This window comes from Tachysurus fulvidraco, chromosome 25 (genome assembly GCF_022655615.1).
Source record: "Tachysurus fulvidraco isolate hzauxx_2018 chromosome 25, HZAU_PFXX_2.0, whole genome shotgun sequence".
Lineage (NCBI taxonomy): Eukaryota > Metazoa > Chordata > Actinopteri > Siluriformes > Bagridae > Tachysurus > Tachysurus fulvidraco.
Window position 1 is genome coordinate 6,454,531 of NC_062542.1, and position 72,089 is coordinate 6,526,619.

Here is a 72,089-nt window from a genome sequence, read left to right on the forward strand (position 1 = left end):
TGTTATTACAATGTGCCTCTTCATTTCATGATTGTGGAGCATAAGTAGCGTTCTCATAGACTAATTACACGTGTTTTCACTGGGAGAAGGAGAAGAATTCCATGCTTGCGATTTCGTAATTTCAAGTAGTTTTAGGCACGAAAAACACAAGAAGCCCCTTGTAAGATTATACGTTTTCCGCCTCTTTATTAACATTATGTTATGGATTTGGCTTTATATTCTGATTGCTAGATGTTGTGCCAGATCCCAAACTTCATTCCAATTGTTGACTGAGTTATCAGGATAGATTGAGCAAATTGACTAATTCTTCAAAATAAATAAAAATATAACAAACAAACAAACAAACAAACAAACAAATAAATAAATAAAGCTAGCAAAATGATTAGCATTAGACCATCAGTGGAACATTCGAATTGCTGTGATACTTTTTTTATGGCCAAGCTACCAGTTGTCATCATTATGTTGTATCATTATTATATTATACTGATAGTATGTTTCTTTCCATTCTTTTTAAAATACAGCGGCAAGCCAAAAATGGAGGTGAGATTTCATTCAATATTTTTGAACTATTCATTATAACTGAGTATTTTGATCAATATTGAAGTACGGTCTTGTAGTAGCCATTGCTAGAGAGAATATTATATGTTGGAAATGTTTTGATGCTAAATGCTAAAACTTGAATCTCACAACATGGCTACTTGTCAAATGTTTAGTATGGAAAATAAATAATAAATACATATCCATCGGAATAAAATGTGGTTATTAATGTTACTGTGCAAACTATCTCAGTTAAGGTTTTGGCGTAAAACTGACTTAAGTGCACGTACTTACTCCTTATTCATTATTTAACACTGCTATTTCTATTATGAGCATTGGGTGAAGTTTCCCATCTTCCTCATGTGGACAAATGCTTCTACTCAGCTCTCAAATCCCAAAACCAAGCTTGCGGGTGGATGTGCAAGATTGCATGGTGCATGTAATGTATGAAGATCGTGAGCAGGGTTTTAAGGTCTCTCAGCAATATGGTTTAAAGAAGTGGTGGCTAAATGGATGAGGTCTGGATTACTGATCACAAAGTTCTGGTTCAAGCCCTAGCACGATGAAGCTTGCACTGTGTACAAGACAACTTTTTAAAAAGGACCCATTTTGACTAGCAACAGCACTGTTTCCAAGATGTATTGTCAATTCTGATGTTTCCAGTGAATTTTTCTGATATTTCAACCCCCAAAATGAAAGAAAATCAGATAAAATATTTTGAAAGATTATTATTTTCTAGAAACAATATAACAATATAAAGTCTAAACAACATTCATAGGACATCGTACAGTAGTATTGAAATGCAGTTAGCTTGCTTAGTCAAATGAGATAGAAGATAGAAAGCTTGTCAGCGAGTTCAAAAGTTATATGTTGTTCTAATTTGTGAATGAAAATGATTGCTTTTTTCCAGCAGGCCATCCTCACCCCTAGTGTTCCTGAGCATTGTGCTTTGGCAGACAGAAAGAAAAACAACTTTTTTGTCAAGCCATAATAGCCAACTTTTTTGTCAAGCCAACATAATTGCATACCAATTAGATATTTTAATTTGTTTTTTTTTTTTAATGAAAAAAGCAAAAATCCAATGTAACACAAATGCAATCAAGTGCAAACACAACTAAAATAAAAGAGTTTTCAATCTGATGAACATTTCTTTCTGTGCATGCCCAGTGTGAGCTGTTTCACCCGTGTACAGTAGAAATCAGTGCACGAATGGACATGTAGATGTACCCAAAGTACCCAAAAGTGCCCACTTTCACTCCACACTTCAATTCCTACAGTAGATTAAGTACTTTACTATGTCCTCTAGGCAGAGATGGGGGACTCGAGTCATATGACTTGACTCAAGTCAGACTAAAGTCTCAAATTTGAGACTTGTGACTTGCTTGACAAATATTAAAAAAAGACTCGACTTGACTTTGACTTGACATCCGTGACTTGAGACTTGACTCGTACATCAGTAAATGACTCAGAGATGGGGTCTTGACTTGACTCGAGTCAGACTTAAGTCTCAAATTTGAGACTTGAGATTGCTTGACAAATATTAAAAAAAGACTCGACTTGACTTTGACTTGACATCCGTGACTTGAGACTTGACTCGTACATCAGTAAATGACTCAGAGATGGGGTCTTGACTTGACTCGAGTCAGACTTAAGTCTCAAATTTGAGACTTGAGATTGCTTGACAAATATTAAAAAAAGACTCGACTTGACTTTGACTTGACATCCGTGACTTGAGACTTGACTCGTACTTCAGTAAATGACTCAGAGATGGGGACTTGACTTGACTCGAGTCAGACTTAAGTCTCAAATTTGAGACTTGAAACTTGCTTGACAAATATTTAAAAAAAGACTCGACTTTGACTTGACATTCGTGACTTGAGACTTGACCCATACTTCAGTAAATGACTCAGAGATGGGGGACTCGACTTGACTCGAGTCAGACTTAAGTTGCAAATTTGAGACTCGAGACTTGCTTGACAAGTATTAAAAAAAGACCCGACTTGACTTTGACTGGACATTCGTGACTTGAGACTTACTTGTGACTTACTCCCACCTCTGCCTCTAGGTAGACAAGGATTCTCTGTATGCAACCACCTCTTATTGTGTCAATGTCTTATGTATAGCTGGGACAAAATAAGGTGCCTACTAGCAAATAATATTTTTTAGCATGACCTACCACACACATCCACATCACACAAGGTCTTACTTACTAACAGCTGTAATCACAATGACAAATGAAGGAACATAGTAATTGAACTTATAATGGGTTTTTTATATCCTACATTAAAGCCATAATCATAATGAGACATTGTGTGTACACGGAGCATTTCGATATATTTGAATTTTTCATGCGGAATTCTCCATGAGCAGCTTGTCATCATAAAAAATTCTTTACTACCATGTATGACTGCAGAGGAGACACACTGAGAGCTCTGATCTGGTCACATCTATTTTATGACACTGCAAGTGGTGGGGAAAAAAAATCAATAAAAGTTGAGAGCTGCAGTTCATGGGGCTTGACAGCCCCATTAAAGGTTAACATGTGGCATGCTTTTGAGTCCAGTAGATTAATGACTTTTGAATGTGACGTATAAATGCAGCATATCTGTGCATACATATAGTGTCCTACTGTCTAACGTGGCAGGAAAAGTGTTAAGGTGCAGAGATTTAAGGCATGTGCTTTTATACAAAAGTAAATCAATTAAGGTGAAAGTGGTTGTGGATGTGATGTGATGATTATGACCCCCACATTTACCAATAATAAGCCTTTTTTCATAGGTTTTATTCATTTATAAATATAATACATTCTAATAATTAGCTAATGATTATGATTTTATCCTTTCTTTTTTATTTCTTCTTCAGAAGCTTGAAAGACTTTCTTCTTTATAAAGAAATAAATGATCAAAGTATATCTACCAGTATAATAAGAAAATTGTAAGCAATAACCAGAAATGATTACAAAAATGCCTTAATAATAATAATAATAATAATAATAATAATAATAATAATAATAATAATAATAATAATCCTATTATTTATTTATTTATTTATTTATCTATCAATTTATTTATTATTTTATTTTACAGCTTGGGAAAGGTGCTTTGTAAATTCATTTATTCATTCATTCATTTTCTACCGCTTATCCGAACTTCTCAGGTCACAGGGAGCCTGTCTCAGGCGTCATTGGGCATCAAGGCAGGATACACCCTGGACGGAGTGCCAACCCATCGCAGGGCACACACATTGCATTTAATTTACAAAGCAGGGGGGCACAGTGGCTTAGTGGTTAGCACATTTGCCTCACACCTCCAGGGATGGGGTTCGATTCCCGCCTCCGCCTTGTGTGTGTGGAGTTTGCATGTTCTACCCGTGCCTCGGGGGTTTCCTCCGGGTACTCCGGTTTCCTCCCCCGGTCCAAAGACATGCATGGTAGGTTGATTGGCATCTCTGGAAAATTGTCCGTAGTGTGTGATTACGTGACTGAATTCTCATTTTATTGGAATTCCCAGTTTATTGGAATTCAGAATTCAGGGAGTTTGTTGGCATTTGGTCAAAAATGCTTGATTTTTTTTGCGGCTTGTTTTTTTTTTTTTCCTCAAAAAAGTTGTGATGCAGCTTGCAGATTTTGGCACTTTTCTTGCAGAAAATGACTTGAATTGATAAAATTGTTGTTGTTGAATTGTCATGTCTCCTGAATCAACAAACTCCTACCTCTAAGATAAATCTACAAGCTACAAACATAGATTGCATAGACAACAGATACACTTATTCAGTCACCCCCATAGTGATTACACACACCTGTCTCACACACACACACATACCACTGTTTAAAACAACTTTCAGGCAATCGATGCCATGTTTTGTTGGTGTGTTTTATTACCTATTTTGTCCTTGCTTCTGTGTTTCTCCCTTTCTGCATTTTGCACAGCCCTCGTATTGCTGTTTAGTGATCTCCTGACATGTGATAACCCTGACCTCGACACTGCCTCATGTTTTAGATCTGTCCATCTTAAAATGATTACACCTGCTTTACCTCCAATTCTCAACACTGTCTTCTTATCTGACATGATAGCTGTAGTCATGTTTGGCACAAGTGAATCGAAGGCGGGTTTGGCAGAATGTACATTCTGGTAATCTGCCCAAATCCACAAAAAAATCTGTGCAGATTTTAAACAAATCATTAGCTCCACCGAATAACGTCGAGCTCGCTCGATTTTGCATTAAATTCTGCGATTACAAGATTGTGAAATCCTGGACAGACTGATTATTGTTCATATAGTACCAGTTTAGACGCACGGTATAGTGGAGAAGCTAAATAATCATTCATTCATTCATTCATTTTCTACCGCTTATCCAAACTACCTCGGGTCACGGGGAGCCTGTGCCTATCTCAGGCGTCATTGGGCATCGAGGCAGGATACACCCTGGACGGAGTGCCAACCCATCGCAGGGCACACACGCTCATTCACTCACATACTCACACTACGGACAATTTTCCAGAGATGCCAATCAACCTACCACGCATGTCTTTGGACCGGGGGAGGAAACCGGAGTACCCGGAGGAAACCCCCGAGGCACGGGGAGAGCATGCAAACTCCACACACACAAGGCGGAGGCGGGAATCGAACCCCCAAACCTGGAGGTGTGAGGCAAACGTGCTAACCACTAAGCCACTGTGCCCCCCTGCTTTGTAAATTAAATGTAATAAATTAAATTAAACTACGTTCTTACAACCATTTACCTTGATTATCGTACACGTCTAATCGTATAACTCTAGGATAAAAATCTTCTATTTCCATTAAGGAAATAATTGAAAGCTTGGTACAGCAGGTAGTGTTGCTGCCTCACACTTCTGGGGTCCACTGGAGTTTGGGTCATTTGGGTTTTATCAAATTTGCTGCTAAGGAGATTTTGTTGGTAAATTGTTCAGAGGTGTTTATGAACATGTGAATGTATAGTGCTATGTGATAGACTGGTGTGTCAATCAGGGTTTTCCCATATGCCCGATAAGTAATGTTAAATTAGATTCTAATATCTCTCTTGCTTTCTCTCTCTCTCTCTCTCTCTCTCTCTCTCTCTCTCTCTCTCTCTCTCTCTCTCTCTTTCTCTCTCTCTCTCTCTCTGTCTCTCACCATGAAGTCAAAGCACTTCACTGCAGGGGTGTTAGAAATCATTTTAAGATCCAACATAGGATTAATTTCTTAATATATTTGGTAGAAAACTAAGCCTTGGGGATAGAATCGAAACTAAGTTTGAATCAGGTGCAGGGGCAGTTCTAGGATTTCATCTTTAGCCCTCAGTGAGAATTTAAAATAAGAAGAGTTTTATATTATATATTATATGACTACATAGTAAGCCAAAAGTTATGGTATTATTTAAAATGGCAAAAGTGGACACCAACATTTTATGCATGATGTAATGATGCCAGTCTTGAATCAGATCAGTTCATGTACAGTATGTGTGCATTCTCTATGAACAGTGTGGCCAATGAATGCAGTCATTAATAAAAAATATATATATATTTACGAAGAACAAATCAGTAAATGTTATTTTTATTTAGTATTGAATGGATTGTTTGCATTATTTTGTTTGTGCTACAACTCTGGTGATAAGAATAGTGAAATTTCACTGCTTTTGGTTGCCGTCTGAACCGCCCCTGATCAGGTGTAATTTAGCTATACTGAATTATACAGGGTCTGTAGAACAGGCAGGAATTCTACTGAAAAGCCACAGTTTTACATTTAAATCGACCTGAACAATTTACCATGCAAACTAAAAGAGTGAACAAAGCAAAGGTCGGATCATCAAGACGATACATGCAATAATCAGAAGGCTTAGTAATGTCGTAGGCACAGAGCTGGAGCTTTGGAAAAGATGACTGTTATCTGGGGCAAGGAATATTTGTTCGCTTGAGCTTGTGATAACGTTTCATATCATTCACTGGATAGGGGTTCAGGGGAATTGGAGTTGACTGATTGCAGAGGTGGATGCGACAGTAATGACAATGAGATACCGGAGACGTCTTCTGTGGGTCCGAGCATTGAGATTGGATTTTACTTTGTATGTCAGTGATTCCATGGGACCAAGAAAAGGACCAGATGCTATAAGTTTGCCAAAAGAACTAGCATGGACTAGCATGACTGAGTGACAAATAACACTGACATGATAACTGTAGCGTATATCATCTGTATATATCATTGCAGTTTCTGAGCTCCTCTAGACAGATCTGTAGTTTACATATCTATTCACCTGGTCTCTCAGAATGGTGTTTATTATATGTTAAGAGAATTTTTGTGCCCCGAAGTCTGGGCGCTTCTAGCTATACTCTAGCGTAGGGATGGGATGGTAACAAAAGTGCAAGTGGAAATTATAATTGTCAGGTTGATCAAAAAAAAAAATGCATCAAATAACATATCCCCCTGCAGGCTAACTGAAATTCCACATGCTATTTTAAGTTACACAGTAAAAAAATGCTTCCATATCTCCCTATCTAACCAATACACAGAAACAAAAAGGACAGAGGACAGCTGGTCATTTGGACAACACTCAAATGGGAAGCAATATAAGGTGTAAACAGAACACATTGAGCAAACAGAAATAAAAGGAGGCTAAAACTCAGTGTCAACAACAGGCTTAGGTTCACGCACCAAGAAGCTTCAAAGCACAGATTAATGGACTCTGACGGTACCTTAAATACCTTTGTGACAAAGATGTGCGACCGCCAGTGGGCTGGAAATGATATTTCAGTAACCTAGAAGAGAGCACAGCATGAGACAACATCCAACTCTGAAACCTGGACGCAGAACACTCAGAGAAAATAAAGAAAGTCAGAAGAACAACTGGAAGACTGCATAGAAGCATACAGCATCGAGTACATATCATGAGAATGCTGGAAAAGTGTGAATTGTATTGTATTGTAGATTAGTTTCTTTTTCTTGCCCCCAGGTGGTCCAGCAGCTGGATCCCGTGCTCATTTGACCACTAGCTTGGACGTCATATACAAATGTACTCCCATTTTCTCTATGAATTCTTATTCATGTTATCATGTAAACTGTGGTATCTTACAAAATACCATAAAACGTGAATAGAAGAATAGTTCTATAACCACTAAAATAGCTGGCATTTTACAAAGCAACTCACTGACAGTATCTATTCCTACAATAAGTGGGAACATGGATGTGAGGATGCAACATGGATGCCTGCCAATATTTAGCAGTGAGCATCTGGTAGATTTTTTTATTTTATTTTATTGATGTCTGGGTATCTAGTGGCCAGGGAATTATGAGTTATGAACCTAGGAGCGCATAGAGATTGTAGAATACACAAGTTCTGGCATCTGCTCTGGCAGGAACGATGTGATCTAGGATCTGGGCTATTTGCCTACTAATGTCCCAGCTAATTATGGAGACAAAACACGATACAGGGAATACGGTATCTGTATTTGCCAGTTTAGGGATTGATGAAAAGGTTTGGTTTTGCCATTTTTCTTAACCTCGGCCTTGTTGCAAAGCACTTTGCATGTTAGGGTTGGTGGATACTATGAAGGTAAAGTGCTCTACAACTTCTAGCCACTTCTAAAGCACCATAAACTTTATGTTTATTCATACATCAAAATAATTAAATCATTGATATTTACAGCATTTGGCAGACGCCCTTATCCAGAGCGACTTACATTATCTCATTTTTGTACAACTGAGTGATTGTGGCTTAAGGGCCTTGCTCAGGGGCCCAACAAGTGGCAGCTTGGTGGACCTGGGATTGAACCCACAACCTTCTGATTAAAAGCCAAACACCACTAGGGTACCACATGACCTGATATATGATATAAGCTACTGTGGGCAGGTTTTAAGAACATTTCTGCACAATTCTTTGAGAGTAGAGCCTTTTTAACTGTTTAAAGAATCTCTCCATGACTCCAACATTACATGTTTCTCTGCAGGACGTGATTAATAACGCGTACTCTCCAAAGCCAACTTTGTGGAAATCTGAATTTCACAAATGACAAAAAAAAAAGCTACTTAGATTTAATGAGAATTCCTTCAGTATCAAGCAAAATCTTACCAAACACACAAGAAAGTGCTACATTTCAAGCTAATACTGTAAATTATGAAGCAGGTTTGTGAACTGGGTGAATAAATCTTTAACCTTACAATACAATGCTGCCAGATCAGCTTTTTCCACCAGATACTGTATGTATTTTTCATGACTAAATATATTGTTTTATTTATTTTTGTTTTTCAAAATTAAGTTCTGGAGGGCATGGTCAACAAGGTGGTTCGGGTCCACACACAGTCATACACACACACACACACACACACACACACACACACACACACACACACACTTACTGCCACCTTCCTGTAAACACACACACACATACATGCATACACACACACGCACACACACATTACCACCACCCCAGAAACACACACACACACACACACACACACACACACACACACACACACACACACACACACAGGCATACATACCTATTACTACCACCCACTCCCCAGAAACACACACACACACACACACGCACAGGCATACATACCTATTTCTACCACCCACTCCCCAGAAACACACACACACACACACACACACACACACACACACACACACACACACACACACACACACACACACACACACACACACACACACACAGGCATACATACCTATTACTACCACCCACTCCCCAGAAACACACACACATGCACACACACTCATTACCACCATCACCCTGGAATAAACATACAAACACACAGGCACACACACAGACGTACATAGCATTTATCACCACCCACTCCCTGTAAACACACACATACCATACCATACCTTTAATATTATTATTACTATCATTATTATAATACTATTAACCCTACTTCCCTAATACACACACAAATGATGAAATTTACAAAGCCAGGATAGCTTTGCTTCAGGTTCACACACACACACATGGACACACACACATTTACCCACCCACACAAATGCAGAAATTTACAAAGCCAGCATAGCTAATCAGAAGGTAAATAAAAGAAAGTGTTTACACTTTAATTAACTGGATAATTGAAATTATACTAAATAGAATTAGAATCAGACTCGGCAATTTTCTTTTATTTCACTTAACAACAGTTTTGGTTGGATTCCTGCTGCTGGATGACATGTCCCTGGTCTTGGACCCTGATTTGGTCTTCTTCTAATGCATTTTTCTCCCTAGATCCGATCTATTGCGTCTTCGAACATGATTCTATGTTCACCAACATTAAAAAGAGTGGTTATAATTTGTTCAGACATCATAAGGTGTAAAATCTACAGTGCTCCGGAGAAAATCCTGTCAGATCAGCACTTTCAGAAATATTCAATCCACCAAATCATAAATGAGCCTCAGTCACTGAGATCACAGTTTTTTCCCCATTTGGATGTTTGATGCGAATATTAATCAACGCTCTCCTGTATTCGCATGATTACATTACTGTCTTATGATTAGCTGAACTATATATATATATATAGTTCAGCTAATATATATATCCTAGCAGAAACAAAGAATGCGGTAATGTCATGCTCTCGAGTCACGGTAGCGTTCTCATGTCATTGTGATAGAATCTCTACAGCAGTAAGAGACATGAGGTTCTGTAACATCATCGTCTTCTTTTCAAATGTGCACCTATTTTGTTTTTGTATTGCAGCGCTGTTCTCTCTGACAGATCAGTGTGAGTTTCTCACTCCAGTTGTGAGCGTATGTGCTTCGGTCTGCCTCGAGTGCATCTATTATATCTGGAATATGTTTATATCGTGGGAGCTGTCCATGTTGTCATTTTTATCTGATCCGTTTTAAGGAACTGCATTTTGCTAGGAACAAAAACGCAAGCAGAAAGTGATTTGGAATATTTTTTCTCCAGACACTAGAGATGGGACTCGACTAAGTGCTTTTAGATGATGAAATCCCAACAAAGCAATGAAAACTTCACTGTAATTTACACTTCATCCAGTGGGCTGATTTCAAGTCAGTTCAATGCGACATGATGCTAATGATACTCAAACCCTTGGTTCAGCTAAAAGGTGGACACGTGGTGTCATCTGAATTAAGGAGGAAAGAGTTAATTCGTGAAGAAGTAAGTGCAAAATTCCAATATTAATAACCAGTACAAAGATGTGAAAAATATAACCAATTATGGTTGAAACTCACTTAAAAAAAACAACTTGTCAGACCCAAAAACAATTTTTTTTTGGAGGTTATGAAAAGCCAAACTGCCGCCAGATACAATGGGGGAGAAAATGTGTTTAATACGAGACTAAAAACAACAGTTTGAGTGACAGCCTGGTTTCTGTCTCGATTACCATGCAGTGTAAATACAACGAGGCTTGGAGAACATGCAGGAACAATGACCTGTCTGATAAAGCCTGGCTATTTACTACCATCTCCACAACCCATTTTTTCTCAAAAAAAAAAGTATCATTTTGTTCACTTTCTCTATCTGTGTGTGTGTGTGTGTATGTGTGTGTGTGTGTGTGTGTGTGTGTGTGTGTGTGTGTGTGTGTGTGTGTGTGTGTGTGTGTGAGTGTGTTTGTGTGGTAAAACTGGGGTGAAATCCGATGATTGAAAAACGTGATGTACTCCATCGTCACCTGAAGGAGACGACGAGGAATTACAAAGAACAAAGAATGAGTATTACATCCTAATGTGCTAATGTGGCAAAACCATGCAAAAAATGCCGCTGTCTATAAACGTCAACAAGATAATTCATTTCTTGCTTGCACATTTGCACTTTTAGACCGTATAATAACACTTTTCGGTAACACACTTTTGATTCTGGTTCCTCTGTATGTTTTCTTCCTTAAATCATTTCAGAGTTCTTCGTCACCATCGTCGCCTTCCGTCGTGGCTTACGGTTATTTAGAACGTATTATTTACCTCCTGAATTGATATATTTTTGTAATGCTGCTTTGTTTCATACAAATGAATAAATAACGCATGTTACGTCTTTTGTTATTGAGATCATTTCAGGTTTCATATTCATGTCCTTGTGCTGCAAGTGCACGCTGATTTTTGGAGAAATAATATGCAGAGATTAGTAGCTGTTATTGACCTTTGCACTTTTCTAAATGACATTTTCCAGATGACATTTCCAAATGATTGGAACCCTTCATGCAGGTGCTTTTGATCCACGCTGTAATCCTGTCTACAGAACATAGGGCAGAGTCAATAAGTGTCTTAAGCAGAAGTTAGAAACAGAATCGTACCCTTTAATGTGAACGTTTTGACTGTGGCTTCATGATAATATGATAAGTTCGATATATACTCGTAACATTAAACACTTTAAACAATGTAAGTGTCGTAACTAGTCATTTCACCGACACCAACATTTCCATGCATAGATTCAGGAAAACTATATATAAAAAAAAAAGGCCACGTTTGTTTTCACGTACGAATACAGAGACGTACGCCGATCATAGTGCGAGCATGTGAATACACCCATTCACACTAAGCGACTAAAGAAAAAGAAAAATAGGTAATGCTTTATAATAACTGCCTAATGTCCTAAAAAAAAGCAAGATTTGGTGTTTGGACTTCTCATAAAATCAACATGCTGACTTTACGTTTACATTTCCAGCCCAGTGGACAAGGGAATCAAACTCACAACCTTCTGAGTTGCAACCCAACAACTTAAACACTATGCTATGTTGTTAAAGCAGATACAACTGATCAGCTACTATACAGGATGTATGCACTGACAGCAAAACCTCTCTTCACTCTCTCCAAACTGTGAGCGCTAATTGGCCAGCTGAAGACGGTCTTATCTTGAACTTTAACTCCCCCAAACTGTCCTGTTTGGGTGAGTCTGTGCCCGTGATAATCCCAGGTTCCTGTTCTTATCTGACATTAGTGGAACCCGATGTGGATTTCTTTCTTCACAACCATCTCTAACTCATTTTTTTCACCCAACATTCTCTTCAAACTCTATTTGTGTGTGAAAATTACAAGTCAACAGTTTCTGAAATACTCAAACCACTACTACAAGCACTTTATTACTAACATCCAAGCCTCTATCGAAGTCACAGTGATCACACGTTTTCCCTATTCGGATGTTGGATGTTTTTGAACATTATCTGAAGGCTTTGACCTGCATCTGCGTGATTTGAATACATTGCATTGTGCTATTGCCATATGACTGGCTGATTTAATAACTGTATGAAAATGCAGATTTTCAGATGTATCTACAGTAATAAAGTGGATGATTACAGCTGATTACAGCTGGTTAGAAATCCGAGGTCAAAGCTGAGCATTAGTAATGACAGTGTGCCACTGCTGTAGAGAGCATTAACAACCTTGTGCAAGTAAATAAATACAACAAGCACTGACCTTTCAGGGAAAACTAAAAATATTTAATTGTGTGCTTGGAATAATTCAATAAATAAGTAAGTGAATCATCATAATTTTTTTTCCAACCCTTTCTAATCCTCTGCATTCTTCACTTCTAATTGTATCATACGGTCTGATGGATCGAGTGATGTGAAGGTTACCTTATAATCTGCTGAATAATGAGCGGACAATTTGTTTTTTCTTTTCACAGGATTTCTACATAGTCAGAATATTTTGGTCCTGCAAGTTTACACACAATTTCACACACGGTGTCAAGTTACTTCAGTTAACTGGAACCTTGCAAACAACTTCATTTAAGATTTGTGTTTAAGTGTTAATAACTAAAAAACAGAAAAAAATATTCAGAAAAGAGAAAAACAGTAACCTTCAAAGAGATTCATTTACTAATAAGACTTGTGTGATGCTTTAGTGAGGTTTATAAGGACATGATAATTCAACATGCAGTATATAGGACACTTACGTACAAATGCTGTTCATAGACTTCAGTTCGGGATTCGACACAATCGTCCCTCAGCACCTAATTGAGAAGCTGAGCCTGCTGGGCCTGAACAAGACCCTCTGCAAATGGATCCTGGACTTCCTGACTGGGAGACCAGCACTGGCCCTCAGGGCTGTGTGCTCAGTCCACTGCCGTTCACTCTGCTGGCTCACGATTGTGTAGCAATGCACAGCTCAAACCACAACCTCAAGTCGCCAATGACACCACTGTGGTGGGTCTCATCAGCAAGAACATAAGGTCAGCATACAGAGAGGAGGCATGAGAGCTAACAGCCTGAGCCAAGAACTTGTCTCTGAACGCTGACAAAACAAAAGAGATGGTTTTCGAATTCAGAAGATCACAGAGCAACCTCTCTGAGCTGAACACGGGCAGATCCTCTGTGTAGATCTTTAAGAACACCAAATTCCTTGATTTTTACCTGGCAGAGAACCTCAGCTGGTCACAGCAAGAAAGTCTCCCACCCCCATCCAGACCATGTTTGACAGAAGGACCATCATGAGCATCCTGAGTAGCTGCATCACTGCCTGGTGAAGGAATTGCCCTACACAAGCCCCTACAGTGGATAGTGAGGACAGCTGAGAAGATCATTGAAGTCTCTCTTTACTCAATTTCACATTCCACAGTTACACCACGTGCTGCACAAAACCAACAGGATTATGGATGACCCCACACTCTCCACCCTCCTGCCATCTGGGAAGCGGCACCGAAACATCCGATCCCTCACAACCCATAGCTAGTCTGAACTGAACTAAAACCAACCACGCACTCATACTCAATATACATCTATGTTTTTTGCACACCACTTTTTAAATTCCTGCCTTTAACTCTATGTTTATATTTGTTTACAAGAATTCTATACTTGTTTACATCCTCTTATTTTCACAATGGTCAACTACAGACTGCACACTGGTCTAGCGCTATTTTATGTCCTTCACTATGTAATGTCTGTACTGTCTTCACACGATGCACTTTATGAGGCTGGGACATTAAACTTACATAAAATTCTTAACTCTTTGTTGTTCTATATTGCTCTGTGTTGTTTTATGGTCCTGGAGAAATGTTGGTTAATTTAATTATGAACTGCATCAGCTATATATGGTTGGAATTACAATGAATGCTTCTTGATTTGATAGATAGATAGATAGATAGATAGATAGATAGATAGGTAGATAGATAGATAGATAGATAGATAGATAGATAGATAGATAGATAGATAGATAGATAGATAGATAGATAGATAGATAGATAGATAGATAGATAGATAGATAGATAGATAGAAGGAAAAACATAATTAATGTGTGTGAGAATAATTGTATAAAACAATCTTTTCTGGTAATGTTGGAGACTTTCTGTATAGGGTACATTGTTCTTTCTCTCTCACACACACTCTTCCCCACACCCACACATAAACATTCCTTCTCTATCTTACACATACACACAGATGCCTTGACCTTAGTTTAACCTCCTACCCACCTTAGTGGGACCCCCTGCTTTGCACGTATCACACTTGCAACACCGAAAAGAGTTGTAAGAGACATGATACTTTGGCTGGGAGGTTCCTACATTGAGATAACGGCCAAGGCTGCTTTTGTGGACACTAGCATTAAGCTCTGCACACACACATTACGCCATCCTTCTTCTAGTACGACTATATATTCCTGTTTTACTTAATAAACTTTGGAACCTCTCTCTGAAAGACTTTGACTATTGTGTTCATTGAGACGTCCCCGAGTACTCGCCGGGAACCAGAAACCGAGCAGAGGTGGAGAAGGCTGAATTTAGTTACCCTGTCCAGGCGACAGATGAAAATTCCTTACAGTGTGAAAGCATGAAAAATGAGAGAGACGTGGATATACAGTATATTTGTATTATTTACTTAGATACTAAGATACTGAAAAGTAAAATGCGGAGGTCAAAGATCTGGATGTTCTTTCGATTTCCAAGTTTCACATACATATTTAAGTAGTTTTCAGAAAGGTAAATACCTCTACCTCCAACCTAAAGAATAAAGGCTTAAGAAAAAGGAATTAAAATGAATTAAATTAAGACATTAAACAATTGTCTTCATTAAATATTAGGAGGTTAATGAATTTGTGTCCACTGCAACCTCAGATTCCTGTTTTTGGCTGACAGGAGAGGAACCCACAGAGGTCTTCTGCTACACGTTAAGCTGCTTTTCTGGTGAGCTTGTCAGTACACAACAGTCTATCCATTCTCCTCTGCCCTGTCTCACCAATAAGCTGTTTCCTGCCATTTTTTTTTCACAACATTGTTCATAAATTCTATAGAAGTTCATGCCTGAAAATCCAAGCCGAGCATCCATTTAAAATGTACGCGTATATTGTGTATGGTAGCTGAAGCTCTTTGACTTGTATCTGCCTGATGTTATGCATTGCACTGCTGCCACATGATTGGCTGATTCGATAATTGCATGAATGAGCAGGTGTACAGGTCTTCCAAATAAAGTGGGATCCAGCAGCTAATATACCAAGCATAACATATCACTGGCAATATGATAGATTTGTTGAAATTGGGTCACAGATTTTCAGAGTTTTCTAGTTATTTTCTGCTGCTCACAGTCCACACACAAAATGACAAATTGGCATGCTGGGAGGAGAACAGGGACCACATCTTGTCACCACTTACCTAATCACCTAACCTCTACACGCATTTTCACTCACTGACGCTGATACACACACACACACACACACACACACACACACACACACACACACACACACACACACACACACACACACACACACACACACACACAGCAAAGCATTCCTTCATAATGTATGTGGTGAAAAGTGGAGCTCTGTAAAGCATAGAGAAAATCGTTTATCAGCTGTGCGAATAACAGAAGGCAACATCGTGGCACATACATATTTTTCATAGCAAATGGGAACACACACACACACACATACACACACACACACACACACAGACTCACACACATTTGTCTTACTACCCTTCCAATGTCTGGAACTTCCAATGACTTCATTATTAATGCAGAAAATTCTATGCTACACCTATAGTACATACACCCTTTGAATTAACCTTTGTTTCCAAAAGGAAATAACCTGAAGTTATTGTAAAGTTATTGTTGTGGTGAAAACCATCACAGACCTTTGACTTGAACATCACTGGAAATCTGTCAGTAGAGCTTAAACTTTCTGTGCAAAATGGCCCAAAATATTTAAGGGCAAGAAAGATTAGGTGAAAAATTGTTATACTAGAACAAAAAGACTTCTATGTGGACCGAATGAGTAAAGCGTCCAAATTTTTAGACATACTGTACTATTATTGCTCATCATATACAAAGTATTAAATAATTAAAATATCTTTGCAGGAAAAATAAACCTATTCCCCCCACCCCACCCCCACATGAAATCAATAAAATATGCAATTTGGCCAAAACTTTGGGGTGCCAACATTTCTCTCTCAGGTCAGCATATGCATGTAGCCACTGCTTCTCAGGTGACTTTCACTGTCCAAACCTTTAAGTTCTGTTGAGAAAACGTAATAGTAGTAGGCTTTTGACTACTTGAATGATTTATGCACAACAACTTGGTTAAAAATCTATTCAAGTTTGATCAAAACGTATATGCCAGGCTTCAGACTAGCTTTGTTAACAAATTAGCAAAGCAAGCTAACTCTACCTGCTACAGTATGTTCAATGTCAACGGTCTCTGATGCATCATTCTATGGTTTGTTGTTTCTTTTGTAATATCTCTATACCAATTTAATGAGATGTTTTGTTATAAGAATAAAACCATTCATATGCTTTAGTATACAGGATCTGGAGTTGGAACACATTCACCATAGGATCTGTCATTTTACTGCATCATACATAATTTGCATAGAATTGAGAAAAGCTCAAGTCAGATGTCAGTCGTTGCATCATTTTGTTATATTCCACAGAAATTGTGGCTTTGTGTTGAAAAAATTTACACAGATAATGAATGCTAATATGAAAGTAATATGGATATGAAAATTCGGTTTCTTTTACATGATAGCTAAAAGTGGTTGGGTGTCACATTGTCACGGCGCAATGACTTTAATAGGACTGCTTTGCAAAAGTGTCTGGGAATGTATTTTCTTAACACATTGTCACAACGTGTCAGGAACTGAGCATCTTTAGATGTGAAGTTTGAAATGGGAGCAAAGAAAAAGAGACTTGACACAATTTTTTTGGATTCGATACCTCATGTTTAATTGCTGATGCTTAAGATGATCAAAACAGATAGCCATTAGCTGCCACCTGGTTTATTCTGCATGAATTCATTAACCTTGTGTTGACATGCTTGGGTTGGATCAATATTAAGGGACTTCTTCTGTTTTTGAACCTGGATGTTTAATAGTAAAGTTTTTTTAAATACTGTAAAAAAAAAAAAAAAAGTATATATATAAAGTCTGTTATTTAAATAGCAAACTACACAGATAACCAGTTTAAAACCACTGTTTGTTAACATAAAATCGCCAAATGATTGTCTTGTTACAGTGGCACTTGTCAAGAGGTGGGATATATTAGGCTGCAAGTGTGTCGATGTGTTGGAAGCAGGAAAATTGGGCAAGCGTAATTTTCTGAACGACTTTGATTAGGTATACATTGTGATGGCTAGACGACTTTTTCAGGGCATTTCTTTGTCATTGTGGTTCCAGAAAGGACAACCAGTGAACTGGCGACAGGGTCATGTGCTCACAAGGCTCGCTGATGAAGGCTAGACTGTCTGGTCTGGTCCCACTGAAGAACTACTATAGCATAGACTGCTAAAAAAGTTAATGCTGGCTATGACAGAAAACTGTCAGAACACACAGTGCATTACAGTCCGGTCAGAAGGCCAGTGCTGACTCCAGTCCATGGACACCGGTGCTCTCTAAAGGCAGTGCCGTCTTTCAGAAGGATAATGCACTGTCACACTGCAATATTCAGGAATGGTTTAAGGAACATGACAAAGAGCTGACTTGCCCTCCATATTCCCCAGATCTTAATCCAATTGTGCGTTTGTAAGATGTGCTGGACAATGAAGTCTGGTCAACGAAGGGCCCGCCTTGCAGTTTAAAGGACTTACAAGACCTGCTGCTAATGCTTTGGTGCCAGATACCACAGCATGTCATGTAGAGTCAATGCCTCGACGGGTAAGAGCTGTTTTGGCAGCACAAGGACAATCTATACAATTTTAACCCATGTACATAACCATACATATACAAAAGTCCACACACCCATAGACATACACACACAGCAGGGTGATTACCCACCTCTGGCCCTAACAGACCATTATAAACTAAATGAACATCAAACACTCACAAGGCAAACCGAGATCCTGCTTGGCCTCCTATGGAGAGATTAAACAAACCACAGTGTATGACTCAGTGGCAACGTCTAATAAAGCATTGAGCCACTTTTCTACATCCATTACATATTTTTGCTGTATTTAAAAAGGTAGTGAACGTTAACACTTTAAATTTAGCAAAAGTATTACGAGATGCACGGTTCTGATGGACGGTTCTCACAGCCAATGAGTTAAATAAGCTGTGTAATGTATCAGCTTTTTATTGGTCATTTTTAATTTATTCAGGTCAGACCAGACAGTTTTTTTAAAGGTTACAATCATACTGAATACTTTTATTTTTGTCTGTTCATTTTAATCGTTAGTTAAACTTACTTGAGGCGGCAGTTTTTAGATCTTTCCTGGATCTTTGATTCTATTAGCATTTAGGACCTTATAAATTTCAAAAAAAGCTACTGCTGCCTCAATGAAAATATGTTTTAACACATTTTTCATGGAAATATATTAGCTATTGACCTGAAATTGTACACAAGGTGTGCAAACAGAGTATGCTAATATGCTAATAAGTGTGTGACCAGTTGTGAAATAGATGCATTACGTTGAATATTTCTTTACCTGCAAAGTGTGTAAAGATTTAAGGACATATTTTAATATTTTATTCAGGAGAAAATCTGTCCATTATCTGCTGTCTGATTTTGTTGTGCCGTTTAGTACCTGACATCTGCAAGAGCGGACTACATTTTCCATTAGAATAGATTTTCCACCACCCTTAGATCCTACAGGAATTACGTTTATTTACATGTCCATCACCAGCACACATATACAGTATAAACACAGTAAAAAGTTTGATTGATCAAACCGATGCAAATGTGCTACTGCTAATATTTTCTATTGTTTAAGAGAAAAACTAATGATCATTGTTATCAAATATTCAGTATACAGTGCTGCAGTATGAATAAGACTCACAGCAGGGTGTAGCTGAATAAAAGTTTCTCTCTAAAACTTCAGAAAGTAATTCTGAGGCTGTAGAATGTCTCTCACTGACACTGGAAAAGTAAATTTGATGGGAATGATCACCAGCACCGAAGCTTTGAACTGGCACAAGCAGCTTCCAGATCAAATTGGAGATAAGTCCTGCACAGTGGCAGGCTGGTGTGTTTGCTTGATTCTTGTAATTTGTGGGATGTTCCGATAATTATTTTACCAGAGAGTCTAAAATATGAACCCAGTGAGAGGGATGAACAGCTGAGGGATGTTCAAAGAGGAATTCTGTAGCAAGTGAGCCTGGTTTTGCTGCTATAACAGGCGTGAAGCAGGAGATGAGGCATGAACGGTTTGCAAAACGATGTCAGGAATCTTTCTCACGTAACACAGAGGCGCTCGGCATGCGATGTCATCCTACAGAACTACAGCACACGCTTACATGTTGTCATGTATTTGTTCATGATGTTACGATTGGGATTTTTGTTTTGATTCATTTCTGGTCTCCGCCAAAGTCCTATCATTCCCTGCATCCCGCGTGTGTCTTTGCTACTAACACATGTTCTCAGTTTACTCTTTAATTAGCTTGTATAGTTAAACCTTTGGGTTTCTCTGTTCTAATATGAAGTATTGTTCAGTGTTTGGCTGAGTGCTCTTTTTGTTCTGGTAGCTATATTCCAGTTCTTCATCATTTTTGGATTAACCCTGACATCTGCCTGCTCCTGATTTTGTCTTGCTTTGGATTTGTCTGCCTGCTTAACATAAAACGCGTAACTGTATTTGCATTTGTTTCACCTCTCATTTTGTGATACATAATAGATAGATAGATAGATAGATAGATAGATAGATAGATAGATAGATAGATAGATAGATAGATAGATAGATAGATAGATAGATAGATTAAAGTTGTATAGTTTTTAGGCTAATAATTAAACGGATGTCACATAGTTTTTATTGTCCTATTTATTATGTTTTTAGAATAATTACAGTATATTGCACATTAAATTGAACGCTACCAGTCGGAAGGTTGTGAGTTCAAATCCCAGTACCACAGTACCAATGCTTGCTTTAAAATGTTTGCAACGATTTTTATTACAGTATGTTAACTCAATTAACTACAACCGTGAAGAACAGAAAAGCGCTTCAGGCATGACAGCGCTTAAAATAAACGTACAGAATATTTATCGATAAGAATGAAACGTAAGTAGGTTTGGACTCGGTGGACTAGATCTGTAGCAAGATCTGTAAACACGCTCGATCGTAGAGATATTCAGAACTATACTGGTGCTGCAAATGATAAAATAAGAACAATACATTTCAGAATGCAGAACATGTCAAAGATGGTGCTATAAACAGCAGAAGAGCAGATTAGGAATTTGAGCGTACTGTGAGCAAGACAAAATAGTCCCCTGTTATTTTTTATTTTTTTTTTATATATATATATATTTTTTATAATTCAGATATCCTCTGCAACATTAAAAAAATGTATTAACCTTGGTTTAAATGGTGCTGAGAGGCAATTATTTCTTGTTTCGCACTTTTCCACTACCCCTCTCTCTCTCTCTCTCTCTCTCTCTCTCTCTCTCTCTCTCTCTCTCTCTCTCTCTCTCTCTCTCTCTCTCTCTGTCTCTCTGAGGATGACATCAATCTTCTGCACTCACTGGCTGGACTGGGCTTTGACCCAGTAAAGAGGGAGAAAGCCTAGCTAATACTAAGTTAGCTCCCAGGACACATTTTTTGACACGTCCTTCCACACACAGAGTCTCTCCTGAGCCCATAAAAACAATTCTGAATTCTACCATCTGACACTTTTACACAAACTTGCACACTCACATAAGCTCTCTGGAGCTTGTATTACATATACATAGTACAGACACACTCTTGCAAACACTTGCAAACAATGCAAACAGACCTGTATCTCACAGGCTTGTCCTCTCCTACGATGTCTGAGTAAACAGATACATCAATGTCAGACAGCGTTTTCCAGTACAGTAGACAAGACGGAAAACCATTTAGCCATTAAGGCACATTCTAATGGTCTGAATCAAAATCCCATCATCCCAACTAACCCATTTTCATCCAGTATAAAAGCTTTGACCTTGAAAATCTAAGCATTTTTAAGCCTTTGGCAGGAAGGAATTAGTCCTAATTCCTGTTCTAATGTCTGTGATAAACTCGTAAATTATGCTGAGTTATTAGTTCCTCAAGAGCTCTTGGTTGCACAATTCCACTTGACTATAAACTCTTGTAATAAAGGACAACTATTATTTACGTTTAGTCACCCAAATGATGATGAGGTTCCCTTCTGAGCCTGGTTCCTCTCAGAGTTTCTTCCACATACTGTATCATCTCGGGTAGTTTTTCTTCACAACCGTCACCTCAGGCTTGTTCATTAGGGATAAGATTTATAGAGATAAATAATAACTTCATTTAAAACTTAAAAAATTTATTCTATGTTTCTAGACTTCTGTAAAACTGCTTTGAGACATTGTTAATACTGTAGCGTTATACAAATAAATTGAAATGAATAGTGAATAGTGAAACCTTTATATTTGTCTCGTGTACATAACAGCACAGTAAAAAAATATCCTTCACATATCCCAAGTTTGAGGGTTGTGTTCCAAGCACAGGGTCAGCCATGATACAACACCACTGGTGCAGTGAGGGTTAAGGGCCTTGCTCAAGGGCCCAACAGTGGCAGCTTATAGTGTTCCTAGTATTCCTTGTATTTATAGAGCTTAAGACTGAGATTCAGTTACTTTCATTAATGTTGCCAGAATCATTTTAAGATAAGATCTCTAACATGTGTATTCAGCCATAACATTAAAACCGCCTATCTAAAATTGTGTACTGTATAAATCCTTCATGTGCTATCAAAACAGCTCTGATCTACCCAAGGCGTGGATGTCCTTACACCATTTTCTAACCATATCCAGCATTAATGTTTTCAAATAATTGTGCTACAGTTGCCGTTTTGTGGGGATTGGTCCGGGTGGGCTTGTCTTCCCTCCCCGGGAGCATCGATGAGCCTCAGGTGCCCATGATCACTGTTGCTGGATCACTGGTTGTTCTTCCTTGCACCACTTTTGGTAGGTCCTACAGTATTTACTGTATCCTAGGAAATCCCCTCAAGACCTGCTGTTTTGGAGATGCACTGACCCAGTCGTCTAGAGAGCACAATTTGGCCCTTGTCAAAATTGTCGATCAGGTCTTTACTCTTGTCCATTTTCCCTGTTGTTCACTTACTGCTTAATATATTTTGACATGTGACATTGTAATGAGATAATCAATGCTATTAATTTCACCTGTCAGTGGTTTTAAAATAAATATATGAGCAGTGACCCTTGCTGGTTGTATTCAAAAACAAGTTATCTTTAACAATCTGTACGTCATTTAACTATTTTGTGTGGGTCGTTTTTAGTATGTTTGCCTGATTTATTAAGACAGATTCACAATCAATTTGGAACAATAACGTTGTCGTTGTCCTTCGGCTGCTTCCTGTTCGGGGTTGACAAAGAGGATCATCTGACCCACGTATTTGATATTGGCACTTCATTGGTTTTACATGAGATGCCAAGTCAAGTAGCTTTTTATTGTCATTTCACCCATATATAGCTGATGCACTGCCTAGTGAAATGCACCATGGTGCTACATAAAACAACACAGAGCTAACGACTTAAAGTAAGTTGTCCTAGCCACATAAAGTGTGCATACTGTGTGCAACCTACAGTACAATAGCAACAGACAACACTACAGGACAGATACACAGAATAGCACCGACCAGTGTACATTCTGTAAATTTAGAGTACAATAGAGGATTCTTAACAAAAGTAGGTTCTCGTATGTAATAGCAGCATTTGGATGTATTGAAATGTGATGTGCAAAGCAACGACTGAGTGAATGTACAAGGCAGCATGTGCAAAAACTGCATGTAAACACTTTAATATTAATGCTTCTGTAGACATGGGTGTATATTGAATGAGTGTTTGAATGTGTTATGTCCGAGGTTTTCAGTTCAACGAAGTGCCCTTAGCATAGACTCCATCAATCTGTTTGTGTAAAATATTTCTGGTCAATCGGTAGAAACGCTGCCTTGCAGTGCTTCACTGTCAGTTCCTATAACAGCTCTAGATTCTGTGTCACTTGCAAGTTACTTTAGATAAAAGCATCTGGCAAGTGTATAAGTCTAAGATGTCCACTTATGCGCAACTTCAAAAGTGTTTTCTGAATCGTGTTTGACATTTCCTATGGTCTTGCTTACCGGACGCTTTCCCTCTGTCTGTGGCTGTCATCGACTCTTCAGCCGTATCTTCCCATTTACCACTTCAAGGATCAGATCTAATCTCAATTACAGTCTGATTGTTTTGTTTTTTTTAACACAGACCTTGTTGTTATTTTTTTTTTCTTATCCTTTCTTCTTTTTATTACTTTTCACAGAAGGCAGACAGAGCATGAAGTGGTTTTAGACTGCTGTAACCGTACACTCGTGGGTATTAAAGTCAACAATGAAATCTTTAAATAACAGGGAAAAAAATCTATTTAGAAATAAACACCTCTTTTGCTCACAATTTATTTCTAGAGAGTGACAGCTCAAAGAAAGCGCTACAAAGATGTGCATATAAATTAATTTGGCCGACCATGCACACATAAAACTCTCTAGCCCTGAGGAAAGTGTCTGGTCCGTAGGCTACAAAAGAAAGTGTGTGTGTGTGTTTGTGTGCGTGTGTGTGTGTGTGTGTCTGTGTGTGTGTGTGTTTGTGTGTGTGTGTGTGTGTGTGTGTGTGTGTGTGTGTGTGTGTGTGTGTGTGTGTGTGTGTGTGTGTCACTGTACCCATTTAAACTTTATCACCAAGCTCTCTCTGTCTGAGAACTTCACTAAACTGCAACACACACTATTAAATCTCTTGACCACACATGTTTTTTTCTCCATTCTAATCTCTTCCTAACGTTTTCTTCTTTTCTTCATTTTCTCCCTCTGGTACAGGATTAAGTTAATCTCTTTATTTCATAAGACTTCCTACAGAACTCTAGAGGCTGTAACTTACCAGCAGCTTATATATTTTGGTAAATATAATCCTTATGTATTTTTCACTTTATGATAATCTTTGGTAAATCCGTGTGTACGTGGAGCTGAGAGAAAGCAAATAAAAAATATCAAGTAAACTAATCTTCGGTGTATGATAATACATAAGACATGCATTTATTTATTTATTTATTTATTTATTTATTTATTTATTTTCTTTTATTTCCTTTTATTTTTCACTTGCTGAAAACGGTTACAATCAACACACACAAAAACATGGGGTTTTCCTGCTACTATAACATACAACAACTATTTTAGAAGATCATAAATAATATAGCTGTATATACAGGATAGATAGATAGATAGATAGATAGATAGATAGATAGATAGATAGATAGATAGATAGATAGATAGATAGATAGATAGATAGATAGATAGATAGATAGATTAATGTATAGTTTTTAGGCTAAATAGAGTGTAAAAATACACATAGTTTTTTTTACACCTAGTGAGTTCAAATCCCAGTTCCACCAGGCTGCCACTGGCCCCTGAGCAAGGCCCTTAATACTCAATTGCTCAGTTGTCTAAAATGAAATAAAAATGTGAGCTGCTCTGAATAAGGGCATCTGCCAAATGCTTGAAATGTAAATGCAAAATAAATATTAACATAAATATTTAGACATTTAAAGACTTTTCACAGTTGAAATAATTACCCTGGGTCATTGTAAACTTTGGGAAAACAGAATTATGGCTTGTCTTGTTTCATATGTCACACTGCGCATACTTTACCCGGGGTTAACAATTAATCCTATTGCTATTCTTAATTTGACGTTTCACACTGTACATTTTTAAACTATATGCAGCATCAACAACCATGATAAGATGATTACATAATGTGAGCGATCAGTGAAGATCAAAAAAGGATGGGTCTGTCATTCTGTGCCTAACAGCGCTCACTCCTGTGATGTTCAGTACCAAGCTGTTTTTGTTCATTGTTGCTATGTCCTGGTTTTTATGTGATGTGAGGAACGCACTGTTCATTTTCTGATCGCGTGTCAGTTGCTAAGCATCTTGCCTTAACAATTTAACATTGTATTGTTTCACGCTGCACACGTTTGGCAAAATCTGTGCTAACCTCGCTTCAAATCACGGGTAAAACACAACGCCTGTAAATTACAAGTATGAAGTGAAGCAAAGTCAAAAGCCCTTCAGTGTGTTGGTGTTTCTCGGTGGAGTCAGAACCCAATCCATTTCCTTTTCACTTTCTGGCATAAAAAGACTGTCAAAATTTCCCTGGCTGTATTGTATAAAGAAGAGATGCTAAAAAAAAACATTCTTACCTTACCACAAAGAAGACTGTAAAAGTTTCTAAGCTTAAACATTCCTCCAAAAATCCTGCTCGAAAACCTCTTCCGAAGCTGTTGGACTCAAGTCCTTGATTTCTGTTTCTGTATTGAATTGGACTCGGATTTATTGGCATTTGCCGAAGTCTAACATGAAATAACTTTCAATTATTTTTATTTGAGCCAAAGCTAAACCACGTACATGTAACATGGCCTGCCTGGAAAAAAAAAACTTTAACCATGAAAATGAATTCAATCCTGTTTTCTTTTTCTTTTTTGGCCATCAAATTTTCAGAACATTCAGAAACGCTTGCATTTTTTTTCAGAATTTCCATTGATTTTCCGCAGATTTGGGCCAAGAAAAGACAACGTGACATGCATTCAGTTCATCCATTCACATGTGCTGAACGTGTGTAAAGCTTTCATAGGAAGTAATTACACACAAGCTTGGTAGAGGTTATTGACATCCAATGCTTGCAATTTCAAGAATTGAATAATTTTCTGCAAAAACACAAACAAATTACAAAACGCTGAATTGCAAATTTTGAAAAAAACTTCACAAGCAAACGTAAAATCGTAAAAAATCTCATTTCGCATATTGCTATTGGCAGTGTTGCTGTGACAATGTGGTTGGATGATGGAGATGAATCCATGTGCAGATTTTATTAACAACAATCTAAAACAATGGACAGAAGCAGGGTGAAAAAATTGTCAGTAGATCCAAAAACACAAACAAACAGTCTAGTCGAGGTGAGGCAAATACTCTAAAATATACACCAGTAATACAGGACACATCGCTGGTAATACTTCACGCCATAACGTGGTGAGCATGCAGTTTAAATGCCAGAGACCCAGACATTTAAGGTGGAGCCCAATACTGGGCGGAGGTGTTAAGGTGGAGCCCAATACTCCCTCTGGTGCTTGGGAAGGTGCGTCGCGCTTTGGTGCTGTAACAAATGTCTTCGTTTTCTTTTGCAAGTCACCGTTTTATGTTCTTGTGTTTTCATATATTTTGTTTTGTTTTGTTTTTTATTCATGTTGGCGCTGATATGACAACATTCGATTATGGAGAACGAATGTGTGCAAAACGTGGCACTAAATTTAGCTTAAGTTAATTAAGACTGAACTTTTGATGAAGCGAAAGCACATCCGAGTATGTTGGTAACTGTCTCATTAAAATTGCTACTAAGGCAATGGATTATGTTCCATATTGCATTTTCTCAGCAAAATGTTGTTTTGCACTGTGAGGTGCCCAAACCCTGACAGACAGCTCTGTGTAGGCTGATGCCCTGCAGCAGCAGTATTTGCATGGTGTTTATTCCCCCTTCTTAATGAGTTGAGGAGCTACATTATGACTGCATCTCTCTATTCACATTATACTAATTGACAGAAAGACTCTATGAAATGATGCTGATTTTACTAAATAGCGCTAGATATTTGTCTCACTCACATACTGTAGTGTTCAGTTTTTCATTAAGCAGTGTGTCTGGCTTTTGAGGCTTCCTGACTGGAGCTCTTTTTTGCATAGGTCCTGACGTTAACATATGCAGGAACATTAATCACACAGAGGAAGGCTAATGAATCACTCTCTCCTTTTGTACATGCACTGAATATCCTTTTTTTTTTTTTTTTTTTTACACAATACCTGCCCAGCTTTAATCTTAGCAGAAAGGAAAGGCCTAGAAATAGCAGTGCAATTTTAAGGTGGAAAGTGGACACCTGTAATTGTCCCCACTTATGCTAATTAGACAGAGGGAGAATGATAGAGAGAGAGAGAGAGAGAGAGAGAGAGAGAGAGAGAGAGAGAGAGAGAGAGAGAGAGAGAGAGAGAGAGAGAGAGAGAGAGAGAATCCTCTTCAGATATTTAAAGGCACTTATCATGCAGGTTTAATAATAAAATAATAATAATAATAATAATAACAACAATAATAATAATAATAAACAATAATAACAATAATAATATTATTGTTATTATTGTTTATTATTATTATTATTATTATTATTGTTATTATTATTATTATTATTATTATTATTATCATTATTATTATTATTATTATTATTATTATTATTATTATTATTATGATTACAATAAATCAGCCACAGTTACTTTCTTATTGTTTCACATTGCTTCATTTTCTAAAGAAAAAAAAAGTCATACCACATAAAATAACATCAAATTAGCAGATTTGGTAACACTTGCTTTTTGACCTACATAGTACCTTTATAACACATACATTAACATTGCAATTATATTATATTAAGTGATGCAGCAGGATGTATTATATAAAAATGATGAAGATACCGAAAGCTGTATGCATCTTTGACTTTACTGTACATGGTCAGCCATCTGTCATTATTATTTGTTGGCTAAGTGATTGAAATGATTGATTACTGTATATTTCTTTAATCCATATACTACCATTTTTGGAAGGAGATTCCAGGCTGAGCACATTGTGACAGAGGTGAAGATTTACACTTAAATATTTTGACATGAGAAGTTGTTGATCTCAATCCGACCAAGCATCTGTGGATGTGCTGACAAACAAATCCAAGCCACAGGATATATGGCAAGAAAAAATATCTCCCTGGGGTGATTTGAGGAAAATACACTGAGAAGAACCAGACTCAAAACAGAAGTGATTCACATCTGGGTTTTTGACATTTCTGAATTCATTATAGTCTTAACATAAAGTCTTTTCTGTGGAGGCTATCAACATGTTCAGTGGTGGAGACTTGAGCATATAACTCACCATGACGATTGTAGTCCAATTTTACTGTCTATAGGGAGCCCATGAATCTCCATACTGTCCTTGTTGGGCCATCCTCAGCTGCAGCAAGTGGCCTCCAAGTGATGAGACTCCAGCCAGTTCTATCTGGCTAATCAGGTCTGGAGAGCAGTAGTAGTCAGAAACACTGGCATCTCAGGAGTAGCATGTATAGCTTGAGGCAAAATATTACGTATGTTGCAGGGACTCTAGCACGACTAACTATGAATGCATTAATAAAAGGGAGAGCCAGAAGATGACAGATATGAGGGAAAGCAGCCTCCACTGTCAACAAACCTGAGTGAATGGTTCTGGTTCTAGTTAAGATTCTGGTATAACTGGATCTTTCACTGACTGGACCATCCAGACAGGAAGGCACTACAATAATCCAAAAGCATTTGAACTTGTTTGTCCGCATCATGTATAGTAGTGACGTAGAATTCATGTTTCTGATCTTAGCAATATTTCTACGATGTAAGAAAGCTATACTAGTAATATTATCTACAGGAGCTTTAAATGAACGGCCGGAGTCAATTATTACCCCAAGGTATTTAACTGCTGCAGATGATGAAAGAAAAGAAAAGACAGCTTGCTTCTGTAAGCTTGTTTCTGGCTACAAGGGGTCCTAGAACTGCATTTTAAGAACTGAAACAAGTATACTTAAATAAAAAGTGCAATAAATAAGTCATGTTATTGTAAATGAAGTATAAGGTAGAAATAAGATATAAATTGGCACAGTATGTCAATATTTATATTACGGTGGCCGAGAAGTGCTAAACACATTAACAAATCCGAAAACAAAACAACAAATCCGAAAACACATTAACGAATCCGAAAACACATTAACTTAATTTGTTTTCGGATTCGTTAATGTGTTTTCGGGATTTGTTAATGTGTTTTTTGATTTGTTAATGTGTTTTGCACTTCTCAGCCACCGTATTATATCGATAGAAATATATAGATAGAAATAAGTTATTGCACAATAGTCAAACATACGGATTTGTATATAATGAGAGGACATTAAGTGTAACTGAATGTAAACATGTCAATAATATATAATATAAAGTGCAACAGAATGTAAACATACTGAGTAATGAATGTTTACATTCTGTTGCACTTTATATACATCTGGCTTTGCTAAACCATATAACTCTGTGTCATCAGCACAACAGTGGAAGCTAACAATTATTTTACCCAGAGGTAGCACATATAAGGAAAAAAAACAATGGGTCTAAAATAGAACCTTGTGGAACACCAAACTTTACCTTATTATGCGTAATGAAGTCACCAAAGATTTAGCCACGTAGCCAGTGCTAGATGAAGAGTTCATTAATTTTAGGAGTTTGAATGCTACTGGTATTATTTTTTTGAAGAAACATGTAGGTCAGGGTTCTAACACGCAAGTTTATCATTCCGAAGAGGAAGTTCCTGTAATTAGATCGGCTTCTCAAAGGGGAGTGAAACACTCTAAACGATGATCTGATCGAGTAACATTGTTATCTACTGAGTTAGATAACCAATTGTCAGGTTTTAAATTTATAGCCTGAAACCTTTGCATGATATTTTCAATTTTCATGTTCATGAAGTCATTGCTACTGCGTATTGATGCTGTGCATTTCTCTGCAGTGGTTTTATTCCTACTTAACTTTGCCATAGTCTTAAATCAAAATGCACTTCATGTTAGTGTAATAAATGTACCACCACAAATGCCACCACAACAGATGCTTCCATGTGGTTACAGGAAATGCATCCCGTAACCCTCTCAGATACACTCTTATGAGACCAAAGTAAAGAGAACACAATTAGTCACTGCAATTAACTAAAGATTTTTGATACCACAACAAATAATCCCTTACCTTAATGTCAAGTCAAGACAAGTTTATTTATAAAGCACTTTTTTTTAAAACAAGTGTTCGTCAAAGTGGTTTATTCATACAAACACACAAATAAAAGAAAAATACTTAAGACACAATAAAACAATAAAAGAAAGCAGCTCTCACATGGCATCATACGCCAGACTGTACAAATAAGTTTTTAGGCCAGATTTAAAGACCTCAAGTGTTTGAACCTGTCTAATACCGAGAGGCAAACTGGCAGTGAAACTGTCCTTAATTTTGTTATCATAAAGGAATCCCTGCAAATGTGCACCAAAATCAGCCAAAACTCAAGATCTATAATAGAAAAGTGCTCATCTAATAATCATTAATGTGTATTTAATGGGTATTTAATGTCAGAGTAATGAAGCCTGTAATTACCAAGTGGTTCAAGTCTTCAGGCCTTGTTGGTACTGAACCACCAGGCTTTACTCTCTGGACCCCTTATAATCCTGATGAAGTACCTCAGAATGTCCACTGACTAGAAATAGAAAAAAAAATCTAAACATTACAACTTGTAAAAAAGGGTGTTTGAGTGTTTGTATCTAAGCTGCCTCTCAGTAGAATACCCCAGACTGGGAGCTGAAGAATTCACCAGAGAGGAACTGAGTAGTTTTCAGGCGGAGTCCAGCTTTCCAGCAGTGAGAGGCTGTGAAAAGTAGAGCATGAGGTTCGTAAGTGCTTCTTGTCATAGCAGTTTCATTCTAACACCTCTAAATTTCTGTCGCTTTTTCTAACAAAGAATTGGCTTCAGTAAATAAATGAAAGGTTAGTTTACCAGAACGTCAGCTGAAGATTCGGTTTAAGATGCGGTGGATGCTACGGCTCAACGACCTTAACACACACAAACACAATTAGTCACTGCAGTTGACAACATTTTGTAATGCCACATTGAATAATCCCATATCTGAATTCCAATGAGACAAAACTCATTAATGTTAAAAGAGGAAAATTCCTGCAAATAATAATTAGATAAAGCTCAACATCAATAGTGAACATTGTGGCAGAACAAAAACATCACAGGTGCTTTCTATTAAAGTTGTTTTGTGTGTGTGTGTGTGTGTGTGTGTGTGTGTGTGTGTGTGTGTGTGTGTGTGTGTGTGTGTGTGTGTGTGTGTGTGTGTGTGTGGTGTCTCTCCCTGTGTGTGTACGGTACCTCTGACTGGGAGCTGAAGATGTCTGGAGACAGAAGCTGAACATCATGTGAGGCTCTGTTCAGCTTACCAGCACTGGGAAGCAAACATAAGTGCTTCTTATCATAGCTTTCTTATCAGTGTCATACTAACACAACTAAAATTCTGTCAGATAGAAAATCCAGTAAGTAAATAAATGATAGGTTTAGTTACCAAAACAAAAGCATTCAGCTAAGGGTTACATTGTATAATTCATGAGCCAACATTAATAATAAAAGAGAATATTTTTCCATCTTTTTACCATTTTACCAAATTTCTGTCCATGTATAATTATTAAAACGCTTAACCGAGTTCAGCAAGCTAACTGTCTTTATACTCGCTATGATATTGTGTTAATGAAATAATTAACTATATTCTTTAGATAGATACTGTAACACATTTGAAACAGAAAAGTCAGTAGCACAAGAGCTGGTTTAATCGCTACGCTAAGCACGATTTAGTGTAAAACCAATAGCCAATATTGTGAAAGTGACCTAATATGAGGGTAAATATGTCATTGTGGGAATGAAATAAATTCAAAAGTCAAGGTAATCGATTCGGTTATGCATTTTGGTGTGTAGTTTATACCTGTGGCTAAGTTCGCTAGCATGGTAACTAGCATTAGGCTAATTCGTGCCAAAAGAGGATACCGCTTAATAGCTAGATAATGTTACTGTAGATTGTAACAAAGTGTAACTTAAACATAATTTACTGTAAAAACAATATGAGATTAAAATCAAATCATCCTACCGTGAGCTGGCTGTATCCTCGGGAGGAGCGCGGTCTCTCCGAAAGTGGCGGTAAAGACAATCACCAGCACCTGCAGAGCGTCTCTTCAGATCCAGGGGATATCTTTGAAAATCCATAGGATTTTCTTCGCAAGTCTTTGCAAAATTTAAATATCATTATTCATCTATCCATTTATTCTCTACACAGCTTATCCTTCTGTGTCTTAGGGGAACCTAAAGTCTTACCCAGGAGACTCTGGGAACAAGGCAGATGACACCCTGGGCAGTCTATTGCAGTGCACAATCGGATACACACCCATTCACACACTACTGACAATTTCGAGATGCTAATCAACCTACAACGTGTCTTTGGACTGTGGGAGGAAACCAGAGTACCTAGAGGAAATCCATGAGACACAGGGACACCATGCGCACTCCACACATGTGGTGGAGGAGGGAATCAAAAAGCTAACCCTAGAGGAAGAAGGCTAACTTGGACTATTGTTTTTATCATTATTTGCTTGAAAGACTTCGAAGTACTATATTCACAGACCTGCCAACCTTGGAAAAAATTTTTGGGTAACAACTTACTTCAGCGACACGGCGCGAGGTCAGGCACATTTGCTGGTCAGTGTTGATTAAGTTCACATGCTCACTCATCACAACTTTTTACTTAGCACATAGTTCTCACTCACCACCATATCTAGTTATTCAACATACAAGTAGACCATGAAGAACTCTTTTATTGAAAAGGCAACATAAAAACTCTTTATGTATTGCCATAAATTAGATCTAATGAACATGTGTTAATTTTCTCAGCAATAATGCAAGACTCTAGACTTCGCTATGGTTTTGACTGGCTGATCATATAATAATACCTCCCTCATCATTTCTACTTTCTGTTTCTATTTCCCTGCTTTTCACAAAAAAAAAAAAAAAATCTGATGTCCATCAGATGTGATTTACAGGAGCCAGTAACAATCGAGTCAGAATACGATTGATATTTACAAAATTACATTAGTTTCGTCGTTATAGCATGACTGCGTGCTATAAAAGGGATACACAGACGCTCGTGGATATTGATTTCTGCGTGCTTGTGCCAGTTTGTCTTTTCCGTTAAAGTATGATGGCAATGCGTTTACAGGCATGTGGGCAAGTAGTGGCCTAATGATTAGAGAGTCTGACTCGTAATCCTAAGGTTGTGGGTTTGAGTCTCGGGCCGGCCACGACTGAGGTGCCCTTGAGCAAGGCACCGAACCCCGCAACTGCTCCTGGGCTCTGCTCCAGGTGTGTGTTCACGGTGTGTGTGTTCACTGCTGTGTGTGTGCACTTTGGATGGGTCAAATGCAGAGAACAAATTCTGAGTATGGCTCACCATACTTAGCCGTATGTCACGTCACTTTCACTTACGTTTCCTATATAAATACTGGCAAATAAAGTAAAACTTGATCTGTGTGTAAAATTTATTCAATTCAATTCAAGTTTATTTGTATAGCGCTTTTTACAATAGACATTGTCTCAAAGCAGCTTTACAGAACATAAACATAAAGCAGAAGGTAGACATAATTAATGATAAAGGAATTAACAAATAATAAAAGAAATAAGAATTAACAGAATAAAAATTCTAGATTATTATTAGATGTATATAGTTCACAGTGTGTATGTATTTATTCCCCTATGAGCAAGTCTGAGATGACTCAGGCAGCAGTGGCAAGGAAAAACTCCCTTAAATTGGTAAAGGAAGAAACCTTGAGAGGAACCGGACTCAAGGGGGAACCCATCCTCATATGGGTGACACTGGGGGTGTGATTGTAATATACAGTCAAACAAATGGTGTATTGGTGTGAGGTTTAAGGACTTCTGATCTTCTGAGTACCACAGAGTCTAACTGGAGATGTCTCAGGATTCTTAGAGTCGGCCTCGGCTGAGTGGATGTCCAAAGGCTTCGTCCCACAGAGGACGATGGGAGCTGGTACAGTGTCTGGATGCCTCGGGATGGGTACAAAGAGAAAAGCAGTGGAAAGGGATTAACATATCTGCCGTTCATAAAAATGTGCTGGTCTGATGTACTGGTGCATGATATTATGGCATGTATTATGTGTACGCCTGACTGAAGAGATGAGTTTTTAATCTACATTTAAACTGGGAAAGTGTGTCTGAGCCCCGAACACTATCAGGAAGACTATTCCAAAGTTTGGGAGCTAAATAAGAAAATGCTCTACCACCTTTAGTAGACTTAGATATTCTGGGAACTACCAAAAGCCCTGAGTTTTGTGATCTCAGAGAGCGTGAAGGATTGTAACGTGTTAGCAGACTAGTTAGATACATGGGAGCTAAACCATTAAGAGCCTTGTACGTAAGTAGCAGCAGTTTGTAGTCAATTCTATACCTAACAGGTAGCCAGTGTAGAGATGATAAAATTGGGGTTATATGGTCATACTTTCTTGTCCTAGTGAGAACTCTGGCAGCTGCATTTTGGACTAACTGTAACCTATTTATTAAAGATGCAGGACAACCACCTAGTAATGCATTACAATAGTCCAGTCTAGAGGTCATGAACGCATGAACTAGCTTCTCAGCATCAGATACAGACAGGATGTTTCTCAGCTTGGCAATGTTTCTAAGGTGGAAGAAGGCTGTTTTGGTAGTATGGGCGATATGATTTTTAAAAGACAAGTTACTGTCTAGTATAACACCGAGGTCTTTCACTGTCGAGCTACTTGTAATAGTACATCCCTCTAAATGGGAGTTAAGTTGTGAGAGTTTATGTGCACTGGTTTTTGGACCTATGAGTAGTATTTCAGTCTTATCGGAGTTTAACAATAGAAAGTTGCAGCTCATCCAGTCTTTTATCTCTCTAAGGCACCGAGTTAATTAGGACACTGTGGCTATTTCATTTGGTTTTGATGAGATATATAACTGTGTGTCATCAGCATAACAATGGAAACTAATCCCATGTCTTCTAATAATGTTCCCTAATGGAAGCATGTATATAGAGAAAAGCAGAGGTCCTAGAACTGATCCTTGAGGGACCCCATAATTAACTGGTAGTAAACTGGAGGATTCACCATTTAATTCTACAAAATGGTATCGGTCAGACAGATAGGATCTAAACCAGCTTAAAGCCTGACCATGAATACCTGTGTAATATTGTAAGCGATCTAGAAGAATGTTGTGATCTATAGTGTCGAATGCAGCCCTAAGGTCAAGTAGAACTAATAGTGACATACAGTCTTGGTCCGAAGCTAAGAACAAGTCGTTTGTAACTTTAACAAGTGCAGTTTCTGTGCTATGATGGGGCCTGAAACCTGACTGAAACTCTTCAAGGATATTGCTCTCCTGTAAGAAGGAGCTCAGTTGAACAGACACAACCTTTTCAAGTATTTTAGACATAAACGGGAGGTGTGAGATAGGTCTGTAATTTGATAGTTCATTAGGGTCTAAGTTAGGTTTTTTGATGAGTGGCCTAATAACTGCCAACTTAAAAGACTTCGGGACGTAACCTAAAGATAACGAGGAGTTAATGATATTAAGAAGAGGCTCACCAGCTTTATGTAACACTTCTTTCAGTAGTTTAGTTGGGATGGGGTCTAGTGAACATGTTGTTGATTTAGCTGTAGTAATAAGTTTATCTAACTCTTCCTGTCCTGTACTTGTAAAGCTGTGTAAAGCCTTAGGTGAGATTGTGTCACTGGTTGCTCTCATATGTTGGGCGTCACCTATTTTATTCCTGATACTTTCGATTTTATCAGTGAAGAATCTCATAAAGTCCTCACTACTGAAATGTGATGGAATAGTGTGTTCAGATTTCTGATTTTTTGTTAAACTAGCCACTGTGCTAAATAAAAACCTGGGATTGTTCTGGTTATTTTCTATGAGTTTGCTCAGGTGCTCAGCCCTAGCAGCTTTTAGAGCCTGTCTATAGCTGGACATACTGTCCTTATACGCAATTCTAAACACCTCTAATTTAGTTTTTCTCCATTTCCGTTCGAGGTTACGGGTTTCTCTCTTGAGGGTGTGAGTATGACTATTATACCACGGTGCAAGTGTTTTATCTCTAACCTTCTGTAATCTGACTGGGGCAACAGTGTCTAGTGTGCTAGTGAATATAGCGTCTATGCTGTTAGTCATTGCATCTAGGTCGTTTGAGTTTGAGGGTACATTAAGAAGTCCAGACAGATCAGGCAGGTTGTTTGTGAATCTGTCTTTGGTGGTCGAAATAATGGTTCTACCGAGTCGATAACGTGGTGAGACACAGTTAGTCTGTTCTATAGGTAGTGTGTACATTATAAGGTAATGGTCTGTGATGTCATCACTTTGGGGTATGATATCTATATCAGTGACCTCTATTCTGTGTGATATTATTAAATCTAGTGTGTGGTTACGTCGGTGAGTTGCACTAGTGATGTTTTGTTTGAGCCCAAGTGAGTTTAGTAAGTCCATAAATGTGAGTCCTAAAGCGTCGTTTGTGTCGTCAACATGAATGTTAAAGTCTCCTACAATTAATGCTTTGTCAAAGTTAACTAATAGGTCTGAGAGAAAATCTGTGAATTCTCTAAGAAAAACTGTGTAGGGCCCTGGGGGTCTGTACACGGTCGCTAGAGCAAGAGACATCAGGGATTTCTTCGTGTGCACGTGCGATAGTGTAACATTAAGGACGAGCACTTCAAAAGAACTAAATCTAGGCTGTGTTCTCTGGGTAACAGTGAGGTAATCACTAAGGATAGTGGCGACACCACCTCCACGACCAGTCAGACGAGGTTCGTGCTTATAGATATATCCTGATGGTGTAGACTCGTTTAGACTGATGTATTCATTTGGTTTAATCCACGTTTCGGTGAGGCAGAGTGCAGTAAGGCTATTATCTAAGATCATTTCATTTACAATAAGTGCTTTGGGTGCAAGAGATCTAATGTTCAGAAGTCCAAACTTTAAGAACTGTTTTTGTTTGTTTCTTTGGCATTTTTCTGGTCTAATTACAGTAAGATTATTTCGAGGACTTCTCGTGTATTTACTTTTGGATCTCACTGCTCGGGGAACAGACACAGTTTCTATAGGGTGAGCTATGTGTGCATTTTCTGTGTCAATGTGCTGAGGTGAAGGATGGCTATTAAGATTTAAATTTAGAGATAATTTAATTCCAGAAATGCTGATGATATACTGTATACTGTACTTCTGATGTCCTGTGAAAAAAGTTTCGCAAACTGGAGCTAGAGGAAAAGCTAGAACACTTACAAATACAGGGGGAGTAATCAGTCAAAGTATAAATAATTCAACGACACAAACATTTAAGGGCTCTTGAAACAGGTTGCGAGGTGAATGTGAAGCACAAATCAATCTAGGAAATTCATCCCAGTCTTATTAAAGCACAAGTAAGTAATGTGAAACTGCTTGTAGCACCAAGAGGATGCATTAACAGCTATTGATAATTGATCAGGTTTAATTGTATAAGCAAATTTTTATTTTCTATTTAAAGCATTTAAAATCAACAACAAGATAATTGTGTATTGTGTTATTGTGTTTAAAGGCACAATGACGATAAAATTGGTTTCTGAATACAAATTGGGTCGATTGTGCTTATGGTAGGTAGGAATTTTTTTCGTTTTTTCTTTAATAAGACACAAACATATACGACATGTTTTTTTCCTGAATGCTATCTGACTGGGTTTTTCCTGTTATGTTTACAATCACGTGTCTATTCGTGACATAATCTGTTTACTTCATGTTAATATAATCCTTTTATTAAATTGCCAAAATGCATATACATTTCAGAGAAATGAGAACAGCTTGGCCTTGTGTGGTTTTGTTTTGAAAGTTTTGTCACGAATATTGACATGTCTTCATCTTGCAGGAAATCCATTCAGAAACATGGTCCCATTGGGCAGCGCAGCTTTTTATGCTACAATTCTGACATTTGCACTATACTGTTATGTCTCATTAATCTGACATGAGCTAGCAACAATAGCTAGCAGCTTTTAATACTGAAGTCATAAGTGGCTCATGACTGTGTGTGTGTGTGTGTGTGTGTGTGTGTGTGTGTGTGTGTGTGTGTGTGTGTGTGTGTGTGTGTGTGTGTGTGTGTGTGTGTGTGTGTGTAGAGGCCAATGAGTCAGAGGTATCCAGGTTAAATATGGTAAATTCTTAAATTTTCTCTCTCTCTCTCTCTCTCTCTCTCTCTCTCTCTCTCTCTCTCTCTGTCTCTGTCTGTCTCTCTCTCTCTCTCTCTCTCTCTCTCTCTCTCTCTCTCTCTCTCTCTCTCTCTCTCTGCCATCCTGTTCTCTCTCACACATTAATTATCCTAAAACAGCAATTTGTGTAAAAAGCCATCAGAGTCGAACGCTGTGCTGGATAATCCAAACACTGGATGCTTCTTATCGTGAGTACAGCAGTGTGACACTGTGAATGAGTTGCTAGTATGTGTCCCTGAACTGTTCACAGATTTCAAAAAAACACAAAATGAGCCACTCAGTGTCTGTCTGACTCACTTCTGATGCAAACTGATGTAACCGGCATTTTCATTATGTCTGCTAAAAAAAGGTCAGGCTGCAGTCATGCAAAAAGAGTGAAAGCCTTCATAAACCAGTTACTGAATTAAATACAATATACTATATACAGTGTGTATACTATATACAGTATTTATTAATTTATTTTAATTAATTTATTAATTTCTATTAATTTATTTTATACATTTTAAACATATAAAATTTATTATTTATATTTACTAATTTTAATATACAGTGGATTGGATACACATTGATTATATAGGATTTAACCCTTTTTATTTAAAAAAATGCATTTATTAAAATAAATAAATGCATTTTTACCTGCAACATTATTTAGACATTTTAATAAGCCTAAAGTGGGTAAACAGATACTCAGGTCTGACGTATCTAGGGCATCGTTCCCTAACACTCCTGCATTTTATCTGTCACAGATAACCAACATTTTCACACACACAGGTATAGAGATGAGATTTTATTTTTTTTTTTTTTCATTTTGAAAAACAATTTTATTCAAAGTCCATGATCTGCCCTGTAAAGGATAGATTTTTTTTTCTGTGACCCTGAAAATACTCATTACTCAAAATAAGAACTTGTAATTTACATCCAAATATATCCTTTCAGCCCTTGAACACTCTTTTTTTCAGCCTTCCATCAACAATGCGATCCGAAAGGTCAAACTTGTTCATTGTCATCTGTTTTGCAATAAAGCTACACAATGTTTATTGCCCACTCATTTTCAGTTGAAGCACATTATACTTTCCATAGTCAAGTATTGCACTTTGTCACAGTGTTTTGCATTCAAGTATTTAGCCCCTTGATCTTTTAAACATTTTGTAGTGTTATAACCTAGAATTGAAATGGGCTTAAATTGAATTATCTGTCATTTCATCTGTGTGCAATAAAAGGTTAGCATGATCTCATCAAACAGCATCATGAAGACCAAGGGGTTATTAAAAGATATTTCCTGAAAAGTATCGACTATGATTAGGCTTTGAATTCCACTTGGAGCACCTGTGTGAGATTCAGCATACATGATGAGACTAAAATGTTTTGGTAGAATCCCAACATTACTCATCACTCTAACAACACTATTCCTGCAGTGAAGCATGGTGGTGGTGGTAGCAGCATGTTATGTACTGTAGATGGTTTTCATGAGCAGGGACTGCGACACAACTCAGGGTTGAGGACAAAATAAATTGAGAAGAAACCCTGTTCAAGTCTGGGCTGGGGATTAAAAAAATCAACAGCACAGCTCACAACCAAGACCCTGACAGTGTTAGAATGGCAGTCAAATTCTAAACCTCAATTTGATCAAGGATCTCAAAAATTAAAAGTTTGCAAATGGAGCTTGAGTTATTTAAGAATAATGGGTAAAATATAGATGATAGTGCGAAATACTAAGGTAAATACTAATGCAAACAACTGTGTCTCATGGCTTGTGACCCATGAAAAGCAGAGATTCTAAGCATTTTGTATGATCTTGACACTGAAAAATCGCTATTCATAGGGGGCATTAAATGTGTTGTTGAGAGTATGGCTGAAGACATACGCAAATCATGGGTATCATGTTTGACCTTTCACACTGCTTGTACTTTACCTGGGGTTAACAATTAACCCTGAGTATCCATAATCTGACCCTCTTATTTCTATATTTGTGCTATCAGCAACCATGATTGGATAAATACAGCACTTGACCGGATTAAATAACAGCTTGTCACATCAATGAGAGAAAAATCTCTGTGGCTGTTTTAAGCCTCCTAAAAAGTGTAAAGGCTAGAGAACAAAGTGAAATAAAAGTTAAGAGTTAAGAAATGAGAGATGAAACAAAACTTAACCTTTTAAATTATGGTTTATATAATAGGTGGTGTTCCTGATTGGGTGTAACATTTTAACACTACACTACCTTTATACTGTACACGGTTGAAACCACAATACGGGGTTAATGCCGAAAAACAATGCTAACCCTGCTTAAGAGCAGGGTTAAATGAACTACATTAAAGGTGGGGTCTCTGATTTTTGAAAGCCAATGTTGACATTTGAAATCACCAAAACAAACACGCCCCTAACCCAGATGGGTCCCACCCCTGTATTCATAGCTCCGCCCACACATACATACACAACCCAGGCAACTACTGGAAAGAAATGTGTCTTTATCATAGCTAAAGGGAAGAACAATACAATTGCAGATAAACAAACAAGCAAAAATGACACACAAGCATAATCATGCAAAGGACAAAGGCATATATTAGTTCTGTGTAACAAAGCAAAATCAACGTTACTCACCTATCGAGAAGGAAAAAAGCGCCTCGGCGTCTTAAGTAAAGTCGGCCGCATATTCACAGATTGGAGTTTCTCGAGTCAATAACTTCTGAGCTAAACGCTGTTACTACACAAAACGCTCCTCTCTACATTACTACGATAGAAAAGAGGTATTATTTGTGTAGTATTGACTCGGGAATCTCCAATCTGTAAATATGCGGCCAACTTCCCGCTCCTTCAGTTCTCTCTAGTGTTGGAAAGCTGATCCTATATTAACACGGGTCCTAAGGTACCAAAGGATTTTAACCCGGGGCTAAGTGCAGCATGAGCAGCACTAATATATGCACAGGAAATAACATATACACAAATTGGAGATTTTTACGTGTGTAGAATTAAGATCAAAAAAGAATCCTCTGGTCTATTAAAAAAGCTTTAAACTATTTGTTTTGTTCGCATGACCACATCAATATTTAACTCACACTTTGGGGACTTTGTGAGAAAATAACACCACGGCAGATGCAAATATGTAAATAGCCTGAAAGTTTCACTCCATTTTGTTGGACTCTAGAGTGGTAAATATTTAATTACATTTGTTAATGTTGCATGAAATGTTTCAATTATTTATCCGGTCTTTAATCAGTGCCCTGTCCCAGCCTGTCTCTTGTTGCCTCTTCAATTAATACTGCTTTAGTAAGGCAAACCATCATTATTTAGTAATTAGGTTTTTGGATGGCAGGATGTGGCTAATTCTGTGGTGTGTGAATGGGCGAGACCTAAAGACCAAATTGTGGATAAAATGTATGTAGGTGAAAATAACAGGCAAAAATATATATCTTTTGATTTATTCATGCATAATATTAGCTGGTATTAAGAGAAATCTAATGTTTATCAAAAAATAATTAAATAAATAAAACATTTTACCCCAATGTTTGCTATGTTTGCACAGAACTTCTGCACTAACTAATCACTCTACTGTGCCTTAGACAATGCTTATTAACTGTGATGAGAAATCTATCATGAGTTCTCATTACTGGCATAATAAGGATGATAAAGATGTGTTATATACACACTCTTTTCCTCCGAAACACCAGACAGTGTAAATAGAAAAGTACAAACCGATCACAACACCAAGCTTACACCAAGTCCTGTCATCTATCTGGTGTGTGTGATTTGCACTTTGATTGAATGTGTGTGTATCTGTCTACTTCTAATTTTCCTTACTTTTAAATAATTCACTTTGTTTACACATAATAACTGCTGATGGTCGATCAAATCTAGGAAGCAGTCTTGATTTCCTGACATGAAAGAGTAAGTTGACTCTACGATCCGAGTGAGAAAGAAAATCACCAGCAGTCTCACTTCTCCGTTCCATTCCGTCTGTTTTTTTCTTGAGGTTTTTTTTGCGCTTGGTTCCTCAGAAATTTAAAATAAAAGTCTTTTTTTATAAATGTCACAATTACTGGACCACATCCTAGTTTAATATAATATACATTTAAAATCCTTTACAAAGGTAAATAAATGTACATTTGTTCTGTAGTTAATTATAGCTTCCCAGGTTAATAAATAAAGGATGTACCCTTGAAGTTGCCTTTCTATTATCGATGCAATGTCTCCCCGTGCCTCGGGGGTTTCCTCCGGGTACTCCGGTTTCCTTCCCCGGTCCAAAGACATGAAATGGTAGTTTGATTGGCATCTCTGGAAAAATTGTCCGTAGTGTGTGATTGTGTGAGTGAATGAGAGTGTGTGTGCCCTGCGATGGGTTGGCACTCCATCCAGGGTGTATCCTGCCTCGATGCCCGATGACGCCTGAGATACGCACAGGCTCCCCGTGACCTGAGGAGTTCGGATAAGCGGTAGAAAATGAATGAATGAATGAATGTCAATGTCATTGAATGTGTCCATTTGTTTTAGGTATTTATTTCTTCTTGGTCAGGGTGTTTAATCCAGGGACACTGAGTGCAAGGCAGTGATATGGCTTTTGTGGTGTGGGAAACAAATTTCCGCACACACTGACACTTAGTGGTAATTTGAGGTTGGCAATTGATCTGTTGGTAGTTATTCAGATGGTGGGAGGAAACTAGAGGATCAGGAGGTGCATAACATGGAGATGCTAAACTCACTGCCTTAACCCAAGCTCAAGATTGAACCTTGAACCTTGTAGCTGTGTTTTGGGAATACAATCCATTGTGCCCCTTTCCAGAAATGTATTAATTAATTGGCCGATCTATTTATTTATTTATTTATTTATTTATTTATTTATTTATTTATTTATTTATTTATTTATTTAAAAACTGCTATGATGAAGGAGTACAAGGCAATTCTTATAAAGTCTCTTAAAAATACGTCTGTCTTTTTTTGTATTTCTGGAATACAGAAATGAAGGAAAAATTTGTTTTAAATTTTTTCTCTCTCTCTCTCTCTCTCTCTCTCTCTCTCTCTCTCTCTCTCTCTCTCTCTCTCCCCCCAGCTCTCTCTCTACCTCCCTCTCTCTCAATCCCCCTCCCTCCCCTCTATCTATCTCTCTCTCTCTCTCTCTCTCTCTCTCTCTCTCTCTCTCTCTCTCTTTCCGAGTCACTCGCCGTGCACTTTCCAACTGATTCAAAACCCAAATCACATTTGTTGGGAAAGCAGCAGCTAATTTGCAGAGTTTGCTCGGAGAGTGTGAAGTAGAAAAAAATAGGAGAGAGAGAAAAGTAAAAGAACTGCAGTCTTAGAAGAAGACAGATAATGTGAGTGAAGTTGGCAATAAATACACACAATAGACTAAACCGTAAACTATATACTATGCAACATAAACAAAGCAGTAAACCCTAAAGCTCAGTTACAAAGTAGTATTTGGTGAATGTGTTGCTGCTAATCGTCCTGCTCAGGCTGTTAGACTCCTGAACACAACAGTCTGTGGGCCATTTCATTTCATTTCATTTCATTTTACTGTGCTTGCTCTAGTTCTATTCTACTCACTGGAACTTTACAAGCATAACGTTTAGCAAATTCACATGCATGCGTCTGTACATTTTGATTTTGTGCACTCACTGGTGACTTTAATAAGATCGCCTTTAGCATTCTCATTAATGCAGTTATCCAATCAGTCAATTATGTGACATCAGTGCAATGAATACGATCATGCAGATGAAGGTCAGTGAGACCTCAGAATTGGGAAAAACCTAGTTTTTGACTTTGTGTTTCGGCAAAGCCACGACCCACCCGGAGCCATGCAGGGACGCACCTCGCACATGTTAAAAAGTCTGCACCTTTTCAGCACACCACATGTTGTGGACATCAAGAAGGCACATGGCTGCGAAGCGCACACGGCTGGTGGCCGACGATTGCATCCGTGCAGCAGAAGCCAGGGGAATATAAAAGGGCACGGCAGACACAGAGAGGTGAGCAAAGTTTCCTGGCAACATATGCTGACTTCTGCTCCAGTCTACTGCAGAAGCCGAGGACAAAAGAGAGGACTATGCTCCACAGACACGACACGCCCCATGGAGCTCCCTGGGACCTGAATGTCGCTGCTCAGCCCTGCTCAGTGGCCTCCTTGTCAGAAAGTGATGACAGCATCACAAATAATAAATAAATAAATAAATAAATAAATAAATAAATAAATAAATAAAATAGTTTTTCCTATCTCAGCCTCCTGCATGTCTGTGTCCAGCACCACTACAGCTACATGTTGACCGTATCATGGTCATCGGTGTCAAAATCTGCTGAATCGAATATCTTCACATGCAACAGTATTTAGAGTGTACAGTACTGTATTCTAAATGAGCAGAAGTGAGTGAAAGCTTTGGAGGTGGAACAATAAACGTCAGAGGAGGACAGCCGAACCGGTTTGAGCTGAAAGGAAGTCTTCATTCAAAAAAACCTCAACAGTGATGAGAAGATAATGATCACAAAACCTTGTGGTGAACCTTGAGGTGGATGAGGGACAACAGAAAAACAACTACACTAGGATGCTCTGCTGATAGACAAGAAAAAGCATCAGAGATGACACTGGGCACAAGTCCACCAAAGAACAAAGCTAAAGTCTGGAAAAATATAATCTTCATCTGTTTAATAGAAGCCGTCAAAAAATAGTCAAAGAACCGTATCCCACACTATCAACCATGGGATGGTTAGACTAACTGAGATCACATTTTATGAAGCTACAGTACAGTACAGTGAATGGATGGTGAGTGTATCTGTTTTAACTTCATAAAAATGTGATCTACTGTACAGAATATCAAGAGTGAATGAATGAATGAATGAATGAATGAATGAATGAATGAATGAATGAAGCTTATTTAAATATCTTAAATGAAGAAATAACAAATAACCTTTTACCATTTGTCTTATTCTACTTTTTCAAATGTGATTTCTTGATGCATGTATTAATAATGGTATATCTTACTGTATATCATACCATGTTCTTACTAATTGGTTTCTTCTAGGTTCCAAACTCCCCAAAAAAGAAGGTGTTATGTGGATTGGTTATTGCCCCTAAATGTAAGTGTGTGTAAATGTCTAAGTCTATGGTGTCCTGCTGTCCAAGATGAATTCCTACTCAGATACACCAAGACCGTGACCAAAATGAAGTATTTATGGAATATGAGTGTATGAAAGATGAAACATGATTCATAACAAATACTGTTTGTTACTTTTTTTTTTAATTCTACCATAAAATAAAAGTTCCTACCATTTTATTTAAACCATAAAAACAGTTATTTTCTTAACTGTTTCTCGCTTTATAATTTCTCTTTTTCTGGTAATAAAAACTAATACATAAACATCCACTGTATCTACTTTTTTATAGAACCGTTTATTTATTTATTTGTTTGTTTGTTTGTTTGTTTGTTTGTTTCATTTTAATAAAAAAGAAATTCTATCCCTACATGTTCACTCTACCCCACACCAAACAGCATGAAAACAAATATTAGGGTGATTGATTTATGATTTATGGATTAAAATGATTTATGGATTAAAAGATTATAGTTATGCCTACCATCACAAAATCCAGATAACTTAATTGGCAGATAACTACGTTAGCCAGATGCTACTCCTAGCTCATGGTGGAAATGGCATCAAAGAGTTAATTACCAAGCTAATCACAGGGGCGTCTGCGGGGATTAGAATCCCTGACTGCAAATGAATCTCTAAATGAAAAACCCAATACCAAGTGAATGAAAAGAAATCACACTGCACTGTGCAATTAAACAAAACAAAACATCTACCATCTTATAAAATCTGGTAAACAAACCGGGCAAAATTTAAGCAAACAACTGGTTCTGCATTGTTTTGATAACCTGCTCAGTGTTCATAGTGATCCTCCTGGTTCTGGATTTCCTGAACATATCCTTGAAATTAATACATGCACAGGAGGATGACGCTGTACAAGGACGATGTCGCTGTACAAAAAAAACCTGCTGTAAAATTCTGAAAACTGAATATTCTTGATGTCGAGAAGTACATTGTCAAAAACGCTACAGTTCATATGTTCCACATTACATACAATACAAAAAGCATTATTCAAGAAACTGAAATATTGAAAATTGCATCCTCGAACAAATAGGTGATGACGTTTAATGTTCCTTGAAATAGGCATTGTTGAAAGTGTGTGTGTGTGTGTGTGTGTGTGTGTCTGTGTCTGTGTGTGAATTGATGCTAAAGTGAAGCTAATAGAAACCATAGAGCAGAGAAGGATCCATATGCCTTATTTAGGCAATGGTCGCACTCAAACAGTACGATCTGTAAATGCTTTCTTGAAGAAAGCACTGATTTTACTGTGACTAGATTTGGCTAAGTAACTAATGACTATATGCCTGAAGACAAGCTACAGTATAACTACTTTTATATAGGTATTGTGATGGCTAGATGACTGGATCAGAGCATCTCTATACTTTAACATTGGGTCTTGTGGGGTTTTCCTGGTATGCAGTGGTTAGTACAGGTTAATACTGATCCATGGAAGGGTAACTGTTGAACAGGGTGACAGGGTCATTGAAAGTGCCTATAATGGGCATGTGAGCACCAGAACTACACCATGGAGCAATGGGAGAAGGTGGGATGGTCTGATGAATCCTATTCTTTTTTTACATTATATGGATGAGTGTGTGTGTGTGTGTGTGTGTGTGTGTGTGTGTGTGTGTGTGTGTGTGTGTGTGTGTGTGTGTGTGTGTGTGTGTGTGTGTGTGTGTGTGTGTGTGTTGCTGAAGAGATGAATAGAGATGAAACCAGGATGAACTACTAGAAGATGGACAGTATTCTGCTGTGAAGCCTTGGGTTCTGGCATTCATGTAGATGTTACTCCCCTGTACACCACTTTAATGGCAACAGTTCTCCCCAAAGTCAACGCCTTCTTCAAGCATCATAATGGAAAAAAACTGGAATGACAAAGAGTTTGAGTTGTTGACTTGGCCTCTAAATTCCCAAATTTAAAAAAGTATTTTAATAAATATTTTCCTCTGCCTGGCATTTTCTGATAAATATGATTTCTCTTACACACACATTACGTTATGAAGGGATTTGCACACACAAACACACACATGCAAAGATGGAGTTCATACTGAGGTCTGCATCACAGTGATTACTTAAACGATTTAATCAGTAATCTGCAGGCATGGTGAAAAGCCAGCATGAGTTATGTAAGGTACACCTTCCTTACCTACTCCCAAACTATCAACATTTCCTATCTGGCCTTCAATTTGCACTCACACGTTTGCACACCATTGCCTACATTTCAATTTCATAATGTCTTGTTTCTATTCATCTCTTCGTCCCTTTTTCCACTTCATCGAAGATGGAAAATTAGACAAAACATAATTGTTTTCCTGATGACTAAAAACAGAATTACAATATAAGACAAACATTTAAATGGCTGTCTGTGAATAAAAAAGTGATGAAATGTAAGAAAAAGAGGTGAAAAAAAAGAACAGGAAAAAACAGCAGCAAAACAAAGAACAAAAGAATAAAGGGACCAGTAAAAAGAATGGAATGTCCTCATGACATGTGATTTATGCTTCAGAGAAAGGCCTGTTCCAGTAATTATGCACTTACAGTACAGCAGTACATTTCTTCGGAAGTTTAACGATGCAGTAACAAAAGGTTTTGTATGATGTTGAAAGATTTGTTCAAATTGAATTTCTTATTGTATCCTTTAATATACGTTTTTGTAAACATTCAGAGATTTACATTTGCTTAGCAACTGAGAGTTAAGAGCCCCGATCAAGGGCCCCAGTGTAGCAGCTTGGTATCAGTGTGATATGAACAGACAACCTTTTGATCGTTAGTTTAATGTACTATCCACAGTTTCTATATGTATTTGTGGGAAAAAGTAATCAGACACTTGTTTTGGTCATTTATTATATTTCCAGTGCATACAGTGCACGTATAAATATGGACACGACAAATAATCAACATTAGTACTTTATTAAAAGAACATTTGAATTTTTTTTTTTTTTAGAAAAATTACAACTTAAAGCTGTGTGCAGTAGCTCAGATTTTGCTGCATGTGTGTGTGTGTGTGTGTGTGTGTGTGTGTGTGTGTGTGTGTGTGTGTGTGTGTGTGTGTGTGTGTGTGTGTGTGTGTGTGTGTGTGTGTGTGTGTGTGTGTGTGTGTGTGTGTGTGTGTGTGTGTGTGTGTGGTTGAGGGGGCAAATCCTCTTGCAACATTTTGTGAAGCTCTCCAAGGTTATGAAAAGTCCTCTAGGCCTTGCAATTTTGAAATCATCTATAAATATTCAAAGGATTCAAGTCAGGAGATGGTCAGACTAGGCCAAGCAAACCATTCTTGAGTTATTCTTAAATTACTTAAGTCTGTCTTCTTCCCATATTCATTTTCTTGTCCAATGAAATAAAATTCTTCTTTAATAATACATCCCAGTACATCATGATTCCTTCCATGATGTGTAAGGCCCGGGATCATTTGCAAAAAAGCAGCAACATACTGTACCAAAATCCTTCTTCCTCCAGTCCTCACTGTGGGTGTCGTGACCTTGGGATCATACACACATGCGTTGTTTCTTTAAACATGACAAGACACTATTTCCAATAAACTATTTTTGTTCAATCTATACTCTTTTATCTTTTATAACTCTTTTATAATGCTTTTAAATGTCCAAGTATGTGCATAGTTTTGAGCAAAGAAGGCTGGGTGTCAGGATCCAGCCTGGACTTTGGCCATCTGAGTTTGTTTATGCTCTGTGTCATGTGTCTGCCCCAAACTTGTCTCTTCCTCCCCGCGTCTGCACACGTGTTCCTAACGGGTATAATTGTTTTGTATTTACCTACCTATTACTTATGAACGCAATCCGTACTCTGCAAATGATCCAAAATGCAACTGCACGGCTTGTTTTCAACCTGGCAAAGTTCTCGCATACCACCCCGCTGCTGCGATCCCTCCTCTGGCTTCCGGTAGCTGCACGCATCAGATTCAAAACCCTGATGCGGGCGTACAAAAAGACAAAAATGGACCAAATCCCTCTTTCCTCAAAGCCCTCAACACTCCTCACACTGCAGCCCGCACCCTCCGATCTACCAGCACTGCTCGACTGGTTCCACCATCTCTCAGGGTAAGAGGCAAGTATACTACAAGACTCTTCTCTGTTCTGGCACCAAGGTGGTGGAACGAACTTCCCCTAGGGGTCCGGACAACTGAGTCACTGGCTATTTTCAAGCGGCGGTTGAAGACCTACATATTCAAAAAACACTTCAACTAGCACTTCTTTCCTTATCTTTTGCATTAAAAAAACACACACACAACCTTTGTCAATTTTTCATTGTAACTTTGAACAAATGTTTTAAACTCATGGTATCTTAAGTATGTAACCTAGTGAACCAGCATTAATGTATCCAATGTTAGAGATTTAAGCACTTATGTACGTCGCTCTGGATTAGGGCGCCTGCCAAATGCTGTTAATGTAAATGTAAATATATTTAAACGTGCCGCGTTGCCTATGGCGGCGCAGAATCCTCTTCTTTTGTCTTGTCTAGTCTGTGTTTCTTTTATTTAATAAATCAGATTATCCCCGTGTCACTGACATGGGATGTAGATTAGGAATGAAAAATCCAGTGCTAATTGTTCTCTATGCAACTGTTGTTCCTGCTGCTTTCAAGTTATCCTGCAGCTCTTTTTAAGTGACTTCTCTCTTGTTTTCCTCATCGTTGGTCCGAGAGCTAGGACAAAGTGGATGCAAGTGCTGATCTATTTACAAGATGTAAAAGGAATGAGCAAAATGTGATACATAAAATTATTAGTTAAACATTAAGACTAGGAACAAGACTATGGAAGAGGGACAACAAACATGATGAGCACTGAAACACCAAAACTAAAACAGTGAAATCAGTGAAATCCAGGAACTTCAAAAATGGGACAATTTATTAAACAAACAACTGGCGAGTAAAGAAAGTTGAAATGGAAGCACCATTACCAACAATAAACAGAATCTCAAATGATGCACAAGGTTGCCCTCTGGTGGTCTGGGGGTGGTCCATAGTGTGGATTGTCCATAGTGAATGCAACAAGCACTTTGTGAAATCTTCTACAATGGTGTATTAGATGTGTTTTCATGTACTTTCCACTATATGATTGAACCAACAGTCGTGAAAAAAGATGCCTAAGGTTGTTGGACCTAGCTTTATCTTTTGTGTGCTTTTAAATAATTTTGTCAAAAACTTTGTGGAAGCTCCTTCACCTCAATTGTTCTTTATTGCATGAAATCTTCTCAACCAATAATGATGTCTTTAATAAAGACACAAGGTGATTTACTTTTTCTAATTTTCACCTATAGGAGGTTGTGTGAGGGCAGTTGCATTGGAACATTGTGTTGTGATTCCAGTACCCTATTGAACTGGGGCCCGCACTTTTTATGAAGGTAAAGTTAGAGAGCTTTTTTAGCCAATGACGACATTAGGTTCCACAACATGCGTTTACCATGAGTGACAGGGGAATGTTGTGGGCCACAGAAGTGGTGAGGTGCCCTGCTGTACATAATAGTACCAAAGTACCAAAAAAATATATGTTGATTAAAACTACTCAGTAACGGGGAGCCTGTGCCTATCTCAGCATCATCTGGGCATCAAGGCAGGATACACCCTGGACGGAGTGCCAACCCATCGCAGGGCACACACACACTCTCAGTCACTCACACACTCATACACAATTTTTCCAGAGATGCCGATCAACCTACCATGCATGTCTTTGGACCGGGGGAGGAAACCGGAGTACCCAGAGGAAACCCCCGAGGCACGGGGAGAACATGCAAACTCCACACACACAAGGCGGAGGCGGGAATCGAACCCCCAACCCTGGAGGTGTGAGGCAAACGTGCTAACCACTAAGCCACCTTGATTAAAATTGTGTTATCATAAACAATCACTCAGATTTGTACTGCAGTAAATCTGCCCAGTATGAAAATCACCTGAGTTGTTGTTAAGCTCCGAACCCAGCCAAACGAAATCTGTGTACTTTCCTAGCTTTTTCACAAGAATTTAGCTTTCTCTAGCTCTGATTTGTCTAATGGCATCTAGGGGTTATATGTCTCTGGTCATTTCTTCATGAAGGCATGAACATATCAGACAACATTCATAGGTTCTATTAAAGAGATGAAGTGTAAACATAGATATTATCACTTTTAGCATAATCTAAACTATACAAAACATACTGTACAGTATTTCATCTAAAAATACTATATAGGTGAATAACACCTTTAAATTGTAAGTAATACTAATTTGAAAGCATGGAAATATCCTACATCAGGTTTTGTGGCAAATATAATATCATATGCTTAGTAGAATAAAAACAACTCTAGCATTGCCAAGGAAAATTTACATGTAGACTAAGCACAGAATTTCTACTGAATAGGCCACCTGCGGAGTCATTTCACTAGAAAACTGGGTTCTATTGCACCATGTAATGAAAAGAACACTTTTAGAGTTGTAATATGCAGCCAATAGCCAAGCTAATAAAATAAATCTGTCATTTTTATCCAAAAGTAGATATGGTGCTTGGCAGTTATATATAATTGGCGTTATATGTCATGAATATACGCAAAATAACCCATGAGATTTATATGAAGGAAAAAAATCTCTGAAGTTTATGAAGCACATTTATTTACATTCTCTCTCTCTCTCATTTTCTACCGCTTATCCGAACTTATCCGGACAATTTTCCAGAGATGCCAATCAACCTACCATGCATGTCTTTGGACCGGGGGAGGAAACCGGAGTACCCGGAGGAAAGGGGAGAACATGCAAACTCCACACACACACACACAAGGCAGGGGCAGGAATCAAACCCCGACACTGGAGGTGTGAGGCGAATGTGCTAACCACTAAGCCACCAGCCCCCCCCCCCCCCACCCCCCCCCTCCCCCTCCCGAGCTTCTTTTTATCCTTTGGTAATTCCAAATTCTATGATACTTGCATAGAACAGGTGGCATAGAAAATAAGCCCCCCATTCTATACAAGTAGAAGCCTTTATTATCGCCACATATACATTACAGCACAGTGGAATTCTTTTCTTCACATACCCCAACTGTAGTTGGGGTCAGAGTGCAGGGGCGGCTATGATAATAAAAATAATAAAAGTTCCAAAATGCAAGGCAATGTTAAAGTGTTTACAGAGGGAATGTTCAGGCGATCAGCAAACAGGATAATCATAGATATGCCAAGGCACAAAACCAGTTGGCAAATGCAGGTCAAACAACCCCAACAGCCCTTTAGACCTCAGTTCAGCTGTTTATTCGTACATTTTTTTAGCCACTTGCTGTTTTGATGAGCCATATTGTGGCTTTGAAATACTGCTGATTGTGTCTCTTCCTGACTCTTTATTATGATTCCATTGATTAATAGCCTTACTGGCTCTGGCGATACCTCTGGCCTACTGTACTCCATCACACTGTGAGCAGTGTGTCAGCAGTGCTCGGGATCTTCCTCCAGCATCCAAAAAAAAATTCCATTATGCATCTTAAAGTCACTGAAGTAATGGTGCGAACAAACTGGTTGATCATACTTGGCCCAAATCTCATCAGAGAATGATGTTGTTGGCCAGCACCAGCAGTAAGCCTGAGGCATGTACTTTAAAAGAAAAATGAAAAGCTATACCACACGCCGTCCTTGTTACAAACAACCTCCAAGGACTCCTCTACACTTAAAAAAAGTACACATACCCAGAGACATAGCGAGCAATTTGCTTACACGGCATTTTAAAAAGCAAGACACTTTCAGAAATGTGATCATTTCGGTGAATATCCTGGGGAGCTTCTGTTTTGGTAGTTACACCGAATATTTCAAAGTGTCATTAGGGAGTAGAGGACATTCTGTAAAGCTTTCAGCTAATGGAATGATTAAAAAGACCGCTGAGCCACCACTGCCTTAAGAATTCTTGCCACCTCATGGGAGGCCTGTTTTATTTGTGTACATGGTCTAAAGAGTTTTTACGTAGGGGGCCTGATATGAATAAGGATGTTACTGTACGATACACAAAGTATGAATGGGAGGCATATCGGTGTACAGTATGTAGAGAACATTTGGAGCAGAAGAGTGCAGGATAGTGTATTGGTGAGTATTTCAATAAAGCTTTGAACCAGTAAATCTGCACTAGAGTACTGCTGTATCAATAAAGATTCTTATAGGATTCCTATCATTTAGAGATGTTTGTCTTATTTAGGAGGTTAAGACATTAGGCTACTGGCTTATAGGGTCAAATTCCAGCATCACCAACTCTAACCCTGTCCCTTGAAAAAGACCATTATCTGCTCAATCGTAAGACACTTTGTATAAAGTCATTAGCCGCGTGATGTGAATGTAAAAAATGTCAACCGCTTTAGAATTCTGTCAACACATAGACATTTACATTCTGTAAGTGTCCAACTCCTTTGGTTAACACATCGGCCGTAGGTCTACCGGAAGGTGAAATGCTACCTCAGTCTACCCTAAAGTATCCACCAACTATCTTGCCCTCAACCCTGATCAGACTCCCAGTCTGATAAAAAAAGGTCCCTGTGACATGACGCTGTCTTCAACATCTTGACTATGGGGATGGTGGCTATGGTGAAGAACGGTTTCACCTAAATTCAAATTTTTTCCCCAAGGCTAAACAGTCAGATCAAGAGAACATTTTCCCTTATGACTGCTGAGTCTCCATGCATGTCTTTTACCAAGCTGATATCTCTTTTACCAAGTGATATCTCAAGCAAGAGCAAGATCTGAAATAAGTTTTCTTCAATAGCTATTCTTCTGTTTGTAGTATATTTTAAAGGTATACATATTATTGATAAGAAAGATTCAATTGTTGGAACTGAGTGAACTTCTCATGGCAAATGTTTGACGTAATTTGGTTGCAACAGAGATGAACACATGAGAAATGTAACAAGCCTAAGATTGAGAGGATAAAAATACAGCATTGACTTGTGTAAGTAATAACTTGACCTGAATGCATTTGTGCTTGTAATTCTTTCTACAGTACCTTACATACAGCTCATATAGTACTTGCACTTTCTATCTATGCATCATTTTACATGGTTGGTAAGAATGCACTGAATCCTGTTCGGTATTTGTGTTGTGGAGTTTAAATTTTTAAGATTTTGCAACCCAGATAAACATCAGTTACCCCAAGGATTTGTAATTTCTTATAATAAATAGGGAAATACTGCATACGAACAATAGAGGCTTTTCAAATAAAAAAAGACTCAGGATTGCATTAAAATACAGTAATGTTTGTTCCGTTATTTCTTCACTGGTGCTCGGCTGTGTAACATAAATGCGATCCTTTAAAAAGTGAAGAGGTTTACACACTTGCTGCAAAATGGATGGATGTAAATAAATACCACCTTTTTTTCTGTTTCCTAGTAATTAAATATTTCCCAGACACCAAACAACAAACATCATATAATACAAAAACAATGCTCAATTCTTCTTCACTGGCTCATATCGCACGTTAGAAAAATAGGAGAGAAAGATAGTGAGCGAGAGAGAGAGCGAGAGAGAGAGAGAGAGTTCTGTTTGGCCTCTCAACCCTTGACTCCATTTTCTGACTTCTTTTCATCATTGTTATTTGTACTGCAGTTCCTTCCTTGTCTCACCTCTGTTCTGCTCATTTTCTTCCTGCAATACAATTGCTTTCATGTTTCTTTTTTTTTCACCCATCATTATTTCTCGGTTTCTCCATCTCTTCATGAATTTCATTCTCCCCTTTCTGTCTTGTTCATTTGTACTGAACTGACAGGAAGCTCAATAGAAGCACTGACCAAGACCTCTCACCCATGAGTGTTGCATGATAGACAGGCACACACACTTTTCCCACTGGCAATGTGATTTCTGCTTGTGTGGGTCTTAACATACAGGAATATTCTGCAGAAATAGGAGGGAGCGCTGCATCAATTTTTCTCTATGTGCCATAGACTCCAAGCAGTATAGTCTTTCTTCTATTCGTTAGTACCTTCAGTAACTGCTTTATCCTGGTCAGAGACACAGTGAACTGCTTACCATTGAAACCCTGTGCAAGGGGAAGGGAAGGGATCTGGGATACCAGATCATGGCAGGCCAAGAAACACATAGAAAGGGTTGAACTAAATACCCTGGAGCAATGCTACCTGCTTTCCCACCAATGTTACCCACTGTACTATTATACCAACAATGGACACTGTGGATGTGTAAAGCATAAACCTTATAGTACTATTAGTAGATTACATATCGGGGAATTCAGCAAAAGTCAGTCTGAATTCACTGAATTATTTTACATAGCTCAGATCTTCATCCTTTTTCAATGATATGTCCAATTTCAATTATATCATTTCCAATGATATAATTGTTACTTATCCAATGTGCCAAAACATATGCTTATATCCAAATCTATACATCGCATAGCTGAAGATCTTTCTTATGGGTCCAATAGCAGCATCTTGGCAGTGCTATGATTTGAACTCTCCATCATTAACAGTATAGTTCAGTATAAGCAAGCACACAGCAGAAACAAAACACTAGGTGATAACTAGGCTTTTAAACCATATATACATCATACATTAAATATTTCACCACCATCCTATGAATGGCTGCTCCTATTGGTTACATAGAGTGTACAATATAATAGTCAAGTCATTTTATGGTCAGTTAAAATGCCCCATCACAATATTTTTCTCCACACTTATTACTCATTCCGCACTATCCCAACCATACCTTGAGATGAATCTTAACATTTTGCTTGATTAACAGATAAGACTATTTAGGCATTACTTGAACATGACAAGCACCCTACCAACATTCCAGGCACAGTGCTTGGTCCGCCCTCTATATTCACTCTCTTGGCAAAGTTATATATTCTCACATGGGTTCTCTTACCACCTCCTTACTGTACCTAACTGCCACCTATCTCCGGTCCACCATCTCTCGGGGTAAGATGTACGTACACATCAAGACTATTTTCTGTTCTGGCACCAAGGTAGTGGAGTGAACTTCCCATAGATATCACTGGCTATCTTTAAACGACCTACAAAAACCTACCTCTTAATGAAACATTTACGGCATTTAGCAGACACCCTTATCCAGAGTGACTTACAACTAAGGGTTAAGGGCCTCTCTCAGGGGCCCAGCAGTAGCAGCTTGGTGGACCTGGGGTTTGAACCCATGAACTTCCGATCAGTAGCCCAACCCACTTAACCACCTAAACTAGGACTTATTTTTCCGTGTTTGTTTTATGTATTTATGTATTAAAAAAGAAAAAAAAAACATATTTTTTAGGTTGATAGTATCCGAAGTCTGTGACCTAGTGAACCAGTGTTGTATTTATTGATAGAGACTTCAAAGCACTTTTGCATGTCAATCTGGATAAGGTTTGGTGTCTGTCAAGCTACTTCTGCTCTATGCTTACTAATCATGTTAGTGATTAGGAAAGGATAATCTCTCAAGGGTTATCCCCTTTTTAAGAAACACATCACACACTACTCCAACTGTCGTGTCCCTCTATCCTCCCCTTCATCTGAATTCTAAATTTAGCCAGTTGGATCTGTGTGAGAGAGAGAACATGGAAGTGTATCTGTCACTTTAACTCGTCCCCAAAATCAAAACAGCAGATGTTAACTCTTAATTGCTTCTGGACACAATGTGCATCAGAAGTAGTTTCCAGACTGATGAGCTTCCACCATGTCTTTTGCTGTTTGTGCTCAGATGTCCTGCGTTACGCAAGCCAGAAATATATCTTGTTATATTACATGGACCACGGACCACCCTATGCTCATCATCTTCTTCTATCTTGATTTAAAAACAAAAAGGTAGATGGTAGAGCCCTGCGCGGGGCTGTTTTTATAAACCCGCACCCGCCCGCTCCCGCTGAATTTCTGACCAAGTCCGCCCGCGCCCACAAGCTGCGTGTTCCACTCCCGCTCGCACCCGCAATGTTTGTGTCCACTCCCGCCCACTCCCGCCGATTTTTTCTTGAGAGCTTGTGAAAATTTTGATTGTATACAAATGATCAGACTAATTATTAGTTCAGGTTAATGTCCAGAATAACAGAATTAAACAAGATTGCATTTAAATAAGATAAATTAATGCTAATGCTAATACTTATCTTCTTCTCAACGTCATGTGATGACTCCATTATTATTATTAGGCTACACACCAAATCCCAACGGGTCCCGCGGATCTCCCGCTAAATTTTTTGACCGCCCACTTCCGCCCAGGGCAAAGGTGAAACCGCCCGCTCCCGCGAGATTTGCGTTTGGTCCCGTGGGTCCCGCGGGAGCCCAATCCCAATGCAGCCCTCTAGTAGATGGTAAATGAAGTTCTTTTTTGGATGCTACTTGTCATGAACATCAGAAACAAACCTTGCTAGCTTGTAGCATGTAACCTGTTGTTAGCTTTGTATGCATTTTCAGTTTAATTATGTGTGTGGATTCATTAAGTGGTGCACATTATGAGTGGTGGAGCTGTACTTCTTTCTCCTGGGCAAAGTGACAAACATTCAAAAAACAGTGTCTGAAATGTAATAATATTTATGAAAAAAATGTCTCACTGTCGATCAGATTTGATAATGCCATTGGAAAGTGGAACCGCAATGTATTTCTCACGTTATAAATTTAATCTTAACTGTTTCAGGATTAACTGACATTTGATTACATTTTGTGAACATTTGTGAATAAAGGTCAGCACGCTCTGAAAGATGCCGAAATTATTGGTATGATCAAGTAAATATCAGATCTAAAATGAATTATTTAATTAATTTATTTCTTTTCCAAATAGCATAATATTAATCACACCACTATCAAATGGAAATATGTTCTATTTTGAATGTACATTGAGAACCTACAATGAACTTTTGAAATCTTTATGACTTTATTAAAAAGAAATTAAGTCATAAGATATCTTCATAACTTATTTAAGGTACCGCCATCACAGATCATTTATATTTACAGCATTTGGCAGACAACCTTATCCAGAGCGACCTACATTATCTCATGTATATACCACTGAGGGTTAAAGGCCTCACTCAGGGCCAACAGTGACAGCTTGGTGGACCTGGGATCAAACGCTCAACCCGACAGTTGGTAGCCCGACACCTTAACCACTAGGCTACCACACGCCTAACCACCTTAACCACTAGGCTATCATACGCCTAACCACCTTAACCACTAGGCTACCACACGCCTAACCACCTTAACCACTAGGCTACCACACGCCTAACCACCTTAACCACTAGGCTACCACACGCCTAACCACCTTAACCACTAGGCTACCACACGCCTAACCACCAGGCTACCACACGCCTAACCACCTTAACCACTAGGCTACCACACGCCTAACCACCTTAACCACTAGGCTATCATACGCCTAACCACCTTAACCACTAGGCTACCACACGCCTAACCACCTTAATCACTAGGTTACCACCCGCATAACCATCTTAATCACTAGGCTACCACATGCCTAACCACCTTATCCACTAGGCTACCACACGCCTAACCACCTTAACCACTAGGCTATCACATGCCTAACCACCTTAACCACTAGGCTATCACATGCCTAACCACCTTATCCACTAGGCTACCACACGCCTAACCACCTTAACCCCTAAGCTATCACACGCCTAACCACCTTAATCACTAGGCTATCACATGCCTAACCACCTTAACCACTAGGCTATCACATGCCTAACCACCTTAACCACTAGGCTATCACATGCCTAACCACCTTAACCACTAGGCTATCACATGCCTAACCACCTTAACCACTAGGCTATCACATGCCTAACCACCTTATCCACTAGGCTACCACACGCCTAACCACCTTAACCACTAGGCTATCACATGCCTAACCACCTTATCCACTAGGCTACCACACGCCTAACCACCTTAACCACTAGGCTACCACACGCCTAACCACCTTAACCACTAGGCTATCACATGCCTAACCACCTTAACCACTAGGCTACCACACGCCTAACCACCTTATCCACTAGGCTACCACACGCCTAACCACCTTAACCACTAGGCTACCACACGCCTAACCACCTTATCCACTAGGCTACCACACGCCTAACCACCTTAACCACTAGGCTACCACACGCCTAACCACCTTAACCACTAGGCAATCACATGCCTAACCACCTTAACCACTAGGCTACCACACGCCTAACCACCTTATCCACTAGGCTACCACACGCCTAACCACCTTATCCCCTAAGCTATCACACGCCTAACCACCTTAATCACTAGGCTACCACATGCCTAACCACCTTAATCACTAGGCTACCACACGCCTAACCACCTTAACCACTAGGCTACCACGTGCATATTATAGCATGTTTTCTCTTAATGAATCAAATTAATTCAAGTATTTTGGCAAGAAATGTGATCTTATTTTTCAAAGTGCACATCATGGGCTCCATTTCAATGTGGCCAACAAACATGGACAGCATGGACTCCAGCTCCCAGCAATCAGCATCACTCCCATGTTCACAGTCACCACTCTATTAATGATGTTGTGCACCTGTTTTCCATTGTGTATATTTGTTTGTCACCTTTTAAATACCTCTTGGTTTTTAGTTTCTCATTGCAAGGTATACAGTCTGTTCCTTTGGTCCATAACTTTACTAAGCTGTTTATTGTTATTCTGTGGTTTTCAAATTTTTGGCTTCGCCTGTGTCTCCTGATTTCTGAACCCGTTAAGCTCTGATGTTCCTGTTTTGCCGTGTTGACCGTTGCCTGTTTTTTGCAGTGTGCTTTTGTCTTACGTCTTGGATTTACAACGTGACTGTTTACTTTTCCCAATACATTTACCTATCCCTGTTTTGTTATTAAAGCTCACATCTGCATCCAACACCTTTAGAGTGCCTTATGATAGAAAGGGGCTTCTGCATGGAAATTATATTTAATGCCCAGCAGTGTTAAAACAGGCCAGATTAATTCCACCAAAAGGAAAATGCTATCTGAGACCTCACATTGGTCTCGGATAGTTGACTAGAACTTCCATCAAGCTTCTGCAGTTTGTTTTTGGATTCAATGGAATTCCTTTAAGAAAAGCTAGGACTATGGTGTATGCTACAGTAGGACATCTCAAATTCTGTGGATGTGGATGTGCTTTTCAAAACTTCTACAACAAAAAGGGGGTGACGTTTCAGTCGATCTAACATTGGAGAGAGTGAAGGAAGGGTGGGAGGAAAATATTGAACCTACATGTCCCAAAATATCATGTCAGAACAGGAACAGGATTCAATTGTGTTTATTGGCATCTGCAAACCAGAGGGAAATTAAATTCCACTCCCTTGATATATCTATATTTTTCCTCTGTCTCTCTCTTTTTCATGTTCGGCCAAGTAATAAGGACCTTCCAATGCCCCTAATTTCCTTGGTTGTGTGTGTGTCCATGCCCTCTTTTTTGTATGACACATTATACGCAGAGTCATTAGCTAACAGAAGAAAAAAACATATGTAAGATTATCCATAAAGAGCAGCTCGAATGTACAGTATTTTCATTACATTTACACATTATGTTACTGTAATAATTTGTCCGGTAATTAAATTTCCATAAGTGGATCATTACATTATGGATCTAGAGCATGTTCTGGGCTACAAAGTTACTAAGCTATTTGTATATTGTACACAATATGCTAGAAAGATATGTGTATACAAATTAAGCAAAAAATACAAAAGGGTGTGAAAATAATAAGGAGTGGTTTAAAGTTTTATTCCTCTGATTCTACGGCAATTTGCCAAAAAGTTTTATTTATTAATGAGGCACATGGGCCATGCTTTTTCATAGTTACTTTTATTTTTGTTATAACATACTTTATAACAATATAACTATAGCTATAGACCATTTTAAGAGGCAATAACAAGCATGCTGCACTGATACTGCGCATGTCTGATCCTATAGCATTTGGCCTATATGTAATAAAAATAAATGGACTATAAGCCATCATTTTCTTACCAAAGCATTCTGTTTTTTTATACCAGAAAATGAAGCTTGTTATGTTACTAAAAAAGCCAGAAAGTGTTGTGAGAAACAAGTACTGAGGACTGAATGATATATATCATAATATAAGCCTGTGATTTACTGGACTGATGTGATAGAAAATTCTGACCAATCAGATTTAAGAATTCAACAGCAGTGTCATATAAATGTAGGTAAATCATTCAGAAACCTATAAGACAAGAGAAAGAGGCAGTTAAAATAAGTAGCATAGGACTGTATTGAACAGTACATGATCCCTCTGTGTTTGAGGTAAATAGAGAAACAGGGAGTTAAGTTACTGTGGTATGGCAGTGTGCCTGGACAATATGTGTCCACTATTTGTTTTATTGTCTCATTGTGTGAAAATTTCAAGCCGTCTGGGCTCAGCTACCAAGATTCCAAGTACAACATAACAATAAAATGCTTCAGAATTTAAAACTATTTCTAAAAAGTCTACAGAAAATGATATAAAGGGCTACAAAAATCAGATTGAATGGTTGTTGGGGTTTTTTTTGTCCTAGCAATTAATTTTTTTTTTTTTCAAACTTCATTTTAAGAGGAATTCATTTTAAATTGTGAAATGTTTGAATGGAAACAAATTATGGTAGATAGATCTTGGCATTGGCATTCATTTATTCGTTCATTTTCAATTTATTTATCAGCATCATGGCGATGTTTGATTTTGTAAATACATTAACAAATATAATAAATTTTAAAAAATGAAGAAAACAAACTTTCGAACAAAATTAAATAACTCAACTAATTAACTTGGGGAAATTAGTTGGTCGAGCAAATGATAAAAGGCTAATAGCTCTAGCCTGCCAGGTTTTCCTTGAGAATTTCCTATAGTACCAAGTTTTTCATTGGGGATCAACATTTAAATCATGACAGCTACTATTTTCTGTTTCTGTTTGAACTTCAATAAAAGTATCTTGTAGTGATTAGAAAGTGTTATCCCAGTATCATGAACAGGTTTTATGTGTTATGGTGTTTTATGTGAAATGCTGTTATCCCAGTATCATGAACAGGTTTCTGGGTACCTCCAAATAACCCCAGTATCCTGGTACAGGATTGTAGAGTGCATATGAAGTATTTATTAAGCTTGAGTTGACAATCTCGTCACCGCTTCATTCCTCTTGCATATTGTGTCCTGATATAGACCAGGTAGTAACTGTGACTCATGTAGTCTGAAAGACTTTCAAACTGTTTGTAATAGTTGATACAATTCTCTATTGCACTTCTAAGCAAGAACATGTGAAATATATAAAGCCAGTCTTACAGAAAACAGCTGAACATCTCCCAGGGTACCTATCCAGCAGGCCGTCAAGCTTGAGAAGTGTGAATTCCATAAACTCATCATAGCATGACTGAGCTATATTCTAAATACTCAGGAGGGTGAAGATGGACAATACAAAGTTTGAGGCTCATCTCATTGCCTCATCTCTGTTATGTCAAGCGGGTTACAGAGATTTTTTTTTAGAAAGCTCATCTCAGGTTTCAGCTATGTGCTGCTCTGCTCACATCACTCCTAAAAGATAAGCCAAAATGTTTGAAATTGAATTAGGAAGCCTCAGAGGCATTTCAGACCATAAAGGAGTGATTCACAGGGCTCCAGTTCTCTGTCATCTGTCATTACCCATCTTTGTCGTTTGTCATTGAAGTGGATGTCCTATTAAAGGAGCACTCGAGGAGTAGAGACACTAGCTAGAGGACTGAACGCCCCTTATTCTTACTGATAAAAGAACCTGAGATTATCTATACTCCACAAAGAGACTCAACCAAACCCAATGCATTGGGCTCTTTTCTTTATACCTTATGCTCACTTACTGTATAGATGGATGCCTGCTCTAGAATTTACTAAGGGAACTGATGGAACTAAGTGAACCTCAACAAAAGCAAACACCTTTTCCCTCAAACTGTGTAGTAACTCTTTTCCTTTGAGAGAGCATGGATGACATTTCCAGAGCACAAAATGTTAATTCAACACCTTCTGACAAAACAATTGTTCCTCAAATCATGTGAGACAAGTTTATCCAATGGGTTCACACCTCCCTCTGTTCTGGTCATCCAAGTACAAAATGCACAATCACCTTGGTCTGTCACCGATTTTGGCGGCCGAGGATATTGTCTCAGTCAGAATTTTCTCATTCACATCCTATGTCTTTAAGGCAATGGAACAACAACCTGAGCTTAAGGTCTGTTCATCCTCTGATTACAACCCACAATGGCTATGTAGAACATTTAATTGAAAATATATGTTGAGTTCTAAGATTTACTAAGGTCATACTGTTCAAAATGCCAACAGAACAGAACTCTTTACCATCCCTGGGCAAATAAAGAATTTTTGTTTGGAGCTTCTTTCCAGATGAATCTTATTCATCCACCTCATTGAAATCACCAATGATTTTGATGTCATGCATGTTTTATAAAGGATTTGTTACAGAATCTATGTACTCAGACCATTCTTTAGACGCAAATCTAATAGTAGTCTTTAAACCGTCTAGGGAAAATGGTACAAGGTAATATTTCAGGTGAAATCCCAGCTCTGCCCTGAGATTATCCTCCTTAGAGTGAACTGCAGTGTTCATAGCATCATTTTGTGTTTTTTTCCCATTCCAGAACTAGTCAGAATGGAGGTCAGGATAGACAGAGCCAATCCTTAAAGAAACTCTGTTAATGAATGGGCAAGAATATGAAGATCCTGTTGAACAAAGCTGATAGAGACAGTTACTGTTACTGGAAGCCAGAGAGGGTTCTCCTTAGTACAGACTCAGGGGATTCAACCCACAAATGTATGCTCTTTTGCTTAATTAAATCACAGTTCTCCGAATCTCAGTACAATATTTTGTATTTTCAGTTAGACATGTTGTATAAATCAAATTAATACGTTCATGTCAATTCCAGCTTGAAACACAAATTATGAAAAGGTTCAAGTGGAAAATTACTAATGCAATACACCGGTATCATCACAGCCATATTATTAATACAATTAATTTTCAATCCGTCTTGCAAAGTAGGTAAGTAAGGGGTGAGTTTTTAAAGTGGATCAACTTCTCTGAGTATAATTTGTGGCATTACACAGATGGTGTTCAGAGAACCTAATCAAAACTCATACATAATATGAAAAATTAAAAAAAAAACATAAAAGAAAACATACATTATTCAGAATCAAAGCTCTCAGAAAATGACAGCTTTATAATGGCGAATTAATATTTAGCATCCAGGCTTATATCAAATATGGTTTGCTTACATTTTGACAATTCATGGGGTACCTCCTTAGAAATGCAAATAAAAAAATAAATAAATAAAAAACACACAACTTCATGCATATAATTACACACTAGTCATATTTCAATACTGATTTCCTGGCTATTGCCATCACATTCCCCATTTCCATAATTAGAAATCCAGGAACTGGACACAAAGCAATCAAAGAATGATAACAGAATTCTGAAGAAAATTAAGTAGGATTTCTGGGATTTTTTTAATAAGCACAGAGTAAAAGAAGGTGACTCCAAATAATCATAAAGTCATCTGAGGACTCACAATAACAACCACAACTGAATGGCAATGCTAATAAATCCCTAATCTAAACTTGTTTATGTTTTATTTTCTTTTGATATTATTTCCAAGGACAGATTTGACAATGGGACAAATTCCAGGATCGAGTCAAATCTATCGGAAAATTTTTGGAATCTACGTTTGAAGAACAAAGTGGCTTAAAAGGACCTTTTTAAAGATTCTTTCCGGTTTTTTTTTTGGTTTTTTTTCTTACTGATTTTAAATGACCAAGGTTGAGACTGATGAAAATGCATTCTATCATTTAGGTCATTTCTTAAAATTGACCAAGGCAAATAAGGACTCTGATATGGATTTTTAAGAATTCTTATTAGAATTCAGCACCTGACATTCCTTAAATATTGCTAATCAGCAATTTATCCTGATGCTCTTCATGGAAAAACAGACACTGAGAAAAGCTGAATGCCTTGGACGAATACTGTCAGTGTTATTAGAAATCTGTTGCATCTCTGAGGAAACAATAGTTCTGTCAGGACCCGGACGGGGGTGGTTTGGAGACAGACCCGTACGCAGGATAGCTTCAAATGAAAGAGGTTTAATACATAAGGAAGACAAACTACACAGGGAACTAACATTATTATTAATGAAGCCACACTGCCTAAGGCAACGTGTCTCACATATATACAGACAGGGACAATCACACACAATGGGTAACAGGTGTGATGACCGGGAGGAGCAAACGAAGACGGGGCAATCACGTGACACAAATAAACACAAACGCACATAGCCATAAGTCTGTGCTGATCCCTGATGGATCTGTGGTGATCCCTGACAAGTTCACATATTCAGCTTAGCCATTTTTTTTCCTATAGCAGAATAAGCCTAATGATGGCAACCTTGATGTGGTGGATTGAACATGATGTACATGAGAATTCTGATTGTTGATTGCTTACTTTGCCAATGAAAGACAAATGCCAGGTTTTCTACGATTATATCCTGTAGTCTTTCTTGAGATTGTTCTACTGTACCATTGCTATTTGGCATCTAAGGCACTGCATATAAGGTCCCTTGTATGTAATAATGGGGTGGATGAGGGTTTATAAATAATGAACATGAACAGTTGTTGATCCCAAAATAATATATAGTATATTAATACAACAATATGTTATAGTATTGATAATAGTATTGATGTGTTAAGAGATAATGAATTGTGAAGGAAATGAGCTTATGCATTGTTTGAGACTGAGATTCAGACCCAGGAACCTTTTAAAGCAGTAAGTCTGAGATTGATTGAGCTTTTATACCTAGAACAACATCAGTTGTCTGAACACCGAAACCCAGACAGCATAAAAGCCATCACAGAAGCGCAGACACAAAAAACATGCATTATGTTTTGCATTTTACACGTTAACTAAGTACATTATAAATGGCAAGTGAAATCGTTATGTACTGTATGTGTCTGTGTGTTTCTTTAATGCTTACAAAAAAACTTAAAAGTTATTAAACCAACCCAGTGTAAACTGTCTCAGCAGAAAATATCCTTTTAAAATATGCAAGAATACAATTTAATGACCAGTTGGCATTTTAATAACGTTTTTTAAATAATGATTTCTATCTCTGTAGTGCATTAAATGATCATCGTACATCTAACACGTTGGGTGGATTTCTCAACAAGCTGCGATAATTACACATTATGTCAAATGGAGAGGTCTTATCCTGAGTTTCATGATTTTCCACTTAAAATCAGCAACAAAAAAGTCTTTTTAATATGCGATCTTTTTAAATACAGGGTAATTTGAGGAAAATGAAAATGAGAAAAAAGCAAGATTTCTAGAAAGCAATTATGCTTTAATGTGAGGTCAAAAAACATTTCACGAAAGCACTGATTTAGTTTTTATTATTTTAAAAGACCATAATAGTGATATCGCAGTTATCTGTACAGTATATGCTAAAATTGTCGTTCCAATAAATTTTGATGCCAATGACAAAGTTGTATATTCATGCATCTTTCTTCAAACATTAGTTCCACATGTGATATTTTACAAGCAAAGCAATAATTGAGGAGGTTGGGGTCAGATTGCAGGGGCAGCTATAATACAGCGCCCCTGGAGCAAGGAGGGTTGAGGGCCTTGCTCAAGCTGCCACTGTTGGGCCCTTGAGCAAGGCCCTCAACCCTCCTTGCTCCAGGGGCGCTGTATCATAGCTGCCCCTGCACTCTGACCCCAACCTCCTCAGTTGGGGTATGTGAAGAAAAGAATTCCACTGTGCAGTAATGTATATGTGGCGATAATAAAGGCTTCTATGCCTCCCGTTCTATATAGTGATAAAATGTCCTCATATGCATTGAGATGTGCTTAGAAGAGCCATTTGTCTTTATGGCTAGTTTAGAGTTCCTACCAAGTATTAGTCATGAACATGTTTCTTTTTGTAAAATAATGAATCTTTAGGGCATCATTAATGAAGTTTAGAATCATTCTCTCTAAATTGCACAAGAAAGCATGTTTATTACTGTTTGGGATACAAGAATGTTCAATCAATTCATCAGTATTATCGGATAAGATCGTCGAATAACTAAACAGTAACCTTAATCCTACACTGTAGTTAGTTCATTTCTGATCAAAGTTGATGTCAACAGCACTGGTTTAAATAGTATGTGTTACATTTGATCTTGTGAAGCGTGCATCTTTTATTCGTCTGTCATCGGTTTGGTTTTGAGTGGAAGTCCAATAATAACTTGCATACAGAGATTGAAGCATCATCCACAGCCCTTCTGGGTTAAACATGACTCACAAGATCGATTAACAACATTAACAGTGTCAGTGTTTGAATTGCAAGAGGTTACAAGATGGAGCAACACTCTATCAAATGTTGACAATTCCACACATTACACTTTCAGGAGTTTGTATTGAGTTCACAAGCTTTATGGTAATTTGAAGTACTTTTATAGATAGTCTTCTGTGTGATGCCTTCAGCAGACAAACAGGATGAGAAAGTAAATGAATTCTTGGATATTAGTCTTCGGGCTTTATGGCTAATATTAAATATTTAGAATATTGCATTTATAGAATAGAAAAAGCCTTTATTTTGTCACATATACGTTACAGCACAGTGAAATCCTTTCTTTGCATATTCTTTGGAGGTTGGGGTTAAAGCACAGGGTCAGACATGATAGAACAACCATGGAGCAGTAAGGATTAAGGGCCTTCCACAAGGGCCCAACAGTGGCAGCCTGGCAGTTCTGGTGCTTGATCCCTGATGAATGTCTTTTTTTTACATAGACTGTATATTGTATACTGTATATTGCAGTGAAATTCTTTGATCACATCTCACACATTGTTAGGAAAGTAGCTTCACAGCACAGGGTCAGCTATGATACTGCACCCCTGTAGTAGAGGAGGTTAAGGGGCCTTGCTTAAGGGCTCAACAATGGTGGCTTGGAGGTGCTGGGGCTTGAATTCTCAACCTTATAATCAGGAACCAAGAGAATTGAACCATTTTTCCACCACTGTCCTATATGATGATATCATTTTAATTAATCAGTCTAATAGTTGGATTAGTTAAAAACCGTACAGTTAACATTTGGAAATAGACCAAATGATTTTTTTTTTTTTTTTCTAATTGTCAACCTTGTTGTGCATGAAAAGCCCAGGACCAGTAACCATGCCATGATCAATGGGAGTAAACTGGCATTTACAGTTTGGTCATTTTATTGCTGAAGCACACTGACATATAGGATATAAAAGACCTACTGTATTTTATTTATTATTCATAAATTTTCTAATTTATTATTAATTTTACTTTTTCTTTTCGAAGAACTTTTCTCCTATTTCTTCTAGTCTTCCTTTAGCTATGAGTCATAATCTAGAGGTTTCTAGAATTTTTCTCTGATAAAAGCCAGGGTCAAGCCTGCTTCTTATAATGGATGTCCAAGAGGATTGTAGGGTCAGCCTTGGATTCCATCATTTCATGAGAGAGGAAGGGAAATGGATGGGTATTGATCAGAACAGGCGGAGAAAAACATGCTGCTGAAAAGAGAGAGAGAGAGTAAAGAGGAGGTGGGGGTGGGGTGGATGGGTGGGGGATGCTTAGGTCATGTCTGCTCTGCATTCTGTAAAAGTTCAACCACCATAATGCAAATAAGAGCCAATCCATTTGTCTAACCCGGCGCACTGCTCCTGCATAATGGGGAGCCATTTCCATTTAATTAATCATTCCAGTGACAGCCTCGTTCTAACATCCTACCATCAGGAGCCAAACTGTAGTGCAGAGAGCAGACCTCTGTCAGATGCTTTCACTGCTGTGTTTTAACATAATAGGAACAAACTGGCAGGTTTCATATATAGTAAGGCCACGTTATTGTTATCCTATCAATATAAAACACACAGTGGGGTACAGTACAATATTCTTTTATACAGAACAAGTGTAAGATACAGGACATAAAGAAACACCAGTATAAAATACAGACAAAGTTAGAGGCCAGTTTTTTTGTTACAATTCTTCAAAATGGTGGAATACCACTTTTGGGATACATTAAACAGACATGTACTTATTAAAAAAAATAGAAAATATATCAATTATGTCAGGACTTTGGCCATGTGCATCTGTTTATGTTCCTCGTCACGTGTCTGCCCCGCCTTCGTCTGCTCCTCCCTGTCTCCCATTGTGATTACCATGTGTATTTAACTGTGCCGCATTGCCTTGTGCAGCGCGGAATCTACTGTTGTCTTTGTCCTGTCTCTAGTCCGTGTGTTGTTTCATGTCCTTTGTCATTAAACCCTGTTGATTTGTCTATCCTGGGTCCGCTTCCTTACCTTGTGTCATGACAGAAGATTCCGCCGCACCAGGACCCAGCAGGATAGCTGCAGCTTGGACTGGCTTATCGTGGGAGCATTTTTTTTTTTCCCCCCCTGGACTTGGCAGGTTTGTTGACATTGGTCCGCATTTTTTTCGGTGAGGGACGCCGCTCCGCATCCGGTTTCTCCGCGGGGGGGCGCCGCCTCACTTCCGGTTTGCGGCCATGTCGCCAGCTAGATTCTTAAGTTAGATTCTTAACTGTCCAGTTTAGTGAACCAGAGTTCTGTTTTGTTTTTTCGGTGTCCAGTGACATCGCCCCGCATTTGTCCGGTGGGGGGCATCGCTTCACATTTGGTTTCCGTGGAGGGCGTCGCCCCACTTCCTGTCCGTAGGGGGTGTTGCAGGCCCGTATTTTTTGCCCCTATGGATTTTCTGTTTTGTGGAGGATTTTTTTTCTTTCTTCCCCGCCCTCCCTCCCTGTTCCTGGTGTTTGAGAGGTGGGCCTGGCCGTGGTGAGTCGGGGCTGCGTTCGGCCCTCCCTGCGCAGCTGTGGACGTTGCTCGTTCCCCCTGCTCGGCTGTGCACGTCGTTCGTTCCCCCTGCTCGGCTGTGGACGTCGTTCGTTCCTCTCTGGCCGCGACGCCGTGTGCCTTGCTCCCCCCCACCTGCCTCGCCGTGTGCCTTGCTCCCCCCACCTGCCTCGCCGTGTGCCTTGCTCCCCCCACCTGCCTTGCCATGTGCCTTGCTCCCCCCACCTGCCTTCGCTGTGTGCCTTGCTCCCCCCACCTGCCTTCGTCGTGTGCCTCGCCACCCCTCCTGGATGGGGTCTTGTCGGGATTCTGCGCTTGTCGGGATTCTGCGCTTTGGGAGCCGCGCCTCGGGGGGGTACTGTCAGGACTTGTCTTTGTCCTGTCTCTAGTCCGTGTGTTGTTTCATGTCCTTTGTTATTAAACCCTGTTGATTTGGCTATCCTGCGTTTGGGTCCGCTTCCTTACCCCGCGTCATGACAAATTACATTTATAAGTAAAATAAATAATGATGTGTAACACAGAAATAATACGATATTATGTACCGTACACTGTAGGTAACAACGCAAAGCAGCATCGAGCATCGTTTTTACCTCAACTGTGTTGCACATCATATTTATTTTACTTGTAAATGTAATTTGTCATGACGCGGGGTAAGGAAGCGGACCCAAACGCAGGATAGCCAAGTCAACAGGGTTTTAAAAAAATAGAAATTAAATCAATTACATTTATAAGTAAAATAAATATTGATGTGCAACACAGTTGAGGTAAAACGTTATTATGCACCGTTCACTGTAGGTAACAACACAGAGCAGCAACGAGCAAAGAGTCAAACTAACGGTGCAAATGACATCTGATTATTCATTGTCTGTAATTACATCTGGGCAGGAGTTCATGGTTACTGTGGAACTTCTCACAAGAGGATGAACTAATTAAGTTGTTGCAGGAGAAGGATGTAAAATATAAAATTGTAAAATACAATCATGTTTGCTTTGCCGCTGTGAAATCCTTGTTAGGGGATTTTTTGCTGTGTTCTTGTTAGTTTAGTGGTTTTGCATAGCAAGTCTAAAAGTTATGTAATTATTACGCAGAGACTATTACTCATATCCAGAGATGGGTTATGTACAGAATGTACAGAAAGCACACAAGCATGAGCACTGACCACGTTTCTGATGATATAATTTATGTGCATGCGAGCACATGACAACACACTGGGATCGCTGTCAGTTGTCAATGTGGAAATAAATACGACTTGCGTTAGCTGCAAATGCAAAGAACCGATGTTTACAACAATGGTGAGAAAAAATATCTCAGAATGCATGTCAAACATTTCAAAGTTGAAGGACGTGATGGCTAGATGACTGGATCTGATCATCTCCAAAACAGCATGTCTTATAGTGAGGTCTTATGCAGTGGTTAATACTTACCAAAAGTTGTCCAAGGAAGGACAACCAGTGAACTGGTGGCA

The 72,089-nt window shown here is 38.4% G+C and overlaps 1 long non-coding RNA gene across 1 annotated transcript; it reads right to left on the reverse strand.

The window, feature by feature from the left end:
- Positions 1–30,748: 30,748 nt before the first annotated feature.
- LOC113662321 lies at positions 30,749–33,311 on the reverse strand. Its single transcript, XR_003445240.2, has 3 exons — positions 31,858–33,311; positions 31,480–31,535; positions 30,749–31,350 (listed from the first exon to the last, which is right to left on the reverse strand). It is a non-coding gene; the product is annotated as an uncharacterized LOC113662321 (long non-coding RNA).
- Positions 33,312–72,089: the final 38,778 nt, after the last annotated feature.